Source organism: Hordeum vulgare, chromosome 1H (assembly GCF_904849725.1).
Source record: "Hordeum vulgare subsp. vulgare chromosome 1H, MorexV3_pseudomolecules_assembly, whole genome shotgun sequence".
NCBI classification, from domain to species: Eukaryota; Viridiplantae; Streptophyta; class Magnoliopsida; order Poales; family Poaceae; genus Hordeum; species Hordeum vulgare.
The window spans coordinates 324,720,698-324,791,441 of record NC_058518.1 but is presented as its reverse complement, the minus strand read 5'-3'; the positions used below and the strand labels follow the sequence as shown (position 1 = coordinate 324,791,441).

The following is a 70,744-nucleotide window of genomic DNA, read 5'->3' as shown; positions in this document are numbered from 1 at the left end:
TCTCTATCCCTAGAAAGCTTCATGATGAGTGGGAACCTACCATCAAAATCAAAATCAAAAACTATGAATGCCATGCTTTGTGTGATTTGGGTGCTAGTGTTTCCGCGATTCCAAAGTCTTTATGTGATGTTCTGGGTCAAGAGATGACAGAAGGATCTCTGGCACCATTGCCAGGGAAGTACTTTTGTTGACGTAGCAGTTACCAAGATCAATAATTCAACTATACCGAAAACGTCACCAAACCTTAAGTGTGCAGACCCTGCGGGTTCGAGAACTATGTAGACATGACCGAGACACTCTCCGATCAATATCCAATAGCGGGACCTGGACATCCATATTGGACCCTACATACTCTATGAAGATCTTATTGGTTGAACCTCTATATCATGGATTCACACAATCCCGTATATCATTCCCTTTGTCCTTGGGTATGTTACTTGCCCGAGATTCGATCGTCGGTATCGACATACCTATTTCAATCTCGTTACCGGCAAGTCTCTTTACTTGTTCCGTAATACAAGATCTCATGGCTAACTCTTTAGTCACATTGCTTGCAAGTCTTGTTTGTGATGTTGTATTACCAAGTAGGCCCCGAGATACCTCTCCGTCACACGGAGTGACAAATCCCAGTCTTGATCCATGCTAACTCAACGGACACCTTCGGAGATACCTGTAGAGCACCTTTATAGTCACCCAGTAACGTTGCGACGTTTGATATACACAAGGCATTCCTTTGGTGTCAGTGAGTTACATGATCTCATGGTCATAGGAATGTATACTTGACATGCAAAAAACAATAGCAACAAAATGACATGATCATATGCTACGTTTATAGTTTGGGTCTTGTCCATCACATCATTCTCCTAATGATGTGATCCCGTCATCAAGTGACAACACTTGTCTATGTCTAGGAAACCTAAACCATCCTTGATCGACAAGCTAGTCAACTAGAGGCTCACTAGGGACATTGTTTTGTCTATATATCCACACATGCATTTATGTTTCCATTCAATAAAATTATAGCATGGATAATAAACGATTATCGTGAAACATGAAATATAATAATAAATATTTTATTATTGCCTCTAGGGCATATTTCCAATAGTCTCTCACTTGCACTAGAGTCAATAATCTAGCTTCACATCTCTATGTGATTTACAATGTAATGAATCTAACACCCATACAGTTATGGTGTTGATCATGCTTTGGTCGTGGAAGAGGCTTAGTCAGCGGATCTGCAACATTCAGATCCGTGTGCACTTTGCAAATATTTATCTCCTCCTCCTTGATGTAATCGCGGATGGCATTGAAGCGTCGCTTTATGTGTCTGGTCCTCTTGTGAAACCTTCATTCCTTGGCTAGAGCAATGGCACCAGTGTTGTCACAAAACAGATTGGTTGGGTCCAGTGCACTTGGCACTACTCCAAGATCTGACATGAACTACTTCATCCAGACACCCTCCTTAGCAGCCTCTAAGGCAGCTATGTACTCCGCTTCACATGTAGAATCAACTACGACGCTTTGCTTGGAACTGCACCAGCTTACCGCACCCGTGTTAAGAATAAATATGTATCCGGTTTGAGACTTAGAGTCATCCGGATCAGTGTCAAAGCTTACATCAACATAACCCTTTACGACGAGCTCTTCGTCACCTCCATAAACGAGAAGCATATTCCTTTTCAGGTACTTCACAATATTCTTGACCGCCGCCCAGTGCTCCACTCCTGGATCACTCTGAAACCTGCCTGCCATACTTATGGCTAGGCTGACATCCGGTCTTGTGCACATCATTGCATACATGATAGACCCTATGGTTGAAGCATAGGGGACGACACTCATCTTTTCTCTATCTTCTGCAGTTACTGGACATTGAGTCTTACTCAACTTTATACCTTGTAACATAGGCAAGAACCCCTTCTTGGGTTGTTCCATTTTGAACTTATTCAAAACTTTATCAAGGTATGTGCTTTGTGAAAGATCTATCAGACGCCTTGACCTATCTCTATAGATCTTTATGCCCAATATGTAAGCAGCTTCTCCTAGGTCCTTCATTGAAAAACTTTTATTCAAGTAATCATTTACACTTTCCAAAAACTCTACATTGTTTCCAATCAACAATATGTCATCCACATATAAAATTAGAAACGCTATAGAGCTCCCACTCACTTTCTTGTAAATACAAGCTTCTCGAAAAACTTGTATAAACCCAAATGCCTTGATAACCTCATCAAAGCGTTGATTCCAACTCCGAGATGCTTGCACCAGTCCATAAATGGATCGCTGGAGCTTGCACACTTTGTCAGCATTCTCTGGATCGACAAAACCTTCGGGTTGCATCATATACAACTCTTCCTTAACAACACGCTAAGGAACGCCGTTTTGACATCCATCTGCCAGATTTCATAATTGAAAAATGCAGCTATTGCTAACATGATTCGGACGGAATTAAGCATCGCTACGGGTGAGAATGTCTCATCGTAGTCAACTCCTTGAACTTATGAAAAGCCCTTTGCCACAAGTCGAGCTTTATAAATGGTCACATTACCGTCTACGTCCGTCTTCTTCTTAAAGATCCATTTTTTTGAATAGCCTTTCGACCTTAACGTAATACTTCCAAAGTCCATACTTTGTTTTCATACATAGATCCTATCTCAGATTTCATGGCTTCTAACCATCTGTTGGAATCTGGGCCCACCATTGCTTCTCCATAATTCGCAGGCTCATTGTTGTCCAACAACATGGTTGACAAGACAGGATTCCCGTACCACTCAGGAGTAGCACGTGCTCTTGTCGACCTGCGAGGTCCGACAGTAACTTGATCTGAAGCTTCATGATCACCATCATTAGCTTCCTCTTCAACTGGTGTTTCCTCGACAGAAATTTATTTCTGCCCTGCGCCACCATCTTGTTGAAGTAGAGGTTCCACAACCTCATCAAGTTCTATCTTCCTCCCACTCAATTCTTTCGAGAGAAATTCTTTCTCAAGAAAATCTCCGTTCTTAGCGACAAACACTTTGCCCTCGGATCAAGAAACGACAACTTTGGCTTCTTGCCATGCCACAGCTCATATGGTCTCATCTCAATGGATTTTTATGGTGCCCTATTTAAAGCGAATGCAGTTGTCTCCAATGCATAGCCCCAAAATGATAATGACAAATCAGTAAGAGACATCACAGAACACACCATATCTAATAAAGTACGATTACGACGTTCGGACACACCATTGCGTTGTGGTGTTCCAGACGGTGTCAACTGTGAAACAATTCCACATTGTCTTAAGTGAGCACCAAACTCGTAACTCAGATATTCACCTCCTCGATCACATCATAGGAACTTGATCTTCTTGCTACAATGGTTTTCAACTTCACTCTGAAGTTGCTTGAACTTTTCAAACATTTCAAACTTGTGCTTCATCAAGTAGATATAACCATACCTACTCAAATCGTCAGTGAAGGTGAGAAAATAATGATATCCGTCGCGCGCCTCTATGCTCATCGGTCCGCACACATCAGTATGTAGGATCTCCAACAAGCCACTTGCACGCTCCATTGTTCCGGAGAACGGAGTCTTAGTCATCTTGCCCATGAGACATGGTTCGCATGTGTCAAGTGATTAAAAATCAAGTGACTCCAAAAGTCCATCAGCATGGAGTTTCTTCATGCGCTTTACACCAATATGACCTAAGCGGAAGTGTGAGAAGAAAGTGGCATTATCAATATTAACTCTACATTTTTTTGGTCTCAATGTTATGGACATGAGTGTCATCACAATAGATATTCAATATGAACAAACCCCTCACATTGGGTGCATGACCATGAAAGATATTACTCATATAAATAGAACAACCATTATTCTCTTACTTAAATGAGTAAATGTCTCGCAATAAACAAGATCCAGATATGATGTTCATGCTTAATGTAGACACTAAATAATAATTATTTAAGTTCATCACTAATCCTGATGGTAACTAAAGTGAGAGCGTGCCGACGGCGATCGCATCAACCTTCGAACCATTTCCCACGCGCATCATCACTTCATCCTTCGTGAGCCTTCATTTATTCTGTAATTCCTGTTTCAATTTGCAAATGTAAGCAACAAAACCGATATCAAATACCCAGGCACTACTACGAGAGTTGGTGAGGTACACATCATTAATATGTATATCAAATATACCTTGTTTGGCGTTGGCCGCCTTCTTATCGGCCAAATACTTGGGGTAGTTGCGCTTCCAGTGACCAGTCCCCTTGCAATAATACCACTCAGTTTCCAGCTTAGGTCCAGCCTTGGGTTTCTTCGTCGGAGGGGCAATAGCTTTGCCACTCTTCTTGGAGTTACCCTTCTTACCTTTGCCGATTTTCTTGAAACTAGTGGTCTTATTGACCATCAACACTTGATGTTCTTTCTGGATTTCTGACTCAGCGACTTTCAGCATCGCAAACAACTCGCCGGGTGACTTATTCATCCCTTGCATGTTATAGTTCAACACGAAGCTCTTATAGCTAGGTGGTAGTGACTGAAGGATTATGTCAGTGATAGCTTCTTGCAGGAGTTCAATCCCCAGCTCAGCTAGACGGTTAGAGTACCCAGACATTCTGAGCACGTGTTCACTGACAGACGAATTCTCCTCCATTTTGCAAGCATAGAACTTATTAGAGGTCTCGTACCTATCGATCCGGGCATTCTTCTCAAAGATAAACTTCAACTCCTGGAACATCTCATATGCTCCATGACATTGAAAACGTCTTTGGAGTCCCGGTTCTAAGCCATACAAAACTACATATTGAACTAGTGACTAGTCATCCTTACGGGACTGCCAAGCGTTCAAAACATCTTGGGTCGCCATAGCGGGTGGTGCATCACCTAGCGCAGCATTAAGGACATATTGCTTTTGGTCAGCTCTGAGTATAAGCCTCAGATTATGAGCCCAGTCAACAAAGTTGCTTCCATCATCTTTCAGCTTAGATTTCTCTAGGAACGTATTAAAATTCAGGGTTGCTACTGCGCGAGCCATTGATCTACAACATAAAATTTTGCAAAGATTACTTAGACTATGTTCAAGACAATTGAGTTTAGCTAATCATATTACTAATAAACTCCCACTCAAATAGACATATCTCTAGTCATTCGAGTGTCGCATGATCCAAATTCACTAACTCAAGTCCGACCACCACGTGAGTTGAGATTAGTTTCAATGGTGAACATCTCCATGTTCATCATATCAACTATATGATTCATGCTCGACCTTTCAGTCTCTTGTGTTCTGAGGCCATGTCTGTACATGCTAGGCTCATCAAGTTTAAGCCGAGTTTTCTGCGCGTGCAACTGTTTTGCACTCGTTGTATGTGAACGTTGAGTCTATCACACCCGATCATCACGTGGTGTCTCGAAACGACGAACTGTCACAACGGTGCACAGTCAGGAAGAACACAATTTTATCTTGAAATTTTAGTGAGGGTTCACCTTATAATGCTACCGTCGTTCTAAGCAAAATAAGGTGCATAAAAGGATTAACATCACATGCAAATCAAAAGTGACATAATATGGCCATGAACTTGTGTGATGTCTACTATGCAACCTTCTCCTTGTAGACGTTGTTGGGCCTCCAAGTGCAGAGGTTTGTAGGACAGTAGCAGTTTTCCCTCAAGTGGGTGACCTAAGGTTTATCAATCCGTGGGAGGCGTAGGATGAAGATGGTCTCTCTCAAGCAACCCTGCAACCAAATAACAAAGAGTCTCTTGTGTCCCCAACACACCCAATACAATGGTAAGTTGTATAGGTGCACTAGTTCGGCGAAGAGATGGTGATACAAGTGCAATATGGATGGTAGATATAGGTTTTTGTAATCTGAAATTACAAAAACAGCAAGGTAACTAATAGTAAAAGTGAGCACGAACGGTATTGCAATGCGTGGAAACAAGGCCTAGGGTTCATGCTTTCACTAGGAAGTTCTCTCAACAATGATAACATAATTGGATCATATAACTAGCCCTCAACATGCAACAAAGAGTCACTCCAAAGTCACTAATAGCGGAGAACAAACGAAGAGATTATTGTCAGGTACAAAACCACCACAAAGTTATTCTTTCTGATCGATCTATTCAAGAGTCCTTAGTAAAATAACACGAAGCTATTCTTTCCGTTCGATCCATCATAGAGTTCGTACTAGAATAACACCTTAAGACACATATCAACCAAGACCCTAATGTCACCTAGATACTCCATTGTCACCTCAAGTATCTGTGGGCATGATTATACAATATACATCAAGTAGTCACATGAATATCCCATTGTCACCACAGATAGACACGTGCAAGACATACATCAAGTGTTCTTAAAGACTCAATCCGATAAGATAACTTAAAAGGGGAAACTCAATTCATTACAAGAAGGGAGAGGGGGAAGAACGTCATAAGATCCAACTATAGTAGCAAAGCCCGCGGTACATCGAGATCAATACATTTCAAGAACACGAGAGAGAGAGATCAAACACATAGCTACTCGTACATACCCTCAGCCCCGAGGGAGAACTACTCCCTCCTCGTCATGGAGATCGCCGAGATGATGAAGATGGCCACCGGAGATGGATTCACCCTCCGGTAGAGTGCCGGAACGGGCTCCAGATTGGTTTTTGGTGGCTACAGAGGCTTGCGACGGCGGAACTCCCGATCTAGGTTTCTTTTTTGGGGTTTCTGTATTTATAGGAATTTATGGCGGTGGAATTACGTCGGTTGGGCCCACGAGGAGGTCACAAGCCTGCTAGGCGCGGCCTAAGGGGCGCGCCTCCTGGGCTTGTGACTCCCTCGTGGCTCTTCTGGCCTTCTTCCAAAGCTTCAGGGGTCTCTTTTGGTCCAAAAAAATCATCGCGAAAGTTTTATTCCATTTGGACTCCGTTTGATATTCTTCTCTGAAAAAGGTCAAAAACACGGAAAAAACAGAAACTGGCACTTGGCACTGAGTTAATAGGTTAGTCCCAAAAAAGATATAAAATAGCATATTCATGCATATAAAACATCCAAAGTTGACAAGATAATAGCATGGAACCATCAAAAATTATAGATACGTTGGAGACGTATCATTGTGCTTCTTGATCTCCATCACCAAAGCACCGGCATGATCTCCATCATCACCGGCGCCACACCATGATCTCCATCATTGTGCTGCCATAGAGGATGCCGCGCTATCTATGTTGTTACTACTAAAGCTACTGCCTAGCGATATAGCAAGAGCATATGCAAGCACAAAATAAATTTAAAGACAACCCTATGGCTCCTGCCGGTTGCCATAGCATCGAAGTGCAAGCCGATATTTAACTATTACAACATGATAATATCATGCATCCAATATATCATATCATGTCTTTGGCCATATCACATCACAAGCATACCCTGCAAAAACAAGTTAGACTTCCTCTAATTTGTTGTTGCATGTTTTACGTGGCTGCTATGGGTGTCTAGTATGATTGTATCTTACTTACACATAGCCACAATGGTGATATGCAAATTGCTATTTAACCTTCTCCAAGGACTGCCTCGGTCAAATCCGATTCAACTGAAGTTGAAGAAACAAACACCCGCCAGTCATCTTTATGCAACAAGTTGCATGCAGTCAATGAAATCGATCTCTCGTAAGCGTACGAGTAAAGTTGGTCCGGGCCGCTTCAATCCTACAATGTCGTCGAATCAAGAAAAGACTAAGGAGGGTAGCAAATCAAACATCAACACCCACAAACTCTTTTGTGTTCTACTTGAGATAACATCTATGCGTGGACCTAGGTCATGATGCCACTGAAGGGGAACGTTGCATGGGAAACAAAAAAATTCCTACGCACACGAAGACCTATCATAGTGATGATCATCTACAAGAGGGAGATCGGATCCACATACCATTGTAGATCGCTAAGCGGGAAGCGTCAAGAAACGCGGTTGATGTAGTAGAACGTCTTCGCGATCCAAATCATCGATGTCCCACGATCCGTCCAATCTAGCGTCGAATGGACGGCACCTCCGCGTTCAACACACGTACAGCTCGATGACGATCTCCACCTTCTTGATCCATCAAGAGAGAGGAAGAGGTAGCTGAATTCTCCGGCAGCACAACGGCGTGGCGGTGATGATGGTGGAGCTACTCCAGCAGGGCTTCGCCGTGTCGCACCGAACTAGCTACAGGGTGTCACGAAGTAGTGGAGGGAGAGGGTTGCACAAAGGCTTGAGGTCCAAAAACCCTCTCAAACCTCCTCTATGTATAGGAGGAACAAGGGGGGGGTGGCTTGCCTCCTACTCCAGGGAGGAGGAGTCCTCCTCCATTTCGGTTTGGTGAAAGGACTCCTTCCCATCTTGTCCACCTCCTTCCTTTTTTCCTTTTTTTTGCCTTGGCCGAAATAGGTTTTATTGGGTTGACGTCACCAGCCCACTAAGGGCTGGTGCGTCACCCATGGGTCTATTAGGTCCTCTCCCGCGTGGGTGGCCCCTCCCGGTAAAATCCGGAACCCATTTGTCACTCGCGGTACTTTACCGGTAATGCCCGAAATCTTTCCGGAATCCAAATGCAACAATCCTATATATCAATCTTCATTTCCGTACCATTCCGGATACACTTGTTACGTGTGTGATCTGATCCGGGAATCCAAACAACATTCGGTTACCAACATCAATAATTCAACTATACCGAAAACGTCACCGAACCTTAAGTGTGCAGACCCTGTGGGTTCGAGAACTATGTAGACATGACCGAGACACTCTCCAGTCAATATCCAATAGCGGGACCTGGACATTCATATTGGACCCTACATACTCTATGAAGATCTTATTGGTTGAACCTCTATATCATGGATTCACACAATCCCGTATATCATTCCCTTTGTCCTTGGGTATGTTACTTGCCCGAGATTCGATCGTCGGTATCGACATACCTATTTCAATCTCGTTACCGGCAAGTCTCTTTACTCGTTCCATAATACAAGATCTCATGGCTAACTCTTTAGTCACATTGCTTGCAAGTCTTGTTTGTGATGTTGTATTACCAAGTAGGCCCCGAGATACCTCTCCGTCACACGGAGTGACAAATCCCAGTCTTGATCCATGCTAACTCAACGGACACCTTCGGAGATACCTGTAGAGCACCTTTATAGTCACCCAGTAACGTTGCGACGTTTGATATACACAAGGCATTCCTTCGGTGTCAGTGAGTTACATGATCTCATGGTCATAGGAATGTATACTTGACATGCAAAAAACAATAGCAACAAAATGACATGATCATATGCTACGTCTATAGTTTGGGTCTTGTCGTGGGTATAAGTCTGACAGTAGATGTGTAGGGTACGAAAGGATGGGCAGAGCCTTAGCTACGGCGAGGTTGTATGAGTTCAGGCCCCTCTGCGGTGGAGGTAATAGCCCTACGTCTCAGTGCTCTTGGAGCTTGTTGTCGAGTGGAATATGGAATACAGTGAATTGCTAACCCCTGCACCAGTGGGGGAGGGTGGCTTATATAGAGTGCGCTGCCCTCCACAATGGTTCGGTGCACAGGGGTGGAGTAGTGGCGAATAAATGCCTACGTTACATGTAACGTATGTCTTAAATGCTAGTAAAGGCACATAGAAACGTATGACCGTTTCCCTCCAGGGGGGTTACGATGCATAGAGTGGAATCCAGACGGTTAGTTTGATATACTCCGAATGCTCGTCTCCGACTGGATGGTTGAGGATCTGTTACCGACTGGATGATGGGAACTCCTTAGTTCAGTCGAAACTGACTAAGGGCCTTGTACCTTATGAGGGGTAGTCCTTGGGTAGGACCTACAGAGCAGGCCTATGACCCTACCCTAGGACTATAACCCCATCATTAGTCCCCGAATGGATTGGGGCTGGAACGACGAAGCGATGCTTGAAGTATGGATCCGACTGGTACGGATGTGACTTTGGCGTTGCTTGCCTCGATCCATTTTATCTTTTCTGACCAACGATCCGAGTGGAAGTATTTGTGAAACAAACTGTCGGAAACCGAGTGCTTCCGTGGTATCTTCTGACGTGACCAGTCAACTGACAGCGGCGGATTTTCCGGGATCGTCAAATTTCGGTTACCGCGCGCTCAGCGGGGATGACGACATCGCGCTCGAGTAGTACCTGACGCCTCGATTCCCGCACCTTCATCTTCTCCACTGATATCGCCGCGACCGGTCGGGGGATAAGATTTCGGGGCCACTTGCTAGTGACCCAGTCGGAACCTTACTTAAACCTCAGCGACGAGGGTTTTTTCGTTACAATCGCCGGATATCTTGCACTTGCCTGCTCCGCTCCTCTCGCCACCTCCTGCGCACCCCAAGCTCCTTCCTTCTCCTTCTCCCCCGCGGATCCGCAGCTTCCACCATGACCAAGGGGCAGACTAGCAAGCTGGAGGCGAGGAAGAAGAAGGGGAAGGCGGCGGCTCCTGCTCAGCGGCGGCAGCGTACGTTACCGGTGGGGTGGATCCAGGGGGATTTCCTCCCTTCCACGGTGACGGAGGAGAACCTGCTGGAGTTGGTGGAGCACGGGTGATCGCGCACAAGTCGTGGAGGTTGCCGGCGGAAGGCGAGGCCGAGCCGGCTCCCCGGGAGGGGGAGCGCGTCTTGCTCCTCAGCCACGTGTACCGAGGTTTTTCTCTGCCTCCACACCCCTTCTTCAAAGGTATCATGAACCACTTCGGGGTGCAGCTCCACCACTTTCCTCCGAATGCCATTGCTCATCTCTCTGCCTTCGTTGTGTTGTGCGAGTGTTTCATTGGCTGTCCTCCCCATTGGGGGCTTTTCAAACATATCTTCTCTGCTAGATCCCAGACCATCAAACGGCTTAGCCAGTCGGATGACAAAACCCATCTTCTCCAGCTCTGCGAAGGCTTAGGCTTCCAAAAGAAGAGTAAAAGTAGCTATCCTGCTCTGCAATTGAGTGAATCTGTTAGGAACTGGCAGTCGACATGGTTCTACTACCAGGACATTGCTTGCCCGAATGCTACCACTGGACTCCCTCCTTTTATCTTAGACCGACCGGCTCCTCCTAGGCAACTCGTGCTCACGAAGGCGGAGAAAATCGAGATCCAGCCTCTGGTCGACGCGCTTGTAGAGGTCGTCCGAAAGGGAGTCACCGGCATAGATTTGCTGGAGGTTTTCCTGGGTCGGCGTATCCAGCCTCTACAAGCTTGACACCACGCCATGTGGCACTACACAGGGCCTGAGGACTCCACTCAGACCAACGTCGAGTGCGTGACCGGGGAAATGGTGGCGTTGTGGGTCCTCAACATCACCGGCGCCTGCGAAACCCCTAGAGGATCTCGGCGAGTGAAGGCCTTCCGGGCGGACAATCCTCCTCCAAACGCAGTCAGTACAACTTGTCGAGTGCACACAACTATCTTAGATTTATTGCGTTCTTGAATCACTGTCTGACGTCTGATGTCGTCGACTGTATCTTGTGCAGGAGTGGACTAACTGGTTTTCTCCCGTCTCGAACGGGAATCCGGTCGAGGAGGAGGAAGGCAGCCAGGAGGGCAGCGTGGAGAGCGGCGAGTACGTCTCCGACAGTGGGGAGACGGAAGAGGAGTCCGCGGCAGAAGAAGAGGCAGACGAGGAGCAGAACTCGCCACCTCCACCGCCAGAGCCTCGGACTAAGCGCCGGCATGAACTTGTGACTCCTTCAGCTCCTCCAGCATCCTCGAGTGCGCCGCCAGCTCCGCCAGCTCCGCCAGCTGCTCGTGTGGTATCGAGTGCTTCGCCAGCCATTCCCGTGGCTCCGAGTGTTCTGAGCACAAAGAGGACCGGGGACTCTGCTGCTGAGCCCGCGGGCCAACCCTCCAAAGTGGCCAAACCGAGTGGATCTAAGCCTCGGAAGGCCTTGCCGCGGATGAGGGTCACGATTCCCGTCACCTCAACGTAAGTGCATTGTCTTTCTTTCTCCCTTCAGTATTTGATTGAAACACCCGCTTATTGGTCGAATGTATTTTACTCGACAGAGTTGCCACCTCTGCCACCTCTCCGACACGCCAGGGGGATGATCCCATGGACATGGACAACGTTGCCACATCCCAGCCAGGTGCGTCGTAGTGACTCCGAGAGCCTACGTTATTGCGTCATCAATTCTGTCTTTGGTCTTGCCTTTTTCCTGTGGTCTCACGCCGTTCGGTTGGATTTCTCTCAGGGGTGATTTTTGTGGAGGACGACGACCAGGGGAGGTCTGAGCAAGCTGCGGTGCCTGTCCTTGAGGTTGTTCCGCCGGTTACTACTCTCGCCATGGACGCGCCGCCGACTGAGGTGATGCCGTTGACTGAAACGGCACTGATCGCTGTTGAACCGACTGGAGCGGGCCTTGGGATACCCAAGGAGCCTCCTGTGATGCCAGGCCCGTCGACTGTCGAGTACAACGTCCAGCACCTCCCAGAAGATCGGGTGGGAGCTGCCAAGGGGGCCATGGTGCAGGCGGAGCTGATGGCGGGAGAGGCCAAGAAGGCGTACGACTCCATCGCGTCCTTGTACAAGCGAAGCTTGGAACTGCGGGACGATATCCGAGTAAGTGGGCTAGTAAGTATTTACTTTCCTCTTGTAACCCACTGGGTGTGCTCAGATATCGTATGATTTTTTGCAATGGGTTCACTCTTAGTGAACCCAGTGGGTGTAGTCCTCGAGACTTCTGTCGAGTGCTTGCACTGGCAGTTGTCTTTATACACATTTTCTTTGACTTGATTAGATAAAAAATTAATCTGTTGGAATGCTAACAGTTGGGGCACTCGGAGTGCACCTACTGGATGAGTCCCCGATAGTAATTTTACTCAGGTCGGGTAGTAGTAGCCTCATAGGCTTAGGTGTTGTCAAGTAGCTCAATAGGGCGGACCTGTTTGAGTTTCATGCCAGTGGGGTCACTCTCAGTGAACCCACTGGGTGTAGTCCCCGAGACCGCTGTCGGCTGCTTGCGTCGCTAGGGGTCTGAAGAACTTAGACTTTTTATTGTTGAATTTGTCTGAACCGTCTCTTGGCGCTGAGTTGCAGAAAACTTGCGAGATGGGGACAGCGTACGAGACTCTGAGGGCTGAAAAGGTTCAGTTTGCTGGAGACCTGGATGCAGCAATGATTGCAATGGCTGGTATGAAGGATGTTCTGGCGGAACGAGAAAAGTCCTTGGAGCATGCCCGTGAGGCAAACAAGGCTTTGACTGTTGAGGTGGAAAAAATGGGAAAACAAAGGACCGAGCTGATGGGACAAATGAAAGTGCTGAACAGGCGGTGCATAGCACAGGAAAATTACGTCAGTGATTGGGCCCGGAAGATGATAGCGCTTCTCGGTGGTAAGTCTTGTTTTTCCGAGTGCTTGTGGGCTGTGCATGTCATTCTGCGCTGACTGTTTGCTCGTCTTGTCTTTGCAGATTTTTGCATGGACGCTGAGGTTGAAGCAGCTGACGTTGAGCGGTCGATGCTTGAGAACATTCCACTCGGCGAGGACGCCAATCGGGATCTGCTCCGAGCGCACATTCGCTTGGGCAAAGTTGGACCTTTCATCGGTCGACTGAGAGAAGTCGTCGGCCGAATCGACAAGGAGCTTTGGCCTGAAGACGAGTCACGGCACGAGATGTAAGGCTTGATGACTCGGATGGAGGAGGTCCCAAACCGAGTGCGGTCATGGAAGAAGTCTGCGGCTCGCAGTGGTGCGGACGTTGCTCTGTCTCTGGTCCGAGTGCATTGCAAGGAGGTGCATGAAGAGAAGCTGAAGGCGTTGTAGGTCGCCAACACGAAGAAGCTTCGATTCGAAGACTTCATGGAGACCTTACCTGAGAGCGCCACCCGCATCGCCGACGGGATCGACCTGGACACATTTGTAGAGCCCGCCAGTCCTAGCGCCAGTCCTGACGACGCTTGAGAAAACTTTTACCTCGGTATGCCAAGTGTTGGTTGTAATAAACTTTGGCCACTGTTGTTGGCCGTCACATTCTTTGTTCGGTGTGGATAAGTTTGATCTGCACCGAGCCAACTATCCTTAGGTGAACTCTGAATTTGAATCGAACCTTTTACTCTTCTTTTGCCAAAGAGTTGTTGATACGATTTTGGCTCGTGTTTTGTTTGGCGTTTCTTGGTGAAGCCAATGGCAAACATGCAGAGCATGTAATTGCCAGTTGTCTTGACATCTTAATGAGCCTCACTGAGGGTCTGCTGAGTCTCCGAGTGGATCTGTAGGATACACTCAAAGGCAATAGATGACGTAGGCGATTCATGATCGCGACTAAGTCTTCGAGTGCGACTGTCAGGTCGTACTCGGAGCGAGTTGTTACTCATGTAATTGTCAGTGGTCTTGACATCTACATGAGCCTCACTGAGGGTCTGTTCAGTCCCCGAGTGTATCTGTAGGATATAGTCAAAGGCATTGGAGTACTTAGGCGATTCGTGATCGCGGCTATGTCTTCGAGTGCGACTGTAAAGCTGCTACCCATGTAATTGTCAGTGGTCTTGACATCTACATGAGCCTCAATGAGGTTCTGCTACTCATGTAATTGTCAGTGGTCTTGACATCCACATGAGCCTCAATGAGGGTCTGCTACTCATGCAATTGTCAGTGGTCTTGACATCCACATGAGCCTCAATGAGGGTCTGCTGAGTCCCCGAGTGTATCTGTAGGATACAGTCGAAGGAAGCTCTCTATTTAAGAGATTCTTGATCGCAGTTAAGTCCTCGAGTGCAACGGTTAGTGCACGCTCGGAGAAAATTTGTGCTTAGGCGATTCTTGATTGCAGCTAAGTCCCGAGTGCGACGTTTAGTGCACACTCGGAGAAAGGTAGAACTTAGGCGATTCTTGATCGCAGCTAAGTCCTCGAGTGCGACGTTTAGTGCACACTCGGAGAAAGTTAGTACTTAGGCGATTCTTGATCGCAGCTAAGTCCCCGAGTGCGACGTTTAGTGCACACTCGGAGAAAGTTAGTACTTAGGCGATTCTTGATCGCAGCTAAGTCCCCGAGTGCGACGTTTAGTGCACACTCAGAGAAAGTTAGTACTTAGGCGATTCTTGATCGCAGCTAAGTCCCCGAGTGCGACGTTTAGTGCACACTCGGAGAAAGTCGGTACTTAGGCGATTCTTGATCGCAGCTAAGTCCCCGACTGCGGCGTTTAGTGCACACTCGGAGAAAGTTAGTACTTAGGCGATTCTTGATCGCAGCTAAGTCCCCGAGTGCGACGTTTAGTGCACACTCGGAGAAAGTTAGTACTTAGGCGATTCTTGATCGCAGCTAAGTCCCCGAGTGCGACGTTTAGTGCACACTCGCAGAAAGTCGGTACTTCGGCGATTCTTGATCGCAGCTAAGTCCCCGAGTGCGACGTTTAGTGCGCACTTGGAGAAAGTTAGTACTTAGGCGATTCTTGATCGCACCTAAGTCTTTTTGTTGAGACCAGAGTCTGCGACCGCGGAAGAATTTTGAATCTGCAAAAACTCAATCTGCTTTGTATTATTTCACCAATACTTGTTCTTTACATAGCTTCAGTCGACGGTCACGTGTAGAAGCGCTTCAGGAGATCTCCGTTCCATGCTCGCGGCTCGTCTGTTTCCCTATCGATGTTGTAGAGTCTGTATGCTCCGTTGTTCAGCACCTTGGAGATGATGAAGGGTCCTTCCCAGGCGGGAGCTAACTTGTGAGGTCTTTGCTGATCCACTCGGAACACTAGGTCGCCTGCTTGGAATGTACGACTCCTGACGTGTCGTGCGTGAAAACGCCGCAGATCTTGCTGATAAATGGTTGAGCGAGTCAGTGCCATCTCGCACTCCTCCTCTAGAAGATCCACTCCGTCTTGCCTTGCTTGTTCTGCTTCAGCTTCGGAGAAGAGTTCGACTCGTGGAGCATTGTCGAGCAAGTCACTCGGAAGGACCGCTTCTGCTCCGTAAACGAGGAAGAACGATGATCTCCCTGTAGATCTATTCGGGGTTGTGCGGAGACCCCAAAGCACTGAAGGTAGTTTGGTGACCCATGCGCCAGCGGCATGTCCCACCTCTCGCAAGAGTCGGGGCATCAAACCTTGCAGAATAAGTCCATTCGCCCGCTCTGCTTGTCCGTTTGTTTGAGGATGCGCCACAGATGCAAAATCCACTCGGATACCTTGGCTAGCACAGAAACCTTTGAATCTGTCCGAGTCAAAGTTTGTCCCGTTGTCCGTGATTATGCTGTGAGGTACCCCGAATCTGGAGATGATGTCCCTAACAAACTTGATGGCTGTTAGGGCGTCGAGCTTCTTGATGGGCTTGGCTTCAATCCATTTTGTGAACTTGTCGACTACCACCAACAGATGTGTGTATCCTCCTTGGCATGTCCTGAATGGACCGACTGTATCCAATCCCCATACTGCAAACGGCCAAACAAGAGGGATTGTCTTCAACGCAGATGTTGGCTTGTGGGACTTGTTGGAGTAGAACTGACAGCCTTCACATCGGTCGACCATATCTTTAGCCATTTCGTTCGCCTGCAGCCAGAAGAAACCAGCTCTGAATGCTTTGGCGACGATTGGTCTTGAAGAGGCGTGATGACCGCAGGTTCCCGAGTGAATTTCTTCCAGGATTAACTATCCCTCCTCTGGGGAGATGCATCGTTGAAGAACGCCTGAAACACTTTCCTTGTACAACTCGCCATCAATGACAGTGAACGACTTTGACCTGCGGACTATCTGCCTGGCTTGGACTTCGTCTTCTGGTAATTCCTGCCTCAGGATATATGCAATGATCGGCACAGTCCAATCGGGGATGACAGCAAGAACCTCCATGATCAGATCAACCACAGCAGGTACGTCGACTTCAGTCGGATCTGTCGAGCTCTTTGGTTGTACTGGTTCCTCTGTGAAAGGATCTTCTTTAACCGAGGGAAGGTGGAGGTGCTCGAGGTAGACGTCACTCGGGACTGGTCTCCGAGTGGATCCGAGTTTTGCCAACTCATCAGCTGCTTGGTTCTTCAGTCGCGGAACATGGTGGAGTTCTTGACCTTCAAACTTCTTCTTGAGCTTCCTCACTGCATTGCAGTATGTAGTCATGGTGGGGTTCCTGACGTCCCACTCTTTCATCACTTGATTAACCACCAAATCCGAATCGCCATAGACCATCAGGCGACGGACGCCGAGTGTGATGGCCATGCGCAGTCCATACAGGAGAGCTTCATACTCTGCCTCATTGTTGGAGGAATCAAAGTTTATCTGTAGCACATACTTGAGTTTGTCGTCCTTTGGCGATACGATCACAATGCCAGCGCCGGAGCCATTCAACATCTTGGACCCATCGAAGAACATTGTCCAATGAGCTGAGTAGAGTGGGTCGGTTGTTGTTGTTCTACCCATTCTGCTATGAAGTCAGCCAGAGCTTGAGACTTTATAGCTTTCTTGGCCTCGAACTTGATATCGCAGTATAACATCTCCATTGCCCACTTCGCCACTCGGCCCGATGCGTCCCGATTGTGGAGGATTTCCGACAACGGAGCATCAGAAACGACAGACACCGAGTGGTCTTGGAAACAATGAACCACCTTCTTCGCAGTCATGTAAATCCCGTAGATAAATTTTTGATAGTGGGGATACCTCTGCTTGGAAGGAGTCAGGACTTCGGAGACGTAATACACTGGCCGCTGAACTTTGTATGCTTTGCCTTCTTCTTCTTGTTCGACTGTAAGAACAGTGCTGACGACTTGATTTGTAGCCGCGATATACAGAAGAAGGGGCTCTTTACTGAGCGGAGCAGTAAGAACCGGCTGGGTGGAAAGTAGGACTTTGAGGTCGTCGAATGCAACTTGGGCTTCATCTGTCCACTCGAAGGCATCTGATTTCTTCATGAGTCGGTACAGAGGAAGTGCTTTCTCGCCGAGTCGACTGATAAACCTGCTCAAAGCCGCTAGGCAACCTGTGAGCCGTTGAACATCGTGTATTCTGACCGGCCGCTCCATTCGGACGATGGTCCCGATCTTTTCGGGGTTGACACCGATCCCTCGTTCGGAAACGAAGAAACCGAGTAACTTTCCGCTGGGAACGCCGAATGAACACTTGGTGGGGTTGAGCTTGATATCGTACCTACGAAGGTTGGCGAATGTTTCTGCCAAGTCAATCAGCAGGTCGGAACCTTTGCGTGACTTGACTACGATATCATCCATATACGCCTCCACATTCCGACCGATCTGGTCGAGGAGGCATTTTTGGATCATGCGCATAAAGGTAGCTCCTGCATTCTTCAAACCGAATGGCATAGTGATGTAGCAGAAGCACCCGAATGGGGTGATGAAGGCTGTTTTTAATTCATCGGGGCCATACAGACGGATCTGATGATAGCCCGAGTAGGCATCAAGAAATGACAAACGCTCGCAACCCGCAGTCGAATCAAAAATTTGATCGATGCGGGGGAGCGGAAAATGGTCCTTCGGGCAGACCTTATTGAGATGCTTGAAGTCGATGCACATTCGGAGCGACTTGTCTTTCTTGGGCACCATGACAACATTGGCGAGCCACTCGGAGTGGTGTACCTCGCGAATGAAGTTGGCTGCCAAAAGCTTGGCCACTTCTTCTCCGATTGCCTTCCTCTTGTGCGCGGCGGACCGACGCAGGCGTTCTTGGACAGGCCGAGCGGTGGGATCCACATGCAGTCGGTGCTCAGCCAACTCCCTGGGTACACCTGGCATGTCAGAGGGCTTCCATGCGAAGATGTCCCAGTTCTCACGGAGGAATTGGGTGAGCTCGGCTTCCTATTTAGGATCGAGGGTGGTGGAGATGTTCGTCGGGGCAGCGGTGTCATCCGTCGGGTGGATGCTGACCTTCTTCGTCTCTCCCGCCGACTGGAATGCAGACTCCGAAGCTGGCTTCTTCGCACGCATCAAGTCAGCGGGGACGACTGTTTTCTTGTACTCGTCAAGCTCGAGGACAGCCATCTGCTGATCGGCGATCCGTGATCCCTGCTGCAAACACTCTTCGGCCCGCTGTCGATTGCCTGTGATAGTGATCACACCTTTCGGGCCTGGCATCTTTAGCTTCAGGTACACGTAACATGGATGGGCCATGAAACGTGCATACGTCGGGCGGCCCAGAATTGCGTGGTACACACTCTGGAAGTCCACCACCTCGAACGTCAGCTTTTCCTTGCAGAAGTTCTTGTGGGAGACGAAAACGACGTCCAACGCGATCTGGCCGAGTGACTTGGCCTTTCGTCCAGGGACGACTCCATGGAACTGCATGCTGCTCTCGCTGAGTTTGGACATCGGAATGCCCATCCCCTTGAGAGTGTCGGCGTACATGATGTTCAAGCCACTGCCGCCGTCCATGAGGACTTTGCGCAGTCGGACTCCTTCCACCACCGGGTCGACGACCAGAGCCTGTCCCCCTGGGGTGGGTATGTGTGCTGGATGATCCGACTGGTCAAAGGTGATCGCAGTCTGAGACCATTTGAGGAACTTGGGGTTGGTAGGGGTGGCCATGTTCACCTCCCTATTCACCAGCTTCAGTCGACTCTTGCTCTCAACGTCAGCAAAAATCATCAGTGTTGCATGGACTTGGGGGAACGGATCCTCCTTATCCTCCTCATCCTGTTCATTGTCCTTTTCACTCGGTTGCCCTTCGCCGAACCCCTGGATCAGGAGGCGACATTGCCGAGTGGTATGCTTCGGATATATGGCGTTGCCCTCTTCATCCATCTTCGTATGAATCGGACATGGCTGGTCTAGGATGGGATTATTGAACTGCTTCTTCTTGGGAGTGAACTGAGCCTTCCCCTTGCCCTTGAATTTGGCGTTGGTAACAGCTGCAGCTTCTGCCTGCGGAGTGGACGGAGCTTTCTGCTTCTACTTCCGAGTGTTACTCCCATCTCCATCGGCGACTATTTTGTGCTTGCCGCTTCAGATGCGGTCCTCTTCTTCGCCATTTGCATAGCGTGCCGCTATCTCCATCATATTGCTCATGGAGATGTCGCCTGTTCGGCCGAACTTCAGGTACAGATCCCTGTACCGCACGCCTGCCTTGAAGGCGCAGACTGCTTGATGCTCTGTGACGTTCTCCACCGTGTGGTAGAGGGTTGTCCAACGCTGAATGAAATCACGCAGGGGCTCATTCTGCTTCTGGACACAATGCTGGAGCTTGACGAGGCCAGCAGGGCGCTTGCACGTCCCTTCGAAGGTCCTGATGAACACTCGGGCTAGATCTGCCCAGCTGTAGATGCTTGAGGGGGCCAATTGGTTCAGCCACGCTCGTGCCGAGCCGTCGAGCATTAGAGGGAGGTGCTTCATGGCGACGTGGTCGTCCCCTCCTTCGATCTGGACTACCACTCGGTAATCATTCAGCCACGTTTCTGGCTTGGACTCTCCTGTAAACTTGCTAATCCCCGTCGCCAATCGGAAGTTGGGAGGGATGTCAGCCGAACGAATGGCTCGACTAAAACACTCGGGACCAGAAACGATGGTCCTGCTTCCACTCGGACGGTCAATATCGTAACCATCGCGGTGGGCTCGGCCCCTGTCGACCCTCCGCTGGGCGATATGCCCTCTCGCGTCGGGCCTTGGGTCGTAAGTTGACTGAAAGCCGACCATCATGATGTCGGGGCCCGTAAGGCCCACCCCGCGGAGGGGTGCGTGAACGGCGACGATCTTCGGGATTTATGGAACGGCTGCCTCTCTCGTGTCGCTGATGAGAACCAGGGCTGTGAACTGACCGATGTGTGTTCGCATGAACAGAACTATTGTGGATCCTGTTGTGCGACTGGGAGACTGCCGAGTTTTGCTGCTGCGCCGTGTGCAGCAGGGCGCGGATTTGTTCGATCCCCCTGCCAGCCTCTGAATCAGTCGGCTGAAGGGAATCGACTATCTTGGCAGCGGCAGCCAAGTTGAGGATGGGCGTGCGGAACAACTCCACGTTGCTCTGTCGAGTGTGCTGACTGGCAGAACGGCGAGGTGGACGGCGAGCGCCAGATGTTTCGCCGATCTCATGCTCGTTCCGGCCAGCTTGGCGGGGACTTTCATGGGAGTTGGCCATGTGTACTTCTGTTGCAGGCCCGCGACCCAAGTACTCGGAAGGGAACTCAGTCGGAACTGAGTCCGAGCGCTGGGACGGCGGGGCAACCACAACCGACTCTAGGACCGCCACTTGCGAAGACGCGTTCTGGAGCGTCTAGGCGTGTTGCCCCAACGCTGGAGCCGCATACGGCGGGACCGCTTGTTGCGGCGTGCGACGGCGGGGTAGGCCGACACCGGAGCCGACTGCTGCAGAAGAAGAATGCCGCGGGCGCCGGCACGGAAGTGCGTAGCTCCGCGACGGGGAAGCGCCTCGACGTCGAGAGGTGCGTCCCGAAGCCATGCCGAATCGTCGACGGCGAAGGAGAGAGCGCCGAAGAGGATCTCGTGACCCATGCTCGAATCTCCACCGGACGACATGACGAAAATATGTAGGAGCAAACTCGCCGGAAGTCGCTTAGACGCCTGCCCCACGGTGGGCGCCAACTGTCGTGGGTATAAGTCTGACAGTAGATGTGTAGGGTACGAAAGGATGGGCAGAGCCTTAGCTACGGCGAGGTTGTATGAGTTCAGGCCCCTCTGTGGTCTGCGGCGTTTTCAGCACACATACCCAGAAGATCTGCGGCGTTTTCACGCGCGACACGTCAGGAGTCGTACATTCCAAGCAGGCGACCTGGTGTTCCGAGTGGATCAGCAAAGACCTCACAAGTTAGCTCCCGCCTGGGAAGGACCCTTCATCATCAAGTCAAAGAAAATGTGTATAAAGACAACTGCCGGTGCAAGCACTCGACAGAAGTCTTGGGGACTACACCCACTGGGTTCACTAAGAGTGAACCCATTGCAAAAAATCATACGATATCCGAGCACACCCAGTGGGTTACAAGAGGAAAGTAAATACTTACTAGCCCACTTACTCGGATATCATCCCGCAGTTCCAAGCTTCGCTTGTACAAGGACGCGATGGAGTCGTACGCCTTCTTGGCCTCTCCCGCCATCAGCTCCGCCTGCACCATGGCCCCCTTGGCAGATCCCACCTGATCTTCTGGGAGGCGCTGGACGTTGTACTTGACAGTCGACGGGCCTGGCATCACAGGAGGCTCCTTGGGCATCCCAAGGCCCGCTCCAGTCGGTTCAACAGCGATCAGCGTCATTTCAGTCAACGGCATCACCTCAGTCGGCGGCGCGTCCATGGCGAGAGTAGTAACCGGTGGAACAGCCTCAAGGACAAGCACCGCAGCTTGCTCAGACCTCCCCTGGTCGTTGTCCTCCACAAAAATCACCCCTGAGAGAAATCCAACCGAACGGCGTGAGACCACAGGAAAAAGGCAAGACCAAAGACAGAATTGATGACGCAATAACGTAGGCTCTCGGAGTCACTACGACGCACCTGGCTGGGATGTGGCAATGTTGTCCATGTCCATGGGATCATCCCCCTGGCGTGTCGGAGAGGTGGCAGAGGTGGCAACTCTGTCGAGTAAAATACATTCGACCAATAAGCGGGAGTTTCAATCAAATACTGAAGGGAGAAAGAAAGACAATGCACTTACGTTGAGGTGACGGGAACCGTGACCCTCATCCGCGGCAAGGCCTTCCGAGGCTTAGATCCACTCGGTTTGGCCACTTTGGAGGGTTGGCCCGCGGGCTCAGCAGCAGAGTCCCTGGTCCTCTTTGTGCTCCGAACACTCGGAGCCACGGGAATGGCTGGCGAAGCACTCGATACCACAGGAGCAGCTGGCGGAGCTGGCGGAGCCGGCGGCGCACTCGAGGATGCTGGAGGAGCTGAAGGAGTCACAGGTTCATGCCGACGCTTAGTCCGAAGCTCTGGCGGTGGAGGTGGCGAGTTCTGCTCTTCGTCTGCCTCTTCTTCTTCCGCGGACTCCTCTTCCGTCTCCCCACTATCGGAGACGTACTCGCCGCTCTCCACACTGCCCTCCTGGCTGCCTTCCTCCTCCTCGGCCGGATTCCCATTCGAGACGGGAGAAAACCAGTTAGTCCACTCCTGCACAAGATACAGTCGATGACATCAGACGCCAGACAGTGATTCAAGAACGCAATAAATCTAAGACAGTTGTGTGCACTCGGCAAGTTGTACTCACTGCGTTTGGAGGAGGATTGTCCGCCCGGAAGGCCTTCACTCGCTGAGATCCTCTAGGGTTTTCGCAGGCGCCGGTGATGTTGAGGACCCACGACGCCACCATCTCCCCGGTCACGCACTCGACGTTGGTTCGAGTGGAGTCATCAGGCCCTGTGTAATGCCATATGGCGTGGTGTCGAGCTTGCAGAGGCTGGATACGCCGACCCAGGAAAACCTCCAGCAAATCTATGCCGGTGACTCCCTTTCGGACGACCTCTACAAGCGCGTCGACCAGAGGCTGGATCTCGATTTTTTCCGCCTTCGTGAGCGCGAGCTGCCTAGGAGGAGCCGGTCGGTCTAAGCTAAAAGGAGGGAGTCTAGTGGTAGCATTCGTGCAAGCAACGTCCTGGCAGTAGAACCATGTCGACTGCCAGTTCCTAACAGATTCACTCAATTGCAGAGCGGGATAGCTACTTTTACTCTTCTTTTGGAAGCCTAAGCCTTCGCAGAGCTGGAGAAGGTGGGTTTTGTCATCCGACTAGCTAAGCCGTTTGATGGTCTGGGATCTAGCAGAGAAGATATGTTTGAAAAGCCCCCAATGGGGAGGACAGCAAATGAAACACTCGCACAACACAACGAAGGCAGAGAGATGAGCAGTGGCATTCGGAGGAAAGTGGTGGAGCTGCGCCCCGAAGTGGTTCATGATACCTTTGAAGAAGGGGTGTGGAGGCAGAGAAAAACCTCGGTACACGTGGCTGAGGAGCAAGACGGGCTCCCCCTCCCGGGGCGCCGGCTCGGTCTCGCCTTCCGCCGGCAACCTCCACGACTTGTGCGCGATCATCCCGTGCTCCACCAACTCCAGCAGGTTCTCCTCCGTCACCGTGGAAGGGAGAAAATCCCCCTGGATCCACCCCGCCGGTAACGTTCGCTGCCGCCGCTGAGCAGGAGCCGCCGCCTTCCCCTTCTTCTTCCTCGCCTCCAGCTTGCTAGTCTGCCCCTTGGTCATGGCAGAAGCTGCGGATCCGTGGGGGAGAAGGAGAAGGAAGGAGCTTGGGGTGCACAGGAGGTGGCGAGGGGAGCGGAGCAGGCAAGTGCAAGATATCCGGCGAGTGTAACGAAAAAACCCTCGCCGCTGAGGTTTAAGTAAGGTTCCGACTGGGTCACTCGCAAGTGGCCCTGAAATCTTATCCCCCGACCGGTCGCGGCGATATCAGTGGAGAAGATGAAGGCGCGGGAATCGAGGCGTCAGGTACTACTCGAGCGCGATGTCGTCATCCCCGCTGAGCGGGCGGTAACCGAAATTTGAGGATCCCAGAAAATCCGCCGCTGTCAGTTGACTGGTCACGTCAGAGGATACCACGGAAGCACTCGGTTTCCGACAGTTTGTTTCACAAATACTTCCACTCGGATCATTGGTCAGAAAAGATAAAATGGATTGAGGCAAGCAACGCCAAAGTCACATCCGTACCAGTCGGATCCATACTTCAAGCATCGCTTCGTCGTTCCAGCCCCAATCCATTCGGGGACTAATGATGGGGTTATAGTCCTAGGGTAGGGTCATAGGCCTGCCCTGTAGGTCCTACCCAAGGACTACCCCTCATAAGGGACAAGGCCCTTAGTTAGTTCCCACATGAACTAAGGAGTTCCCATCATCCAGTCGGTAACAGATCCTCAACCATCCAGTCGGAGACGAGCATTTGGAGAATATCAAACTAACCGACTGGATTCCACTCTGTGCATCGTAACCCCCCTGGAGGGAAACGGTCATACATTTCTATGTGCCTTTATTAGCATTTAAGACATACGTTACCTATAACGTAGGCATTTATTCGCCACTACTCCACCCATGTGCACCGAACCATTGTGGAGGGCAGCGCACTCTATATAAGCCACCCTCCCCCACTGGTGCAGGGGTTAGCAATTCACTGTATTCCATATTCCACTCGACAACAAGCTCCCAGAGCACTGAGACGTAGGGCTATTACCTCCACCGCAGAGGGGCCTGAACTCATACGACCTCGCCGTAGCTAAGTCTCTGCACATCCTTTCGTACCCTACACATCTACTGTCAGACTTATACCCACGACACAAAGGAGGTGTGGAAAAGGCTCGGGATGGAGGATATTATTGATAAAGCTTGCGAGGTGGACTTTGTCGGAGAGGTGGTTTTGGAGTACTTACTACTTCTACGAGACCAAGATTTGTGGGGTATGGGCCATTACAATGTGAGGTAAATGATTGATGTCTCAACATGGTATTTATGCTGGGAAAGACGAAAGTTGGTGCATAAGGAGGCAACTCAGAATGCTCATCAGATCTCAATGGGGATCCTAGCCTTTACAACAAATTTCGCCAATGCATCTTCCCGCAAGGCTGCTATGAAAAAGGGGGATTGGTCTTGTCCCCCTAGGGGTTTTGTAAAACTTAACGTTGACGCTTATTTTGACCATGACATGCTTAGAGGTTCAATGGACGCAGTTCTAAGAGATGATAAAGGCGGGTTTATCGCTGGAGGGAATGGAAAGATTGACTATTTGGCATAACATTGGCACAAAGAGCAAGATGTAATCACCTTATTATTATCTCAGATAACATGGAGGTCATTGAGACCATGCAGGACGGAGGACAATCGGCGGGAGCGGCGGTAGCAATCTTTGATGACTGTTTTTATTAGGCATGTGATCTCATTACTACTAGATTCGAACACTGTAATAGAGAAGCAAATAAAGTAGCGCATGATCTTGCTAAACTTGCTAGACTAGCATCTCTAGCACACCCCTTAAAACGTGAAACTAAAAATGCGATTTTCAGTTCGCGGAAAACACATTTTAAGGATCGGTTTAAACTGCGGTCGAACAAACCCCTTAAATTTAAACTTTAAAATTGAATATTCACTTATTTTTCTCCCCACATCTTGTTCTTCCTCTCGCCCGTATCCATGATCAGCTAAATTCACGCACAAAGTGGACAAATGCGGAGTCGCCGGCGTCCAGGACAGCTCGCACAAAGCGCCCATCATCGTAGCTGGCTACCTCCCATCGCCAAATCCATCCACAAGCTAGTTAGCTATCTCTGAATCCCGAGTCACCGAATCCATCCACGAGCTAGCTAGCTAGCTAGCTCGTGGATGGATTCAACGGGCTAGCTGATACGTCTCCAGCGTATCGATGATTTATTAAGTATTCATGCCGTATTCGTCTATGTTTACAATATTTTTATGTGGTTTTGATGCATTTTATATGATCTATTTAGAACTAACCCAGAGTGACGTTGTTTTCAGCAGAATTACCGTGGTGTTGTTTTCTGTGCAAAAAATGAAAGTTCTCGAAATCACGTGAAACTTTCTGACGATTTTTTATCAAATATATGAGAAATAATGGAGCAAATAACCACTAGAGGGGAGCCACCTGTGGGCCACAAGGCAACAGGGCTCGCCCACTCCCGGGCGCGCCCTGATGCCCTGTGGGGCCTGACTCCTCACCGATTTGTTGGTTTCCCTTCAATCTTGAAGGGTGATGTAGCACAACAACGACAAGTATTTCCCTTAGTTAAGAAACCAAGGTATCAATCCAGTAGGAAGATCCACAAGACTATGTAAGCAACAGCTGCACACAAATAGCAAATCCTCGCAACCCAACACGTGGAGGTTTTGTCAATCCCTCTTGGGTAAAGGAAGGATAAATTGATAGATGCAAATAAGAGTGATAGCAAATAGAATGTAGCAAGGTATTTTTGGGTTTTTGATAATATAGATTTGAAAACAAAAGAGCAAATACAATAGAAAAGCAAATAGCAAAGTAGAGATTGCAAATAGATGATGTGAAGTAGATCCGGGGGCCGTAGGATTCACTATTGGCTTCTCTCGAGAAAATAACAAGTGGTGGGTAAACAAATTACTGTTAGGCAATTGATAGAAGGGAAAATAATTATTATGATATTCAAAACAATGATCATGTATATAGGCATCACGTCCAAAATAAGTAGACCGACTTCTGCCTGCATCTACTTCTATTACTCCACACATCAACCAGTTTCTAGCATGCATCTAGTGTATTGAGTTCATGAAAAAACGGAGTAATGCCTTAAGAACGACAACATGATGTAGACAAGATCTATTCATGTAATAATAGATCCCATCGTTTTATCCTTGATAGCAATGATACATGTGTGTCATGTCTCTTTCTGTCAGTGAGATTGAGCACCGCAAGATCGAACCCATCACAAAGCACCTCTTCCCATTGCAAGATAAAAGATCAAGTTGGTCAGACAAAAACCAAATTTTGGAGAATAAATACGAGGCTATAATAATCAAGCATGAATATGTTTTCATAGATCTGATCATAAACTCACAATTCATGGGATCCCAACAAACATACCGCAAAAGAAAAGGTTACATCATATGGATCTCCAAGAGACCATTGTATTGAGAAATAAAACGAGAGAGAAAGCCATCTAGCTACTGCCTACGGACCCATAGGTTTGATGTGAACTACTCACACATCATCGGAGGAGCACCAATGAGGATGGTGAACCCCTCCGTGATCGTGTTCCTCTTTGGAACGGGTTCTAGATTGGTTTTCGTGGTTGTGGAACTTGCGGCGACTAAGATGATTTTTTGTCGACTCCTCTAGGGCTTTCTGAATATTGGGGTATTTATAGAGCTCAGAGGCGATGGAGAAGCTTCTCGAGGGCCTCACTAGACACGAGGCCGTGCCAAGGGCCTCTAGGTGCTCTGATGTCTAGTGGGCCCCCTGGGCCTTGTCTGCTTCTCATTCTTGGTTCCCAAGTTTCCTTTTGGTCCAAAAAAAATCTCCCTAAAGTTTCATGGCAATTGGACCTCATTTGATATGGATTTTCTGCGAAGGAAAAAACAACAACTGGCACTATGCACTATGTCAATAGGTTAGTCCCAAAAAATGGTATAAATTTTGTATAGTATGATTATAAAATATCCAAGAATGATAATATAACAATATGGAACAATCAAAAATTATAGATACGTTGGAGACGTATCAACATCCCCAAGCTTAATTCCTGCTCGTCCTCGAGTAGGTAAATGACAAAAATAGAATTTTTGATTGTGGAGTGTTGCCTCACATGTTCATCATATTCTTTTTCTTTCAGCATGGACATATGGACTTATAGATGATGTAGTGCAATAGTCTATAATTTGACATGAAGATTTCAATACTCAAGCATATCAACAAGCAACCAAGTCTTTCAAAATAGCTAACGAACGTTATCCCTAGCCCATCATGCTCTGTCATTGATCCATTCATGCAACACACTCAAATATTAACCACACCTAATGATCAAGTGTTATAATGGTGTCCCTTAGTTGAGGCTTTATAAGATAAGGTGGAGACTCAATTTTTTTTACATAAAGTAAATAGATAGGCCCTTCGCAGAGGGAAGCAGGGATTTGTAGAAGTGCCATAGCTCAAAGTGAAAAACTTAGAGATAAATATTTTTGGGGTGGCATGCTTTTCCTATCGACGAGAACAACTAAGAGTTTCCAATATCCTCCTTGCTAAACTAATTATAGGCGGTTCCCAAATTGAAAATAAAGTTTATTCCTTTTCCACCATTCTTTCACATTCCGCGGCTAGCCATATCCATGAGTGTCGTTCATACCAACACTTTCCAAGGAATTTATTTATTTGACAACATAAAATATATTTATTTCTTTTTGGGACCGGGCATCCCTATTACCACCATACTCTCGTGCAATACAAGTGAATAAACACTCATCTTGAGAATAACCTTTTTAACATGGAAGATACCATCCACCCCTCGCTGCTTCATGATCGGTACGGACACACAAAATAGAATTTTATTTTGAATATTAGAGTTGGCACTTGCAAACTTACTTGAAACGACGCTGAAATACCTCATGTAGGTAGGTATGGTGGACTCATTTCGCATAACTTTGGGTTTAGGATTTGGATGCACAAGCAGTATTCCCGATTATTACAAGTGAAGGCTAGCAAATAGATTGAGAAGCGCCCAACCAAGGAACAAAAATTATCATAAGTGAACATTAAACATAACTAACACCGAATAATGCAACACAAGTAGGATGTAATTTTATAGCATAATTATTGAATTCATGTGCATGCATAGGGAATCACAAACCTTAACACCAATACTCTTACTAGACCATAATTGCCCATCAACATAACTCACATATTACCATCTTCATATCATAAAACAATTGCAAAGGATCAAGCTTAATATCCAATGATCTTCATGAAAGTATTTATTATATACTCACTCTGTCCCAAAATAATTGTCTTAACTTTGTACTAGTTCTAATATAAATTTGTAATAAGCTTAAGACACTTATCTTGGGAAGGAGGGAGTATTTCCTGGCCATTCATCACTTTGGAACTAATTTCATTTAAAGCAAATTGCCGATGCAAATAATGATCTCTCAAACAAGTATAATTGAAGCACGAGAGCACAAGTTTCTTTAAAAAATTTAACACTCAAAATTATATAAGTGAAGCATGAGAGGATTTCTTCAAAATTTCAACAACTCTCAAAATAATCTAAGTGAAGCATGAGAGTAAATTTCTTCAAAATAACAGCACCACCGTGCTCAAAAAGATTTAAGTGAAGTACTTGATTAATTCCATGGCTCAAAAAAATTAAGTGAAGCATAAAGAGCGATTCTAACAAATCATAACATAATTTAGCTCTCTCAAATGGGTGTGTACAACAAGGTTTATTATGAAAAACTAACCAGCAAATAAAGAAAAGACACAAATGATACAAGACACTCTAAGCAAAACTCATGATATGTGACGAACAAAAATATAGCTCCAAGTAAAATTACCGATGGTTTCTAGAAGAAAGAGGGGATGCCTTCCGGGGCATCCCCAAGCTTAGTTGCTTGGTATTCCTTATATATTGCTTTGGGGTACCATGGGGAACCCCCAAGCTTAGTATTTTATCAACCCTTATTCCATCATCCATCTTGATCTCAATCAAACTTGAAAACTTCAATCACACGAAACTCAACAAAAATTTCGTGAGATCCGTTAGTATAAGAAACCAAAACTTACTATAGGTACTGTTGAAAACCCATTCCAATTTTTTTACATTATACCTACTGTACTCTAACTTTACCATGGCTTATGCCCCCGATATAAACCATAGAATCATTAAAATAAGCACATAACACAAAGAAAATAGAATTTGTTAAAAACAGAACAATCTGTAAAGATTCGAAATTTACTTATACTTCTGTAACTACAAAAATTCTAAAAAAGTAGGACAACGTAGGGAATTTTTATATTCATCTTGTGTAAATAATTCACACACTTTTGATGTTTCTGTGATTTTTAGGATTTTTCTACTCGACACAAAAGTTTCTACTTTATAGCAGGATTAAAGCAATTAATACCCCTCATGATCTCAAAGGTTTCGCTTGGCACAAACACTAAATAAAACACAAAAAACACAATTATAAGAGTATCATAATTGTGCAAACACTCTAGAACAAAAAGCAAAAGTGAAAATAAATTTTATTCATTGGGTTGCCTCCTAACAAGCGTTATCGTTTTACGCCCCTAGCTAGGCATATAGCATAGATTTTTAAGTATTGTCATCCTTAGTTTCCATGGATGCATTCTTATGAGGAGATTTCTCAAAAATAACTTGAAACACATCATCCATAGAAATTTTAGCATTATCAAGTTGCCCATCTACGTATCCCCTTTGATTACCGACAACAATCCAAGAATATTGTTGATTAACATTGTTGAAAACTTGTTGGATCATATCTAAAATAGGAATGTCCATTTTAAAGTTATCATCAAAGATTTAATTATAATTGAGCAAATTTCTCAAAACATAATCACTATTATAGAGAATTTCATTTACTACCGGCTTTTCACAATTCATACCATAAAAATCAAAGAGTTCCCAAGCTTCCCGTACTATGTGATCAAATTCATCCATAAGAACAAGGGTGGCTATGTTCTTAGCTTTAGGATCCTTTATAACAGGTAGTTCATAAAACAATCTTTGTAAACTTGGATGAGTACAGATAATCTATTCTCAAGTTTTAGAATTAGTGCTGACATAGCTTCCGCATAGGTTTTGGTTGTATAGAAGTATTATCACAAGACAAAGTTCCTACACAATTGAAGAATTATTGGATAACTTCTTTTCCCATAACATTCCCTTGTCCCAAAACAAAGGTTTTAGCATCCAGATTACTAGGTCGTCCAATTTTAGGAGTCGTGTCATCATCTGTTTCTGCCATACCAAAGTCACTCATGATTATAATCGGCAAAAACACAAGCAAACAAGAGATCCGGCAAGAAAACGACAAGGGAAAGATGGCAAAGAAAAATGCATTTTTTTGTGAAGTGGGGGAGAGGAAAACGAGACGCAAATGGCAAATAATGTAATTGCAAGGATATGAGATTTGTATGCAGGAACCTGATACATCTTGACTTGATCTTCCCCGGCAACGGCGCCAGAAATCTTGTGACTCCTCGCACGAGCGTTGGTTCCCCTCCAAGCTTAAAGGGTGATGTAGTAAAGCGACGACAAGTATTTCCCTCAGTTAAGAAATCAAGGTATCAATACGGTAGGAAGATCCAAAAGACTATGTAAGCAGCACCTGCACACAAATAGCAAATCCTCGCAACCCAACGCGTGGAGGGGTTGTCAATCCCTCTTGGGTAAAGTAAGGATAAATTGATAGATGCAAGTAAGAGTTATAGCAAATAGAACGCAACAAGGTATTTTTGGGTTTTTTGATAATATAGATCTGAAAACAAAAGAGCAAATAAAGTAGAAAATCAAATAGCAAAGTAGAGATTGCAAAGAGATGATGTGAAGTAGACCCGGGGGCGTAGGTTTCACTAGTGGATTTTCTTGAGAAAATAGCAAGCGGTGGGTAGACAAATTACTGTTGGGCAATTGATAGAAGGGCAAATAATTATGATGATATTCAAGACAATGATCATGTATATAGGCATCACGTCCAAAATAAGTAGACCGTCTTCTGCCTACATCTACTTCTATTACTCCACACATCGATCACTATCTAACATGCATCTAGTGTATTGAGTTTATGGAGAAACGAAGTAATGCCTTAAGAATGATGACATGATGTAGACACGACCAATTCATGTAGGAATAGATCCCATCGTTTTATCCTTGATAGCAACGATACATGCGTGTCATGTCTCTTTCTTTCACTGAGATTGAGCACCGCAAGATCGAACCGATCACAAAGCACCTCTTCAAGTTGCAAGATAAAAGATCAAGTTGGCCAGACGAAAACCAAATATCGGAGAATAAATACGAGGCTATAATAATTAATCATGAATATGTTTTCATAGATCTGATCATAAACTAACAATTCATCGAATCCCAACAAACACACCGCAAAAGAAAGAGTTACATCATATGGATCTCCAAGAGACCATTGTATTGAAAAATAAAACGAGAGAGAAAGCCATCTACCTACTGCCTATAGACCCGTAGGTCTGATATGAACTACTCACGCATCATCGTAGGAGCACCAATGAGAATGGTGAACCCCTCCGTGATCGTGTTCCTCTCCGAAACGAGATCTAGATTGGTTTTCGTGGCTGTGGAACTTGCGGCCGCTGAAACGATTTTTCGTCGATTCCTCCAGGGTTTTTTGAATATTGGGGTATTTATAGAGCTCAGAGGTGGTGGAGAAGCCTCCGAAGGGCCCCACTAGACACCATGTCGCGCTAGGGGCCTATGGCGCGCCCTCGTGTCTAGTGGATCCCCGGGCCTTGTCTGCTGCTCATTCTTGGTTCCCAAGTTTCCTTTTGGTACAAAAAAAATCTCCATAAAGTTTCGAGGCAATTGGACCTCTTCTGATATGGATTTTCCGCGAAGGAAAAAAACAACAAAAAACACCAACTCGCACTAGGCACTATGTCAATAAGTTAGTCCAAAAAAATGATATAAAATTGTTATAAAATGATTATAAAACATCCAGGAATGATATTAAATAGCATGGAACAATTAAAAAGTATATATATGTTGGAGACGTAGCAGGGCCCATGTGGCTCCGTTCGGCGTAATTCCAATGCTGAAAATTCCTATATATATAGAAACCCTCAGAAATTAGGAGAGAACTTCCGTTCCGCCGCCGCAACTCTCTGTATCGACAAAAAAATCTCGAGCCTTTCCAGTACCCTGCCGGAGAGGGAAATCATCTTTGGTGGCCTTCTTTATCATCCCGGCGGAGGCCATGACGAGAATTACCCTCGAGGTTGAGGGTATGTACCAATAGCTATGTGTTCTCTCTCTCTCTCCCTCTCTCCCTCTCCCTCTCTCCCTCCCTCTCTCTCTCTCTCTCTCTCTCGTGTTCTTGAGATGACACGATCTTGATGTATCACGGGCTTTGATGATATAGTTGGATCATATGGTGTTTGTCCTTGCTATCTTCTTGTGATAAATTGAATCTTTGTCCTTGAGATCTTGTTATGTTGGATTGAATATTTTGGTTTGAGAACACTATGTCTTGCATGAGGTTACCCGTAGTGACATTGGAGTATTCCATTGATTCACTGGATATATGTTATGGCATCAACTTGCGGATTCTAGTGACCTTGGGGATCTATGCATAGGGGTTGATTGCACGCTTTCGTACTACGTTCTCCGATATAAATCTTGGGGTACTCCTTGAAATCTTTGTGTTGGATTGAATATGGGGAATCTGAATTTGTTTGATGCACGTCGAATAATTAACCCATGGATACTTGAGGTGACATTGGAGTATCTAGGCGACACTAGGGTTGATTGATATGTATCATATGTGTTATTCTAGTATGAACTCTAGGGCTGTTTGTGACACCTATAGGAACAACCCATAAGATTGATCAAAAAGGATAGCTGTGAGGTGGTTCCCTGCCTACAACAATTTCATCTTATGTTCTCCGCTACTTATGAACTTTGGGATGATTCTTTGTTGCATGTTGAGGGATGAACATATAATTCTACTATGTTAGCATTGTTGAGAGATTGCATTAGTGAAAGTATTTACACAAACGTTTTGCTCGCTGTTTTACACTTGTTACCTCGCTGTTTTTATTTATTCAGATTACAAAAAACTATTTCTACTATCCATACTACACTTGTATCACCATCTCCTCGCCAAACACCTATACAATTTACCATTGTATTGGGTGTGTTGGGGACACAAGAGATTTCTTGTATTTGATTGCACGGTTGTTTTAGAGAGACCATCTTCATCCTACACCTCCCACGACTTGATAAACCTTAGGTCATTCACTTGAGGAAAATTTGTTGTTGTCCTATAAAACTCTATACTTGAAGGCCTAACAACGTCTATAAAAATAAAGTTGCGTAGTCGACATCACTAGCTAGCTAGCTCGCTCATCCAGGACGAGCGGGGAGGCGACAGCGGCTAGGATGGGCGGGGCAGACGGGCCGGCGACCAGGATGGACGGGGCGACGATCAGGGACGGACGGGCGGCGCACGGTCGGGGACGGACGGGGCGACGACCGGAGCGAGCCATGAAGGTTCCGCTGACAGTTTACGGTGGGATTCTGACGAATTCCGTCACGAAAGGTCACCGGAGTGTGCAGAATTCCCTTGTCGTGTAGCATTGACCGGTTTACCGTTCATCCTCAGTTTTGGAGGCAAAACTGTAAATAAAAGGGTCGCATGTGGATTTCTCAGGGGCTTGTAACAAGTTTATAGGTTTGACCATTTTAAGAAGTCTATTCAGGATGTTTTTTAACATCATGAAACTGAAAACATCATTTTTACGAGTTTAACTACTTATAAGGGGATGTTAGATTTGTTCTAAGGTGTGTATTTGTATATTCATAGGATGAATGTATGTAAGTGTGTATCAACGTCTCCAATTACAATTATATTGAAAGAAAGACAAAACTAGAAACTTGAACGTGACTGCATGCGTCAACGTTAAAGTACTCCCTTCGTTTCTATATATAAGTCTTTATAGATGTTTCATTAAAAGACTACATACAGATGTATATAGACACACTTTAGAATATAGATTCATTTATTTTATTATGTATGTAGTCCCCTAGTTGAATCTTAAAAAAAACTTATATTTAGGAAAGGAGGGAGTATGAGATAGCTCCACAGTAGCTATATAGCAGTACTCCCTCTGTCTGGAAATACTTGTCCTACAAATAAATGTATCTAGACTTATTTTAGTTATAGATTCATGCATTTTATTCATTTCTAGGACAAGTATTTCCAAACAGAGGGAGTATCAATTATCCAATTCGCAAAGGAATATATCGATTATCCAGATGCAATGTGATATACGGAGTATACAACACCGAAGGAAGGATTAGATGGTCAGGAATTGTCAAAGCCATAAATATGTTCACTTGACACGTCTGTTGACAAAACCATCTGCACGCACATGCATGTTCATATCTACCTTTTCCCTCGTCTCTTGAAGTGATGCGTGCATATCTTTTCATTTATTGTGAATGTGATGCCAACTCGAGTGAGAACGACATAGTAACAACAGAAATTATATTACCTTTTGGTGAGCATATTTCTAGAAATAATCTAATAATTTTCCTGAATCCACAAGAGGATCATAGAGTATAACACTACATCGCTCCGTCATGTTTCGTTTAATTGTTGATTGAGATCAGTATCATTTTCTGGCAGGTAGAATAACGATAAGTAGTAATAACTTCATGAGTGTTCACATTTCCCAGTTATGATGTGAACATAGGATTATGGTGGTGTGAACATAATCCTATATATCTAGTATAGTTACCGAAAATGCTTTTGGAGGCGAGCTCCATGGAGGCCTTCAAATATAAAATTCAAAATTTATGAAAATTTATATTGTAATATTTTAAAAAATTCTGCAAAATATACACAGATAGATGAAGGTATAATACATAAGTGTGTAATTTTATAGGAATAAATACATTGAAACACGGGCTGCGCAAAAGAAACAAATAGAAGGCTTTTTAACACATGATACTATTCATCCTTCCGGATCATGATTTTTTTATATATGTCGCGTTTTACATTATTTTGACCTGTAATTTTACAGGCACACGGATCACATCCTTGTTTAGTGGTACTCTCTTTATACCTAAATAATTATACTTGCGGAGAAATAGACTAGTTCTACACAACTATAATTATCTATGTATAGATGGAGTACAATTTTTTTCAGATTTTTTTGAAACCAAAATTTTCAATGTTTTTTTTTCAAAAATCCGGCCTTCATTGAGGCCGAGAGCCAAAATACCATTCTTGTATAGTTATCCTTATAAACTTATTTATCTCAACATACAAATATGACACCACGAATGGAAAGAGATTCACCTCAACACAATGCACGCATGGAAAAAGACTCACCATAATATTCAACGAGAAAATGTTTTTCATTTAATTATTCTACTTATATTCAATAAATATTATTTCAACTATACATAATCTAATATAATAAGTAATATGTACTTTTAATTTTGGTTCTCATGTCACCAACATAAAATTTCATCAACCAATTTCCACAGCAACGTCCGGGGTATCCTCTAGTTTCATAAATTCACATCACCGTGCCACTAGAATTGATGGACAACAATCTTATCGTATGTTAGAGCATCTACAACTGGACGCCTCAAATGACCTCTCATACGCCCGCAGACGCGTCCAGTTTGTGACCGAACAGGAGAAAAAAGAAAGAGTGATCCAATCGGACCTCTCATATCATCCATATACACCCCGGCTGTCCGTGAATCCTCATATTGAGGACAAATATAGGGAGGATATGAGGGTTCCCGGGCGCGTCTGGTCAGTCCGCCATGTAGGATGCGACCCCATCCCGGATCAATTTTTTCTTTCTCTCTCTTCCTCTCCGCCAATCACGTGCAAGTGACTGGACATATGAGGAAGAAATTGAAAAATACGACTACGCGAACAGACAAATAGGGATACGTCCGGTCACTGACCGAACGCATTCGCGGGCGTTTAGGGGATCATATTTGGTAAGTCCGGCTGTTAGATGCTCTTAAGGGTTCCATAATAACCGAAAAAGAGTGTTGAAACTCCACACGAGTTTGTCTTACAAAAACTTCATAGGAATTGTAACATTTCAAAGTAACATAATTATGGAAAAATCTTGCAGTCCAATATGCTGGTATGAGTACCTAATACTGTATATATTTCCAAATATTTAGTTGCATTAAAGAAATGGTAGATTGGTATCTATATAATATGGTAAGGGTCCTTTCAGTACAGATTTTTGTAGCATGATTTTATAGACATTTTGCTGATGTGGTATAGTAGTTAATGAAGAAAGAGAGAGAGGGGAGAGGTTGTTCTAACTTAGTTAACATACAACCCTTTCTTTTTGTAATAAGGAATATAAAAGGCAACATACCCATGGGAGTATAGTTTCTTAGGTTCCTACAAAACTCTAAACCAAAATAAACAACCTATCGTATGATACTCTCCATGATAATATACTTAGTTAACATACAACCCTTGCAACCTCTTCATTACACACCAACCTAAGAAACAATGCATTTGGCCAGTTGCCTTTTAAGTTTTTATATCCTTTTGTAATAACGTGCTAAGAGGGTGCATTGTGATAGGCCTTAGGTTTTCAGAGATACTAGAACTAAGTATTTTGGTTAGAGTTTTGGAGGAACCCAGTTTAATGATTATTACTAATTATTTCTATTTTTTTGCGGGTACTAATTATTTCTATTGACATGGATCAAAAAGCGCAAGACTTTCTGATTCTTGTAGATACCGATTAAGATCGATAATGCTAAGTTTGTGACAAAGATGAGAAAATATAGATCATTTAATGATGAAATTGAAAAGGTTGTGTGGGCATCTTTGAGATTACGCTTTTTAAACCGTATCCACATCCCTTTAATATGTTTTTTCTTTCTTAAGAAATCGCATCCCCTTAATATGTACAATAATTATGAAGATTGTAGCCATTATCATAGAATCAACAACGATGAAATTTTGAGTATAGTTACCAAAAAGTAGTAGCCGTCCATTATAGAGAACCTTCAGGCCTCGTTTGGTTAAGGGGGGTTGGGGAGGTTTTGAGAGGGAGGGATTTCATCGGATTGGGTGAATCCCTTTGTTTCATCCAATCCTCTCAAATCCTCCGAGGCTTTGCTTCCACTAGTCCCCCGAGGAGGGTTTTGAAACACATGGATAGGAAGGGATTGAAGGGGAACGGAGGGGATTGGGCTAAGCAAACCCCTCCTACCAAATGGGCGCCCGAGGATCTGTGGGGTTTCTGGCCCTTCCGGGGATTTTCCTCTCAAAACCTCCCAAACCCCCTTAACCAAACGAGGCCTCACGGAGAAAAAAAAATGATAAAGGTAACTACTGTTTGTCAAAAGTAGGCGGTGCATATTTCGTGATCCATGATAGAGCCATCCATATACTAAGTCAACTAAAGAAAAAGGACAGTCAGCTTACAAATTCCATAATCTAACTTCTTATTTGAAAGTCCAGCATATTATTCCCGGTCTTTGTAAATTACACTGGGTCGCATGGCAATACATCACCCCGCACACACAAAAAAAGAGTTTGCCAATACTATATCAGCAATGCATATTGCACAATTATTACAAGTAAAAGACCCAAAACCTTGATATTACCTGCTAATAAGTACCCCCTATGATTCAAATTCTATATTTTTAAAACTTTTTCTTAAATCAGATGTATATAAACACATTTTAGTGTGTTCGTTCACTCATTTAAATCCTTATGTAGTTTATATTAACATATTTATTAAAACGTTTTATAATTCAGAACGGTTCTGTTCGGAATTACTTATTGTAAAAATATTTAAAATATATTTAAAATTAAAATACATCTAGATACATTCATTTTTATGACAAATAATCTGGATCAAGCGAGTATGAAATCACAGGAAGGCATTCTCACCACGCACAGAGTTTTCAAACAAATTAGCCAAAATAAAACTCCACGGGAATTTGCATCCAAACCCAAAGAGGCAAAGAAGTAACGGCCCCAGCGGTCCAGCACCCTGCGCTCCCCTTTCCCACCACTCCCCCTTCCTCCGCGGGCACAGCAGCCATGGCCGCCTCCAGCGACCTCCTCGACGTCGACCCGCCCGAGCTCCAGTTCCCCTGTAAGCTCACCGCTCCTCTCGCCCCCGTGCCACCTTCCTCCCGCTTTAGATTGCTTTTCTCTTGAATTTTCCCGCTGACCCCTCCGCAATTTCTTGGCATGCCCAGTCGAGCTCGACAAGCAGATCTCCTGCCCCCTCAAGATGACCAACAAGACCGACAGGACCGTCGCCTTTAAGGTGATTCTCCTGTTAGCCGCCGTGTTTAATCCTAGAAAAATCCTGTCGCTTTAGCCTCTCGAGGGATTCTCTTATGAGTTATGCTTTTCTTGGTGCCCCTGTGATGCGTGACGGGTAGTAGGTTAAGACGACGAGCCCCAAGAAGTACTGCGTGCGCCCCAACAATGGCGTCGTGCGGCCGCGGTCCACCTGCCAAGTTGTAGGTACTGTGCTGTTGTTGTTGTGTTCACTGGACCAGCTAGAGCTCAAGAAACTGCTCAAGTTCAGGCTCCAGAGTCCTCCTTTTATTTCATTTTAATGGGAGATGTTTCAACGCGTTTTTGTGGACCAGTGACGATGCAGGCCCAGACTGTTGCACCACCGGACCTGCAGTGCAAGGACAAATTCCTGGTGCAAAGCGTGGTCGTCGCCGATGGCTTATCGGCCAAGGACATCACCCCTCAAATGGTAATGGTAGTACTAGACTAGAGTGTAGTTTTTATGTGGTTCATGGCTTTAGGTTGACAATGGACTTGTGGGTTTCTTAGTTCATGAAACAAGAGGGTAACATTGTTGAGGAGGTGAGGATGAGGGTCACTTATGTGATGCCACCCGAATCGCCGTCGGAGATTGCGGAGGAAAGCGATGGGCCACAGCGAATCTTGGCGCCTATGCAGAGAATTGCGGATCATGGGAGGAGCGCATCGGAGCTGTCGAGTGGCTCGGTGTCCTTGAGATCAGCTGACCTGGGGACAGTAAGTCTACTGAATGTTTCATACGTGATATTCATATTTCTCTGGTAGTGTGAGTCCTTAAGGACATAAATGATGTGTTTTCAGGAGGTGGGGTCACCTACTGGACCAGCTGTAAGGACTGAAGAATTACTGAGGGCTGCAGGACATGCTGTTGTATGTGCTACTTAAGTTTTTTCTCTATAGTTCTATATTTTTTTGTATAATTTTTAACATGTTGGTTGTTTGCTGCAGGAAACAAGAACACATACAGGCCCTGAAGCACAGCCCCTTGAGGTGTGTTCTTTTGCCTTCCAAAGCAGTTTGGCAGTTCTTGTCTTCCTTAGTTGTTGTTCTGTGTGCAATACTAACAGCCAGGTCACACGGCAAAGTAAAATACCAAAGATACTTATTTGACACATTTTGATCCTTGCTGATTCTACTCATTCATAGCTCTATGCCTTGTTAATCGTTTTTGCCTACTAATAGGTTTCCTGTACTAAGAATAAGGCATATGATCGATTTTTAGTTGCTTCATATTGGAATTATATGATTAAGTGTATTTATATTATTTTTTAACTGTGCATACATGGGTATTGCTCTCCATCCAGTTAATTTGCTTTAGATCTTTGGGACTGTTTGTTCTTATCGTCTTGGCCATCCTTTTAGTTCCCTATAGACATCATACAACTGGCATTAGTTACATGGATATCTTATAATTTAGCTTGTTTTAGTGTTTAACTAGTGATTGTGCCAGCCTTCCTGGTATCATGTTACTTGTTCAATGGGAATGTAATCTTCTTTGGATTTCACTTATAATTATTGTTTCTGGCTGAATAACCACATCCCTTCCTCTAATCCAGCTGTTGGCTTTAATTACAAAATTGACGAAGGAAAAGGATTCTGCCCTTGAGCAAAATAAAAAGCTTCGCAGTGAGTTGGTGAGTATTATTGTTTTAAGTTCAAAACTTTGAATCATATGCTCTTTCCATGAGCTACCATTGGCACCCTAAAAGCAGATGTACTTAACAATGGAGGAGTTTTGTCCTCATGATTAATATACTAGGAAAAGGTCCTTTTTACTCCCAATTATAATGTGAGTAAATAACTTAAATGTTCCTGTAAAACGTACACAGAAACCACTATTGAAAGGGTCCAAGTTGCATATGTGTGGCAGTATACACCATTAATTAATGCAGTTTGTTCAACATCGCATGTAATTTTGTATTCTTTTAGGGATATCCATATTATATCAACAGAGTTTTGTTGCCTGAAGTATTACGCGCCTACACCATAATATGGATGGGAAACAATAATAGATGCTTACTTATACACTCAATATAATGTGAAGTAGACACTTGTACAGTTTTTTTTGGAAAAAGAGGGTCACCCCCGGCCTCTACATTATCAAAATGCACACAGCCATATACTCCCTCCGTCCCAAAATAAGTGTCTCAACTCTAGTACAACTATGTAATAACTTTAATATAAAGTGAGACACTTATTTTGGGACAGAGGGGGTATTTATTAAGGTTCGAGTACGAAGTTCAACTACTGAAGTACAAAAGATCAAATAAAAGCCACAACCAGCGAAAATAGGCACTTATAGAGTTACGCACCGGTATATGGTTGAAGAATGTGATATAAAGAACTGGAGTAGCTCTACCCAGAAGATTTATTTTCTTCTTTGAAGGGAATACGGCAGGGCACTGCCTGCTGTTAGTAGATAAAAAAATACTCCCATCCGATCCATATTAATTGTCGCTGTTTTAGTACGATTTTATACTAAAGAACTGGAGAGAAGAGGTGGAACCTATCCTCTTGATGTTCCAAGATAAAGAGAGCAGATGATTCTGTGTCATTGAAGTTCTACCTCTTCCTTTTCAATTCAGAAATTCCCTCAAGTGAACTCCCTGAATATGATCAAACCGGTCAATTACGAATTATCACGCAGGAAGATCAGATTACTGCATCAGAAGGACATATTTTAGTTGATTTCTGCAAGCCTAAACTAAATAATGTGCTGAGGCATAGAATACATATGATGAGCTACAACAATGGTTGTAGAGCCTAGCATAGCTAGGCTAAGAGATAATTGAGCATGCCATGACGTTGTTAAGATTTCATAAAGACCCTTATGGCCTTGTCCTGTAAATGGACCCTTGTGAGCCTCCAAAATATCTTTAAGTCCATGGCCTGAGGAACCAAAAATTTCCAAGTTCTCCACCAGAATAATTTTATTTGAACAATTAAGATGCAAAGTCTAGATTGTAAAATGTAGTCAAAGTCCTTGCTGGAAGAGTTGATCTGCCAAATTCTGATATCCACAACAACCTTGGATCCTTTTACGAACCGAATGTTGAAATATTTATCACTTCCACATGCAGGAGCTAGTAAGGCGTGATGCCAGTAAACAAGGAGGATTCTCGCTGATATTTGTACTGGTGTGTGGGCTGCTTAGCATCATTCTGGGCTATCTTGTAAAGAAATGAAGATTTCAGCTTCATGTCCAGTCTATTGATTTAATTCCTACAGTAAATAAAAGGTAACATCTCATGGTGTCTGTCGTCGGCCAGCTACCAAGATTACAGGGAACAGTTTTTGTTTGTTGTCTTATTTCCCCTTTTTGAAACTTCAGATCAGACCAAGCTTGGTGAAGTTTGCAAATGTCCAAAGGATGGGACATGTCCTGTGGAGTGGCATCTAATTTGATTACATAATGTATTTTAACTAATGATATTAAACTAACTGTCCTTGATTGTCGTTTGTGATTGTATGCCTTGTTTATTGTCACTTTCAGTGTGAATGTACCGAATAGTACATGTCCAAATCTAATTATATGTTTGCTTTTTTGTGAGGCAAAATTATATGTTTGCTTGAATTGGTTGGTAGCAGACGTCTAAAGCAACATCTCTAGCAGCATAGTGCAGCAGGACTTGGAGCGTTTATTTTACAATATTGCAGTTCGTAACCCAAACAATTGTGTACACCAGGTAAGAGTTGATAAAATTTACAAGAACGGAGGGCGTGATTGCACGCTGCACTAATGCACTTGTTTATCTTACAGAAGGAGCATAATAATAATAATACACAAACTAATCTCTAACGAATCTTCATATTGACTGAGATGTTCTTGAACTGCTTGAAAGTTCACCAGAGCAACATGGCTCTTTGCCTCCACATCAATCTTTCAAAGTATTTTCATGCAAGTTTTGACGCCCATCTTCGGTTTTCTGAGGAACAGAGACAGGATCAGCAAACAGAAAAGTTGGTTGTCTTCAAAAGAACTACAGTAGGTCTGCACGCATGTTAAATGGTTCGATTGTCCCTCTAGTGGAGTTCAGGATCATAAAACTAACTACTGTATCAAGCAAAACTATCTTACAAAGTTACATCTAATTTGCACGAGGATAGTTAGGCTAGATATGAAACCCAACAGAAAAATATGAAAAACCAAAAAGCAAAAGAGAGGGAAAAAAAAGTAAACAAAGCATAATGGGTAGGTTAAGGTTTTGACAAATGGATTACAAATCTCCATGCAGTCCTATGAAGAGCCAACTCTCTAGGTACCATCCAATCCTTCAAAAGCCCCTTTTTACCGCCTCCTCCCATGTCAACTTTGGTCGTCCCTGACTCTTGGGGCTCCTTTGAATCGAAGGAATTTCATAGGAATTTTGCAGGATTTGGTTCCTTCAGAAATTTTCCTACATAGCTTGTTTGATTCGTAAGATTGCAATCCTTAGGAATTTTTCCTAAGTATTGGTTTGCACTCTATTTTGGAGGAAAAATTGCATCCACTCATTGTACAATTCTTTTGTTTTTTCTGTGTCATCAAATACTTTATGATCCAAATTCCTATAATTTCCATATCATATAGGATTCAAGAGGACATACTATTCCAATATGTATTTTTCCTATTCGTGTGTTTTAAAAATCATGTGAATCAAAGAGGCTCTTAGCATTTTTGCTACCCCCTTAGAATCCCACTATTTAACAGGGGAGGCCTCCGTTGGATATGGCCAAACCACCTTGGAGCATCTCTAGCAGGCACACAAAAGTTTCGCACCGCAGCACTTTCATCTGCTGGAGCTGTCTGGCGCAAAAAAAAAAGGTTTTTAGCGCACGGAGCAGTTTTTGGGCGCCCGTTGGAGATGCTCTTAGGCGGTGTTGGACAAGCTAGCTAAATGTTATGTATGGAACATATTCATCACCAATTTGCAATGAAGGATTTTTTTTCTTTCATTTCCTTTCTTTTTTGGTGTGAGCGTATTTACACTCTCAAACAAACATTCAGAAAAGCAAATTTTCTCTCAACTGAAATATATGTTAATATGTGAAAGGTAAAAAGTGAAGATTCAATAAAACAAGAGGAGATATACCACACTTGCAGATAAGATAACTTGGTAAGGGGTAAATAGAATATGGAGCTCTAAAAACATCTTGACAACATCCCCGACAAGATATTATCTCATGTCACAGTAGCAACCAAACATAAAATCATCACAATTGTGTTCTGCTTGCACAAGTCCACGTGATCAGAACAGAACGTAATTGCATGAATTAATCAAATATTGCCCAGTTCAATACATAAAAACAGAGCCACAATATACCATGAACAATTAATGATTCTATTTAAGTTTGGACTGCATCATCTGCAATTTTTTCGTGCTAGGTGTCAAACCAAAATTTAAAACTGAACAGGCATTGCACTATGACGATCGTACCTCCAATAAACATCCATTGCAGATCCTGCAGATAATTTCACACAGACCCTTGCATCATCGACGCACATACCTGCATCCAAGGAATACACAGACAATAATCACGATGGAATCACAACGAAAATCAATGAAATCACAGCATCTGCCTTCCACAATGGCACTACCTCGACGAGTACCCACGATCCGGCTGCCTCTCCTTCCTTGCTGTAGGGGCAAGCAAGGCTCGCTCACGCTCCTTCTCCTTGGCCTCCCTCTTCCTCCTCTCCTCTCTAAGCTCCTCGATACTCTTCTTCCCTCCACTCCTCTTCTCTCCCGTGCCTTCGGCGTAATCTCTCCTCTCCTTGGAGGAGGAAGCCAAAGGCTTCGACATGTACCAGGGCGCCGCCACGCCCTTCCCGGCAAGGCCATAACCCAGCTTGTACTTCTCGTCGTCAGGCCCCGCCGTCCTAACCTCCTCCTCCTTCTTACGCTTCTTAGGGTTTGGCTTGGTGTCCGCCGCAGGCTCCCTCTCCCGAGCCGCGCCCCTCCCGCCGCTAGCGGAGGCAAGCGCGGCGAAGTCAGCGGCCCCACCGCCGCCGGAGAAGAGGTTGATGTGGTCTCCGTCAGAGGCGACGGGGGATGGTTCCGCGGGCCGGGCGGCAGGGGGTGGGGACCGCCGTGGGGCGACCTGATGCGCGGGCCGGGCGGAGGAGGGGGGCGGAGATGGGGCACGGGGAGGGGAGGGCGAGTCGGCCTGGAGGCCCCGGTTGCGGCGGAGCGCGACGAGGCGGGCGTGGGACTCGCGGCGGCGGGTGGCCTCGCGCTGGAGCTGGTCCTGGCGGGCGGCCTCGGCTTCGTCGACGCGGACCTTCTCCTGGTTGTCGAACCTGTAGACGTTCCACCGCTTCTGCGGCAGGATGTTGAGACCACCGTGCCCGCCCATCTCCGCCTACCGGAGCAGGTTCCTCGCCGACGACCGAGGCTGTTGGATCGGTCGGGTGCTCCGGCGACTGGGAGATTGGGGATTGCAGCTTCGTTCCCCACGGGTTCCTTTATTATTATTTTTTTTGGGCTCACGGGTTGCGGTTTTGCTTTGCGGTGCGCTCGCGCCGGATATTCCTCAGTACATTGGGCCGCATTTGCTGCCAGATTCGAGATTCTTAGCCCAACAGCCCAACTGACCGTCCAGGGGTTCAAGGCTGTGACGTCAGCCGCTCACTTCCGCCCCCCGCTTTTTTGTTTCCATGGAGCGGCTGAAATCGGCGGTGCCGGCCGATATCCGGCGAGCCGTCGGCGAGGGCACGACCGGCGACCTCCCTACCACAACCTCTCTCCTTCTCGGATTCCTCGACGGCCTTCCTCTATTCCACCAGGTAACCACCCAGCCCGCCGCTAGCCGCTTCACTGCTATTCTGTGCTCCTGGCCGGGGCACTAGCCACCAGCGTAGCTAGGTCGCTGATATCGGTGATTGTTTCGTGCCGTATCTCAGGTCATCGGCGAGCTGACCGACCCGGGGCTTGCGCTGTGCCGCAAGGACAAGGGGAGGGCGGCGGAGCTCAAGGGCCGGGGCAATGCCTGCTTCTCCAGGAGGGAGTTCGACCAAGCGCTTGGGTTCTATTCGCAGGTAATTCTAGACCGTAAACTTTTCGGCTCATGATTTAATCCTTGCATCTGCTCTGGAAAAAAAAGAGAGTTTTGTTCCAAACCATGTGCAGAAGTAATTCGGTCGTTCAGCAGTGAAGTCTCTGGGCTTGTTCACTTGTTTGGTTGTTAAAATGGTCTCAACTTGATTTAGAATAATCGAAGCCGTTTCCTTTTAGTGACGTTTTTTAATTGCTGATAATAGGCTTTCTTTTTTTCCTTCGTACTTCTGCAGGCGCTGCGTTACGTCCCGATCAGTTCTGATGGCACTGATGATATCTTGGTACCTGCATTATATGTCAACCGTGCCTCCACCATGCATGTGAGTTTTTGAGATATCTGTTTGAAGAATCTGGACAGTTTTGGTGCCGTTTTCTAATACTATAACTTTTTTTTCCCTTCAAAAATAGCGAGCATCTTCGGAGACAGCTACTAAACTTGTTCCTTGCTATATTTAAGTTACAAAAATTGCAAAAAAAATTGATTTATTTTGTCCTGTTTCCTGAGGTGTCCTTGCGTATTCTAATGGATTTTCTGAATTTTTCAGAAATTGGGCCTCCTGGAAGAGTGTCTGCGGGATTGCGACAGGGCCATCTCTATTTCACCTACTTATGCCAAGGTAGTAGGAGTTTGACAGTTTTAACCATGCATCTTATGTACTCCCTCTGTACCACAATACTTGTTGTTGGGGGAACTTGTACTGGTTTTCCCCAACGACAAGTATTTAGGTACAGATGGAGTACTTTGTTTTTAATTATTTGTTGAGGATTCAAGCTGCAGCATGGAAGCAAAATCACTGTTTTAGTTTCACCTGTTTCTGTGTTTCAGGCATGGTACAGGAGGGGAATGGTAAATGCATCGTTGAAGAATTATTCATCTGCCAGGCATGATCTAGAGGTTGCATTGAGCATGGAAGTGACTTCTTCTGGGAAGAGCAACATAGAACAAGAGTTGAAGTTGATATTGTTAAAGCCTCAATGTGTGAACGAAGTTGGGAGATCAAGCAGTGATTGCAAGGATGCAGGATTGCCGCATACAGGTTGGAACTTTTGGTACGCATACAACTTTTTTCGGATTTGTACTTAATACGAATTGACAGATAATATTTGGCTAACTGGCAGCAGAACCACATAAGGTTGTCCTAGAGTGTATCGCAACACCTAACAAAGGTAGAGGAATGACATCTCCAAATGACATTTCACCGGCCTCCTTGATTCATGTCGAGGATCCTCTTGCTGCGGTATGATATAGGCTTATCTCTTCAACTGTATACACCAAATGTTGTGTCTCAACCTTCCTGTTGTCCTATTTATTCCTGGAGGCCATATCAAGTTGCCAAATTCTTTTGCATAGTTCACATATGAATTGATTAAGTTATGTGTTTATTTGAGGTACATACAAAACAAGATTGTTTTATGGAGCCAGGCATTTAACTAAACTCTATGTGCTTTGTGTGCAATAAATGATTATTGGTTGTATATGTTTTTCGCAAAATTTTCAATAATGTTAAACTGAAGTTCTTTATGCCTCTTACTTGCAACAGTTGTATGCAGATTATCCTGAAATCTTGCCGGGAGACTTACTGCCATTATTGCTTTAGTGAAGCACCTGCAGATGTTGTGTTCTGCCCCTTGTGTACAATACCAGTTTATTGTTCAAGAAAGTGCCAAGAGGAAGCTGTAGGCGGAGTCTCTTGGAATCAAGACACTTATCTTGAATCTAACAGTAATGCAGTTGATCTTGGAACACTGAGCCTAACTTCTACAGGGTGCAAGGCTGCAAACTCTAAACAGATTGCTGAACATAGGCACGAATGTGGAGGTGCCCATTGGGCAGCTGTTTTGCCAGCTGATATAGTTTTAGCTGGGCGACTAATGGCACAATACATAGACAACAGAATGCTGACTGGAAAGAGCTCCGCCATCTCTGGTCCAAATTTGGTAAAAAAATTATATTTTCATACGAGCTTACCATTTTCTGGTGCTGTTAGCCTTAGATAGTATACCATAAGTATCTCTCGAAAACAAGATGTATAGCACAAGTATTCTAAGTACTATCAGGTTGGGACTAATGAGCTAAAATGGCTATTGCAGGATCTCATTCAGCACTATGATGTGGATTCTCCTACTAGTAAGTTGGAATCACATATATATGCGATTGTCTTGTTGTTATGCCTCCAAAAGTATTATAGATCAGATCTTTCGTGGAAAGAGGAAACTTTATCTCAGGTATATATGACTTACTTTTTGAGTTTCCCCTTATGTACATGGGTATTGCTTTGATATGTCAGCAGGGGTTAATAAGCATTCTTTGATCTTATACAGCTAGTTCTTTTGATATGTCAAGTTAAAGTCAATTCAATTGCTATTGTTTGTATGAAATCCATGGATGGAGGCCAGGGACTGACAGAGAATAAAGGGTATTCTGCAGCTGATGATGGAGTTATGTGTAGTGTGGAGCAGGTTTGTCTTCTACTCCCTTTTCTTTTCTGGGATCAATACACCATCCAATAAAAATTGAGGAATATCTATTGCCTACTATTCAGTATGATGTGTCTTATTATTGAGTTATCCTCCGACCTTTAGATATTAGTACACTTCTTAAGCACGTGGTTATCCTGAAAGTAAAAAAAGCTTGATAAAATTCAGGAAAAAAATTGATAAGATGTTTAAATTCATAACCTTGAGAAAATGTGTGGAGTGTTGAAGTTATAGCTTGTTATGTCAAGTAGGTACCTCTAAATCACACTACATGACATTGTTGGGTTGGTATAGAAAGCATGGCGTTGTCTACCTTGCTTTATGTGGCTTCTGCACCTGATGCTCATTTTAGTCTCTTTACCATCTGTAACCTGTGTTTGTTTTGCTTACTGCTAGGTCAAGGTTGCTCAAGCTATTTACATGTCTGGTAGCCTCTTTAATCACTCGTGCCGGCCAAACGTACATACGTATTTTCATTCGCGCACTCTCTTTCTAAGATCTACCGCATTTATAAAATCAGGGAGCCCAATCGAGCTATCATATGGTCCACAGGTCTCTCTCATCCTTCCTCTCTTGTATGTGTATGTGTGACATACTTAAAAGTAACTATGAATTTATGCTTTGCACTGTTTGTGCTTCTCATTTCTAGGCTGGTGAGATGAATCTTGTGAAGAGACAACAGTCACTTCAGGAGAATTACAAGTTTACTTGCCAGTGTTCAAGTTGTTCAGAGCTACATCTATCGGACCTTGTCGTTGATTCATTCTGTTGTCCACAAAGTAACTGTCTTGGTGCCGTATCAGAATCAACTTGCTACAAATCCGAAGAGAATTGTGTGCATGTTTCCGTAGATGAATCTGATGTCTGCAAACTATCATTGCCTGTAAGATGATTTTTCCCTCGAGAAATATTCTAATAGCTAGTTTGGTGGCATCAACCTGAAATTCTTTTTGTTCAGCATGTTTCGAAGGTTGATGAAGATATAGAGAAGATTGGCAAATTGTTTTTCAGAAATAATGTTGATTTGAAGATAAATCCTGGATATTGCATGAGCTGTAGATCACAAATTAACCTGTCTTCTGCTGTTGCTACATCAGAGAAGGCAGCGTCAAAGATCAATAGGTATGTTACACACTATTGCATGTGGCATATCTGAATTTGGCTGCATCTTTCATCAGTGAAATTTTGTTCATAGCAAAGTTTGATAACAATTCAATTCACAGGTTTAAGGAACTTGCAGTTATAAACAAAATCTCTGAAATTCCCATCACATCTGCATTACAATCCCTACAACAGATAAAGAAGTTGAGGCACCCATATAGCAAGGCTCTTGCCCAGGTTAGTGCGCTCATGTTACTCGCCTTGATAGAAGTTTGGCTCCAAATTCTCCTGGCACTCATTGTTGAAAAATATGCTTCGAAATTGATACATGCAGGCAGAAGATGCGATTGCAGAAGGCTTTGCAAAGATAGGAGATCAAGAACAAGCAAGAAAGCACTGCGAAGCATCAATTAAGGTAGTCACCTCAATTATCGCTCAAATCTCTAACTCGTTTACTGAGAAATACAAGGGGAGAAATGTACTTTGATTTTGAGCCCTCGTATTCTCGGGATGCATAGTGCTCCCTTCTTCGACAAGCAGCAGTCAAATTATCAGCTAGGCTTTACAAAGATAGGAGATGATGATATTATTACAATTTTGGACTTCATCACTTAACTTGTCATGAGAGGAAGCCTCTGGAAAATTGTTTGATCCCTAGATCAACGGCTAAATTCATGCTAAGAAGTGTTTGTCGATTACAGCTTCATAAAATCTACTTTTGAAATTTCCATTTTGTCTCAAGTGCTCTTGTGATAATGCAGATCCTTGAGAAGCTGTACCACCCCAAACACATAACCATTGCGCATGAGTTGATCAAGCTTGTTTCCATCGAGCTGTCTCTGGGGGACAGGGCAAGCGCAGCAGCTACATTCGCCCAGGCAGAGGTGATATTCTCACTTTATTATGGACCTGATGTTGAGAGGATTTTACCTTATGTTGATGCCCTTAAAAGAACTGTTATTGGAGGGTTCATCGGTGTACTGTGACAATCACGGGAGCAGACGATCCTCACAGATATGTGCACCTCTTCGTTGAGAATGGATGAGCTGATGCTTATCAGTCAGTATACAATATTACTTGGTGCAGTCTGGTTATTTGGATGAAGATACAAAGCTAGGACAGGCAGATTAGTCGACCCGTTGTGTCACAATCCTGTCACTGCAATGTACAATTACAAGCTTTCTGAATCTCTGATATGATTTCCCGTGATTTACAGTTCATGGATTTTACCGTGTACTTGTATGAAGAGCAATTTTAACATAGTCTGGTAGAGGCTAGGGTTCTACCAGGTCTCGGACGTAGGTTGTAGGGGTGGAAGTGCGGGCTGCGAGGTTGGGGACGCCGGCGCCGGCGGTTGGGCGCCGTCGCGGCGTGAGAGAGAGAGAGAGAGGCGGCTAGGGTTTGGGGCTCTCGTCTCCTGAGGGAGACGACAACAGAATATACTGTTTATTGTCTGCTTAATATCGAAGGGGTACATGTGTTTATATAAGAGGACAGCCTCCACTAAACCTGCCGCGGCGACGGTGACGCTGAACTTCTCCGAGCCCGCCGGTTGGAGTGCGAGGCGGCGCATGGCGTCCTCAGACAGGAAGTTGTGCGTCGAACCCGTGTCCACGAGCGCGGTGAGACGCTCCCCGTTGATCGTCACCGGAAGCAGCATCGTCTTTGCCGTCTTGATGCCAGCCATGGCATGAAGGGAGACGACGAAGGCGGTCGCGTCGACCGGCTCGTAGGTCGTGACGCCGGCCTCGGAGAGTGTGGTGGCGTCGAGCTCCGCGGTGAGGGCCTCCACCTCCGCATCGTCGACGGTCTCCAAGTAGAACAGGCGGGCGCACGTATGACCCGACGCATACGATTCGTCGCAGTTGAAGCACAGGCCCTTGCGGCGCCGCTCGATCTGCTCGACCGACGTCAAGCGTCGGAAGGTGCGTGTCGGCGCGGGGGCAGCCGCAGTAGTGGCCGGCAGGGCGGGGCGTGTCGGGGTGGCGGCCGCCGGGGCGGGGCGGGTCGGGGGACGCGTGCCGCGGCCCGGGAACACCTGATGTAGGGCGTTGGCGTGCTGCTCGTACGCGCGTGCGTAATACATGGCCGTCTGCAGGTCCTGGGGGTCGCGCATCTCGACGTCGATGCGGATGTGGTCGGGAAGGCCGCCGACGAAGAGCTCGGCGCGTTGGCGAGCCATGACGTCAGGCTCATGGCAGGCCAACGTCTTGAAGCGGTCGGCGAAGTCCTGCACCGAGGTGGTGAAGGCGGTGGTGGTGGGAAGGTCCGACAAACTCATCGAACCCAAGCTATCTGATACCAAATTGGTAGAGGCTAGGGTTCTACCAGGTCTCGGACGTAGGTTGTAGGGGTGGAAGTGCGGGCTGCGAGGTTGGGGACGCTGGCGCCGGCGGTTGGGCGCCGTCGCGGCGTGAGAGAGAGAGAGAGGCGGCTAGGGTTTGGGGCTCTCGTCTCCTGAGGGAGACGACAACAGAATATACTGTTTATTGTCTGCTTAATATCGAAGGGGTACATGTGTTTATATAAGAGGACAACCTCCACTAAACCCTAGATAACTTGGACTCTAAGATAGGTAAGATAACTTGGGCTAAGCCCGTAATTAACCCTGCCCATTGAGCCTTCTCTGTTGGTATGTTGTACCGGTCATAACATAGTCCCTCTTACCTCCTCTTTTCACATGGGAGGTAAGAAACCAATCCTAGAAATAAGCACTTCATGTGCCTATTGTGTAAAGAGAAAACAGTTATATTTTGCAAAGCACATCTTGTCTCACCTCATCAAAGAGTCCACAACACTCTACATGCATCCACAGCAGAGAAAAAGGCCACGAGTGTGACATGGGAACGACGAACTCAAACTGAAATATGGAAATGCACAAAACTGAGCTGCTTGAAAGTGCACTGACGTTACATGCTAAGATGTCCAAAATTACTTGGATGAGGCTTTTTACAAATAGTGAGCATGCCTTCAGTACCGTATGAACTGAGGGGTGGGTGTGTCAGGTCAAGGTGGCGAGGATCATCATCAGTCTATATGCGTGTAAATCAGATTTGCAGGTCCTCAAACGATCGAGTCACATATCGTTTGTCACTTTTGCGTCTAGCTTACTCTCGGCTTCGCTGATGATCTCGAGCTCCGCCAATAGAGTGGCAAGTTTTTTCGTATCATCATCCTGCTTGCTCTGCGGGGCCTTCTCGCGGTAGCCTGAAGCACTCATTTTCTGTGACAAGGTGTCATATTTCCTGCATTGTGATGGAAAACTTGTTACTACTAAACTAAAAAAAAACAGGCTGTAAAAAAAGATTGAAAAATAGAAATTCAAAAGAAAAACATCAGTACGGACAGAATTAGTGGACGGTGTTAGCGTAACTGCGCTTACTTTTGAACTTCCTCTCTCTTCTTCCTAAGCTTCTCATGTTCAGCATCCGTGTCGAGAGCTCCCCGGAGCTGGAGATACACGGCTAGATCTTTGTTTACAATATCTGTGGCACAATCGGATGGAGCTGGATCATCCTCTGTCAGGATCTGGAGAATTGCCGCTTGGGTCAGAACCTTGCTTGTTTCAGTTAGGCGCTTTTAACTTCAGTGAATTAGAATTTTATGTACTGACAAAGTAAGGTGAGTTGAAACAGGAAATGTGCATACAGCAAGGACAAGATCATCGGAGTATATTGGTTACTTGTGGTACATAGATTTTCACCTTCCTTCCAAAGGGATTTTTTAAGCCTTAAAGAGGCGAAGAAAGTACAAGAAAAGAGAGAAATAAGCATAGATGATCTGTCAAACCTTAATAGATGATACAGAAGCAAGCGTTGCAATTTGAGCCTGGTAGTGTTGAACAGTGGCTGCAATCTCTAGGTTTCGGCAGAGCACAAAAGATGGGCGCCTGTTGAGGTGAAAATATAAAGAAGGTATCAGCTAGGAAAGAGCAAAGTTCCAATGAACCTAGACTAAAATAAAATGGCAATCTTAGTATGTTTGAGCATAGCATCTGTCATACTGTGTGAAAATCAAAATAATCTATTTGGTGAACAGAAACACACCTTAATTGTATATCTGTTGGTGGCCGGAGAGATCTCAGCTTACTCACAGCATCTAACACAATCTCCATTTCATTCTCAACTTTATCATTTGCCCATCCCTGTCATCGCAGGAAACTTCTCAGGTACAAAGTAGTGACAACAAAATTGTATTGTGGGGTATATAATTGCTTAAACATAGGATTTCTCAAACTGAGATACACACTAACTTTTTCTTTGTATTTTTTTTTGCATATATTCATTATAGAGTACTCCCTCCGTAAAGAAATATAGGAGTGTTTAGATCACTAAATATAAGAGCGTTTAGATCACTAAATATAAGAGCGTTTAGATCACTAAAGTAGTGATCTAAACGCCCTTATATTTCTTTACGGAGGGATTAGCTTCTTGTTAATCCTGCGCAGTAGGCTCTATAGTACTGAGGGGTATTCCTCTGGTTCATTGACTTCATTCCTAAGTTGTCCTGAAAAGAAATATTTACCTGTACAGCTGAGGGGTATTCTGATATCATAATGGAATCTTTCCTACAAGCCTCCTTAGGCTGAGGAAGGCGCTGCCAAAGCTCTTCTGTTATGTAAGGCATGAATGGATGGAGCAGACGCAAACCGGTGTCCAGGCATGCCCATAGTGTATCTCTAGAAGCACCTCTTGCAGATTCGAACTCTTGAGATCCATTGAAGTAAGGTTTAATTGCTTCTATAAAGACATCACAAAGCTGGTATTGCCACCAAAAGTATATAGAGGATGTCGCGTCGGAGAACTTATATGCTTCTAATGATGACACTGTCTTGCCAACAGCCTTGCTAAGTACTGAGAGTATCCATTTGCAAATGGACGGCATAGTATGCACCGCGAGAGTTGCTGGTGGAGTGTACTGATCTCCAAGCTTAATCATCGCAAAACGAATGGCGTTCCACAGTTTATTGCACCATTGTCGGTACCCATGCACTCGCTTGATATCCAGGTTTATCTTGTCGAACTGGTAAAAAATGAGATTTTTTAATACTAGAGATTTGCAATAAAGTAATAATAATCAGAGGAATGGGAAGAACTGGCGGTAAGCATAACCTGAGAAGTGTAGGAGATCAGAGCAAAACGAAGGGCATCAGTACCACACTCAGGAATACCATCAGGGAAATCCTTCTTTTGACCTTCTTTTGCCTTTTCCAACTCGCCTTGGTCCAGATTGCCCTGTTCCAACTTTTTCTGAAGACCTTCCAGTGTTATACCATTTATTACATCAATGGGATCAATGACATTTCCTAGTGACTTGGACATTTTGCGTCCATGTGCATCACGAATAATTGGATGCAAGTAAATCTGAGAAACAGATAAGATAGTCATGACGCAAGGTTTATCAACTAATTGTGAATTTTCAATTACCTACAGAATTGATTCTAAAAAAAAAGCTCCCTAGGAATTGGTGTGCTTCACTTTCAGTGGAAGTTCCATCAACCTGGGCCATCATAGTTTATTCAATGCTATGTGACATACTTGTAAGTAGATAATGTTGTTAAGCTTCATGCACTAGCCAACGCAACCAAAAATCCGAACTAATGGAAAGAACTAGTGCAATCCATATATACTGTAACAAATATGACATATAGGTGCAGCAAAATATATAAAAAAGCTTTTTGACAGAACAAATATAGAAGAACATGTCAATCTAGAGATTATTAAGGTGGAAATTAGTGAAAGACAAGATAAATAAATGGCACAAGATCGGGTCATGGATAGAACCCCAACAGCAATAATAATTCGTTTTTGTTGTAGCAGTCACAGATCATCAAGTTAAATGTAAGCAGGCTTTTGTCAAGAGAGTGGTTCTACAGTACAGGAGTAAATCACATAATAGCTACTGATAAGACAACCATTTGGCAAAACTGTGATCGCATAAATTGGATCCAGAACTATCTAATAAAACTGCAACCTACATATTACCTTTTGAAATGGTACATCACCGTGGAGTAGCATTCCCATCATGACCATCCTTGCTACCCAAAAGAAGAGGATGTCCAATCCAGTTTCGAGAACAGAAGTAGGGTAGAAAGTACTAAGATCAGTTGTATTGTCTGGCCAACCAAGTATAGTTAAGGGGAAAAGGCCAGCTGAAAACCATGTGTCCAACACATCAGGATCTTGATCTAACTGATATTTCTTCTCTGGGTATCTCTGTTTCGCCTCCAGTACTGCATCACTTTTATTTCTTGCGATTATCCAGTGGTCAATGTATGAACCCATGTCCTTCTCTTTGTCATCTTCTAATGTCACATACCAAGCAGGTACACGGTGTCCCCACCAAAGTTGTCTTGAAATACACCAATCACGTATGTTCTCAAGCCATCTGCAGCACACAGAACAAGGTAGTGGATGGATTATTTGTTTCGTGTTAGCGTAAACTGATCCATAAAGAAGAGATACATTGCCTAGTAAAGTAAATAGGATGTACCTGTGTTCAAAATAAAAATAAAAATAGGATGTACCTGTACCAGTCTTGCTCGTATTGTGGTGGAATGATCTCGATCTCTTTGGATTTCACAGCATTAAGAGCTGACTTTGCCATGGTATTACAATTAACAAACCACTGGGGCTTGATCATTGGCTCCACAATATCATTAGTTCTTGAGCAACGACCTAATTCCATCTCATTATTTTCCATGCCTCTGTATAGACCCTTCATTTATTGACAGGTGCAAATTGATTATAATTTGGAAATTACTAAAACAATACATTACGCAAAAAGATAGGCGGCAAAGAAGGATAAATAACCAGGTAACAAGATCAAACTTTGAATAAAACAAACTTAATCAGCCATCTTCAGACAGGTATCCAGTCTAGCGTGAAGGAAATAGAGTTCTCATATACTACAACAACGCCAGATCGAAAAGGGGGTCAAAAGCTTGAACAGAGCCAGCTATGCATATACGTATATACCACACACAGTACGCAAATCAAAATACGGAATACCGTATTTCTAACTAAAAATGTCAATGTAATGCTTCCATACCTGGTTATTGTTTTAGGAAAACCAAGAACATAAAAAACACTGTTGTTGCACATATAAATACAACTAAATTTAATTACACTCCACAAATTAGCAAAATTCGAAGAAATCGGATCACATCCAAGACGAGTCTACATGCTTTTATATCAACAGTATAGAACTATGATAGCCTTTTTCGAATTAGAAGTTTTTATTCCATTATAACAATATACATTGATGAACCTTTTCCAAAAACATTGAGGATAAACAATAAATTAGATACAACTAACTACATGAACGAAGCAGAATCAGTTCTAAAGGAAAAATGGTAAACACTGAAACTATAATAATACCTTTTCCTTTAGTGCATCAATAATAGCAGCTCGAGCGGTGAAACGTGGCATTCCTTCAAATTGCGGACCTCCATTTTCATTTATGCTCCCGTCATCAGTGAAAATATTGATAAAGTCCAGGTTATGCTGTTTCCCAACCTTGAAGTCCTTGCTATCATGAGCTGGTGTGATCTTTGCATAAAGAAATATAGAGATAAGAATGGGTACTGATTTCTGATTGTAAAGGTATCCAAAGTTCCAAACCAGCTCTTCAGATGGGCACACCTACCTTGACAGCACCAGTACCAAAAGTGGCTTTCACTAAGTCATCGGCGCAAATTATTTCAAGTTTTCGGCCATTAAACGGATGGACAGCATATTTTCCATGCAAATGCTTATATCTTTCATCCCGAGAATGAACAGCTATAGCGGTATCACCGAGCATAGTTTCTATTCTAGTTGTTGCAACGATAATTTCACCCAATCCTTCTTCTAGAGGATAGGCAAAAGATGTTAAAACACCAAACTGAACTGGGTTGCTATAACCAGGGACCTCTAATAAAGTCTCTGCCTTGAGATCAACACGGTCAACCTGAAAACCAGCGATCGAAATATAAGATACAACCCCGCATTCCTGCTCACACATGCAAAGAACCAAACTGTCTAGCACACTGCAAAAGTGCATGCCTCACATACCTCGATGTCGGAAATTGCTGTACGGAGCGTGCAATCCCAGTTCACGAGACGAATATCCCTGCAAATGGATGAATCATCCAATAGGTAATAAAGTAATTAGAGGATTCCAAACAACATAAGATGAGCAAACACATAAGCTCAGCAGAACAAGGCACAAAAAGGAGTAGCACATTCTGTATGGAAAACTAACCTATATATCAAACCTTCCTTGTATAGCCTAACAAACGCTTCTGTTACAGCTTCTGATCTCTGCTCATCCATTGTAAAACACTGAAAAACCATGCATTGTTTAGACATAAATGTTGCTTTCCCTAGCTAGAGCAATGGAGGAATCGGACAAGGACTTTACTTCGCGCGACCAGTCAAGCGAGGCCCCAAGCGTACGCAATTGTCTCGATATGGTGCCACCATACTGATCTTTCCAGTTATGGACCTGCAAAAATGATGATTGATACATTGAATGAGTAAATGTGAAAATCAACCAGCATATCAAAGTATGGGCTGGCACTGAACCAAAAAATGGTCTCAATTAACTAAATTAACAGGGCAATTCATTTCATGGCACTGTAAATTTTTTAGTTCATCCATTGGCATATCAGCTACCTTGTGCAGAATTTTGTACTGGTATATAGGGACCTTTCCCTTGAATTGAACAAAATACATAACATATGACTAAATGCAAGAAAAATCATTTATCAATATGATTATTTACCCATTTAAAAATACATGGGTTCATTACAGGTGAGATGATATACAGCGGGTCAGAAACCAGAGTGCTTGCCTCAGATAGAAATTTATCACGCCCTAGATCATGCCTTGACAGCTTCCTCTCACGCATGATCTTCTTTTCCACAACGACCTGATATGGAGGTTAACAATTTTGTTAGATGAAACACTTGCTACAGTAAGAAATAGTAGCAATGGATCAGTCAGATAAGACTCAATGATCAACATAACTTTTGAGTAGACGTCAATTTGAACTCAGGCTAATAATGCTAGGCCATGAACAACCACGAAAATATAACTTGTGCAGAAGATAGATACTGGGGCCTTGGACCCAGTATATATGTTCTATGCACTGGAATGTATCACTTATCAGACAACATGAAGCATAGCAGACCTGTGTAGCTATGCCAGCATGATCCATTCCAGGAATCCACAAAGCATTGTAGCCTGACATCCTCCGCCAGCGGATCATAGCATCCTGTATTGTTGTCAATGCAAAGAAACAAAAGAACATCAACACCACCAATACTGATAGGGGCGAACAGAAGGGCACCAGTACAAATAAAATCACTACCTCAATTGCCACTGTAATTGCATGGCCTATGTGAAGGGCTCCTGTCACATTTGGGGGTGGCAGGACCTGCAAATAAGTATTTAGTTCTTGTCATTCACAGTAATATATCTTCATTTGTACATGTTATGTTCTACGCAAGATTTACAGTGTGAAATCATCCAGTGAGCAATTCACAATTTCACATAGCCATCGCAGGCAGATGCTTATTCTGAATATAATCATGTACCATTTGGGTTATGGAGGGACTTACTATTACAAATGGTGGCTTTGAGCTTGCGGCATCTGCTACAAAATACTGTGATGACTCCCACCAAGGATACCATCTGCATGACAGTAAAAAAAAGGGAAAATACATACTAGTTCAGTGGGGAATTTCTGACCATGGACTCCAAAAGCTTTGTTGGCATGATTCCAGCATAGTAAGGCGAGAAAGGAAGCATACGATTTCTCAACAGCAGACGGGCTGTACTGTTTGGCCATTTGAGAAGCAAGCCGTTTCTTCTGTCCAGTGGGAGTATCTGGATCGACGAAATCGTCTGGATTCTCATCCGTGGCACCTTTCTTCTTTTGCTTCTTCTCACTCTTCTTAGCTCCATCAGCTGCTGCTTGGACCTACAGACAATCACATCAGCCAAACATAACCTCTTATCCAAATCAAGAATTGAGTTAGCACCGCCGGTCGCCACCTGTAGCCTGGCAGCCTCCTTCTGCTTCGCCTTGAGCTTCTTATCCTCCTTCTCTTTAGCCTGTCACAGAATATAGAGGACCTGTGGGTAAAACTGCCCACACACAAAACAATGCGACTATAGTATAATTCTCCCACTCCATCGTGAACAGCAGAGAACCAGATTAGAACAGCACCTTCTGTTCTTTCTTCAGCTTCCTTTCCAAATCCTTCTCATAGAGCGGCTGCACGCGCAGTACGAATCAGTTCAGAGTTCAGGCAACCAAGCCAAACAGAAGGTATTTCAGCGATTGCCCAAAGGCCAGGTCAAAATACAAGCCACATTCCTAGAAATAACCGCCACCTAACCCCACTATCATACTACTGTAGATGATTACGCCTCAGAACCCTCACCAATCCGTGCTAGAACGCCATCGCACATGGATAGGACGTGCGAATTCATCCCCGAACCAGAATTATGCCAACGTGATCCGAAAAGGCCGAGGGGAGGCGGCGGGGGAGAAGCTGCTCACCTCCTCCATGGCGCGGATCGGGCCGTCGGGCGCGAGCTCCCCGCCGCCGCAGCAACCACCACGGCAGCCGGCGCAGGTTGCTTCGATTTGGGAGGATTCGAAGTAGAGGCGGGATCAGACGGGGCGGAGCGCTTTGGAGCTTTGATTCGGGCGCTTCCTCGCCTGGAGTTCGTGGAATCCAAGTTTTAGCGCGCGGAGGTTTTGCCGCTCAGTGTTGGCGAAAGATGCGGAGAAATTTCGATTATGCCACAGAAAACAGAACCGACCGTTGTTTTGAACAAAGCACTGGCTTGGAAGCCAAGTTCTTGGGTAGAGACTTGATAGTCAAGTTTCATGTGCTTTTGACCCGTCTTGCAAAGCAGCAGTAAGTGGTATGCAAGACGAAGAAAACAAGGTGGAAACTGAAACGACTTGCTGGCGAATGAAATCTCTGTTTGGAACAAGATCGGCCAATGAAAAGACCGTGTCACCCTCAAACCAAAGGAATTTTTTTTTTTGAAAGGAACCAAAGGAGAAATGGAAGCTGCAATCTGTCACGATCATTGTGCTAAAATCACAGGAAGAAACCGACCGCAAATGAAAGAAGGGAACCAATATAATGAGACTTCTCATCTGTTAGGCAATATGACAGGAACGCAACAAATGCACCTTCTAGAAAAAGGTCCCAAGCATCAGAGATATCATCACAAGGATCACAATTATCATGAAGCAATGGAGGTTAGCGAAAGCTAGATGCATAGAGAGCCCCTTCGAGGAACCTCCGTGAGAGATATCAAATTAAGAGCCCTTTCAGTTTTTTTTTCTTTTTTCTTTCCTTTTTCGAAAGTTCGACCGGCTTGTGGTCAAACGTCCACCGATCCTCGGATCTTTCACCCCACTTTGTTCTTCCATTGCTTTCTATTATCAGTGTAATAGCCATCATAGCTGGATCTTAAAAAAAACCTTTGTTTGGTGGATTATGATGATGTTTTCGTCTAGCTAGCTTTTGACTATTTATAATTGTTAGTTTAACCAGACAAATTTTACAATAGACTGCAAAATGTGCTAATATATAAATCCTTATGGTGGAAGGGACCGGAATATATCGTTGTAAGAGGTACATATCTTCTTCTCTCTTTTCATAAAAAGAGAGCATCCAATCCTAGTAATGCAAACAGGAACCGATTAGGAGAGAGGAAAAAGAAATCAACCTTGACATTGGTGTCATTGGGTCCTCACCTCCGTCTAATCTATTGACAATGGGAGGGAGGGGAACCCCGGGGCCTTATTCCGCGTGTGTCGTAGTATATATGGAGTTTCTTAGTTAGGGTTTTGGTTGTTCATGGCTTTGACTCCAGCAATTGCAATGGTGACGGCGAATGCGTTTTCTTCGTATCCCCCTTCGATACAGTTGTTCTCCCCACTATCATTGTTGGATTTAGGAGGCAGAGTCTGCTCTATCTCAGGTCCCGTGGATCTAGGCGGGTGCTTTTATGTCTCATAACGTTGACGTCAAGATGGTCCGCTTCTTCTTGCTCCTTGAGGTGGCGGTGTTGTGGACAATATGAGGCGTCAACAAAAAAGAGTTGACCCTTGTGCGTCACGGAGATGTTTACCTGGCCGTTTTTGTGGTAGCCACGAGACTGTGACCTCTCTTCCTTCCTTTGGGTGTCTCTTTGACACGATAGATTGTGCTCTCCGCCCATGCAATGGTGCTCCCTTTGTCGCCATCGTTGTGAAGTCGATAAAAGTTTTGTTTAGGAGATGGTTTGAATATCTATGAAGGCTTCTACGATGGCAGCTTCTTTTCTGAGGCATTGGTCAAACTGGATTTTAGCATGATGAATTGCCAATCGAAGGATACAATATTAGGCCTACTCTAGTAGCAAAGGGGCGATGGCGGCACGTCTTTGGCTTATGATGGAAATTTGTGTTTTTTGTGATGTCTTGTAGTATTGGATGTCCTTCAATATAAAATAAGATGAGTCCCTATGCGTTGTTGTGGGGAAGCTCGGGTCATGTATCCATGAAACATCGTTACCGCATCGTAAGCATAAATTACTTTAAGATGATTTGCAATACATATGGTGCGTCGTGCCTTTTTCACTTCTTCTTTTTCAATTTCCAATACAAATACTAAAAAGCAATGTGTAGTATCAAATATAATCAATTCTCCAAACCACATGCATGAGATGGTCTGTGATGACGTGGCAGGCATGCGTATAGGCTGGTCACAGTGTAGAGTAACTTAGACTACCTTTATAGTGGATAGTGTTGTTGGAACTCACAATACACTACGCTAGCGCCAAATTAAAAATTCTACCGTGCACCCAAGAACATGTGCTACAAATAGATCAGGGGGCTGGGTTTACCACTAGACGTGCACTCATCGCAATGGAAGTAGAGTTGGTGACGCGTGTAGTCGATCAGCCAATTCGTCTCCTTCTCCTTTAGTCGATCTCCCACGAGTAGTGATCTCCCACGAACAGCTCCTTGCGGATCCCACGAACAGCTCCTCACGGATCCATCAAATGGTTCCTCACGTATCCCTCGAATGGTTCATCCAACCACCGCAGATGTGATGCATCCAAGGTATCCACACGTACGGGTGTAGCGTCGGGCGGCGGACTGCTAGGTACGATCGCACGACATGGCGGCATGGGGATCGGCGGTGGTTGTCAAGGGAATGAAAAGGATCAACCCTAAAAAGTGTGCCCACTCCCCTTTATATAGACCTTTGAGGTGGGCTCAACACTTGAGACCCACGACGAGTCTAGACCCATTTTTCATTCGGATCCAATCCGAATGGGCTGCAATCCCTTAAGTGTGCGAACCTATAGGTTCACGTACACATCGACACAATCCGAGTCGATAGTCGGTAGCGGCTCCTAGCAGAACGTGCCAACTCTCGTGTGTGTGCAAAGTCGTTAGACGAACCTCGACAATGTGTATATACAACATTCCTTTTTCCTCATGATACTGGTTGTCAAGCTCAAGGCGAGTACTTGTCACCCTTGTGGTAGCTCGACATCTCTTCTCGAAACCATGATGCAGATTCCTGAATTAGGTTAACACTTAACCCATGTCGCATGGCCATGCTTTCCGAATATGATCACTCGAGAGGCCCCAAAGAATATCTCTCCTTATGGAGGGGGAAATCCCAACTTGGTCAACCATGTCTCGCGGCATGTCTCACGACTCACCCGAAAGCTACCTTTATAACTACCTAGTTACGGAGTAGCTTCTGATAGACCCTAAGTGAGTTGATCCTCATCCCGAGAACATGAGAGGACCTCAGGTCTAGAACATGCCATATACATTGTACTTGAGACTAACAAATGACAATAGCTCGTTGTATCTCAAAGTGGGTATGTCAGACTCGGTGATCTCAATCCCCGAGTCCATACTATCAGTTTAGCATCTCTATGCACATGACTTGTGAACACATAGTCATCAACTTAATTGTACAATGGTAAAGGATGTGTGTCTGCATAACCTTAACAACTAGGGACTATTAGAACAATCATCATACAATATATAGTCTCATGAATAAGTCACATACTTATTGATACATATCACTGATGATGTTCAAGGACAATACAAAGTACTCATGAATACATAGGAAATGAAATCATCACATGATTGCTTCTAGGGTATATCTCCAATAGTCTCCCACTTGCACTAGAGTCAATCATCTAGGCATCGTATATCCATGGACCTCATGTGCATTTCATGCTTCGACTGCGGGAGAGGCTTCGTTAATGGATCAACATCATTTGAGTCCGTGTGTATCTTGCATATGTTTACATTGCCTTTCTCAACAATGTTGCAAATAAGGTTAAAACACTTGAGTACGTGTTTGGTTTTATGATGGTTCCGTGGTTCCTTGACTTGTGCGATAGCACCGCTATTATCACAATAGAGGTCCAACTGATTAGACGAGTCCTGAACCACTCCAAGTTCAGAAATAAAATTCTTCACCCAAACACTTTCTTTTGCAACTTCAGAAGCCACAATGTACTGGGCCTCCATTGTAGAATCAGCTACCATATCTTGTTTGGCACTCCTCCAGTCCACTCCTAGATTGTGATCGACTATCATCCCTATCGGTTCGGAAACTAGCATCAGTGTAACTCTTTACAACGAGCTCATCCTCACCTCCATAAACCAGGAACGTATCCTTTGTCCTTCTCTAGTATTTGAGGATATTCTTTCCCGCTGTTCACCGACTCTCACGTGGATTAGCCTGATATTTGCCTACTATGTTTACAGCAAAGCTAACAATGAGACGAGTACATACCATAGCATACATGATGGACCCGACAAGTGAAGCATACGAAATCCCATCCATGCATCTTCGCTCATCAGGAGTCGAGGGACTCTAAGTCTTGCTAAGATTAATGCCATGTGACATGGGCAAGAACCCTTTCTTGGCATCTTGCATGTTGAACCGCTTCAACACCTTAACTATATACGTACTTTGGCTTAATCCAATAAGCCTTCTCGATATATCTCTATAGATCTTGATTCCCGGAATATAAGATGCTTCTCCCAAGTCTTCCATCGAAAAACTATTTTTCAATGAGTCCTTGACAGACTCAAGCATTTGAAGATCATTTCCAATCAACAATATGTCATCCACATAGAGGACCAGAAATGCAACTAAGCTCCCACTGACCTTCTTGAATACAAAATGATCATAGTCGTTCTTGATGAAGCCAAATTCTTTGACCGCTTCATTAAAACGAATGTTCCAATTCTGAGATGCTTGCCTCAATCCATAAAGGGAACTCTGAAGCTTGCATTCCTTGCCAGCATTCTTTGGGTCAACAAAACCCTCAGACTGTGTCATATACACGTCTTTAGTTAAATTTCCATTAAGGAAAGCCATTTTGACATCCATCTGCCATATCTCATAGTCGAAATATGCAGCTATAACAATAATGATCCAGATTGATTTAGGCATTGCTACCGGTGAATAGGTCTCACCGTAGTCAACTCCTTGAACTTGTCGATAACCTTTAGCGACAAGTCGAGCCTTATGGACTATAACATTTCCGTCCATATCAGTTTTCTTCTTAAAGATCCATTTGCACTTAGTGGCTCGAATGCCATCTGGCAGATCAACCAAGTTCCAAACTTGATTGTCATCCATGGACTTTAATTCAGATATCATGGCCTCAAGCCATAACTTCGAATCAGCGCTTACCATCGCTTCTGCATACGTGGTTGGTTCGTTGTTCTCCAAGAACAACACATTGCAGTCGTGCATATTGCGGAACCTTTCTGACTTACGTGGAACCGATGTCGATTCCACTATGGGTTCCCTGACCAACTCCGGTGTGATTGAATCACTTGTTGGATGATACGTCTCAAACGTATCTATAATTTTTTATGGTTTCATGTTGTTATCTTGTCTTCTTTGGTTGTTTTATGTACCTTTTATATCTTTTTTGGGACTAACTTATTAATTTAGTGCCAAGTGCTAGTTCCTGTTTTTTTCCGTGTTTTTGACTCTTTTCAGATCTGATTTTGGAACGGAGTCCAAACGGAAGAAAAACCCCGAAATGATTTTTTCCCGAACGGAAGAAGACCAGGGGGCTTTTGGGCCAAGCCAGGTGGGCTCCAGGGAGCCCACAAGCCCCCACTCCGCCACCAGGGGGGAGGCGGCGGTGGGCAGGCTTGTGGCCTCCCTGGCCGCCCCCTGACCTAGGTCTTTGGCCTATAAATTCACAAATATTCCGCAAAAAACCAGGGGAGCCTCGAAAATACTTTTCCGTCGCTGCAATCTTCCGTTTCCGCGAGATCTCATCTGGAGACCCTTCCCGGCACCCTGCCGGAGGGGACTTTGGAGTTGGAGGGCTTCTTCATCATCATCATCGCTCCTCCAATGACTCGTGAGTAGTTCACTTCAGACCTACGGGTCCGTAGTTAGTAGCTAGATGGCTTCTTCTCTCTCTTGGATCTTCAATACAAAGTTCTCCATGATCTTCATGGAGATCTATCCGATGTAATCTTCTTTGGCGGTGTGTTTGTCGAGATCCGATGAATTGTGGATTTGTGATCAGATTATCTATGATATATATTTGAGTCTTTGCTGATTTCTTATATGCATGATTTGATATCCTTGTAAGTCTCTCCGAGTCTTGGGTTTTGTTCGGCCAACTAGATCTATGATTCTTGCAATGGGAGAAGTGCTTGGTTTTGGGTTCTACCATGTGGTGACCTTTCCCAGTGACAGTAGGGGCAGCAAGGCACACATCAAGTAGTTGCCATCAAGGGTAAAAAGATGGGGTTTTTATCATTGGTTTGAGATTATACCTCTACATCATGTCATCTTGCTTAAGGCGTTACTCTGTTCTTATGGACTTAATACACTAGATGCATGCTGGATAGCGGTCGACGTGTGGAGTAATAGTAGTAGATGCAGAAAGTATCGGTCTACTTGTTTTGGACGTGATGCCTATAGATATAATCATTGCATAGATATCGTCACGACTTTGCGCGATTCTATCAATTGCTCGACAGTAATTTGTTCACCCACCCTCTACTTGCTTTCATGAGAGAAGCCACTAGTAAACACTACGCCCCCCGGGTCTATTCACATCCATCGTTTACACCTCCGCTTTTACTTTGCTTTGTTACTTTGTTGCTTTCAGTTCTCACTTGGCAAACAATCTATAAGGGATTGACAACCCCTTCATAGCGTTGGGAGCAAGCTTTTGTGTTTGTGCAGGATCTTGAGATACTCCTCCGCCGGATTGATACCTTGGTTCTCAAACTGAGGGAAATACTTACCACCGCTGTGCTACATCACCCTTTCCGCTTCGAGGGAACACCAACGCAAGGCTACAAGGCCACGGGGGAAATACTTTGCATACTTGCCTAGGAAGTCCCTTAAGGCGTAGCCGCAGCTGAAGGATTCCTGGTGCCGTCGACACGACTATTTCTGGCGCCGTTGCAAGGGATACACAACAAACATCAGAAGTATTTCTCGCACCGTTGCCGGGGAGGAGAAATCAAGATCTATCCAAGTAGGTCTCACAAACTCTTCTCTTGCATTTACTTTTGTTGCCAGTTGCCTCTCGTTTTCCTCTCCCCCACTTCACATTTGCCGTTTTCATTCGCCTTTTGCCTTCGCCGTTTTCTTTAGCCTTTGCCGGTTTATTGCTTGCTTGTGTGCTTGTTTGTTTGTTGAAGACATCATGTCTGAAAACACCAAACTTTGCGACTTCTCGAGCACTAATAATAATGATTTTATTAGTACTCCGATTGCTCCCGCCACTAGTGCGGAATCGTATGAAATCAACGCACTTTGCTGATTCTTGTTATGAAAGAGCAATTCTCTAGCCTTCCTAGTGAAGATGCCGCATCCCATCTCAATACCGTCATTGGGCTTTGTGATATGCAAAAGAAAAGAAATGTGGATAATGACGTGATTAAGTTGAAACTTTTTTCCTTTCTCGTTGCGAGATCGCGCAAAAACTTGGTTTTCTTCTTTGCCTAAAAATAGTATCGATTCTTGGGATAAGTGCAAAGATGCTTACATATCAAAGTATTTTCCGCCGGCTAAGATCATCTCCTTATGTAACGATATCATGAATTTGAAGCAACTTGATCATGAACACGTTGCACAATCTTGGGAGAGGATGAAGCATGTGATTAGAAATTGTCCCGCTCATGGCTTGAGTTTGTGGATGATTATACAAATCTTTTACGCTGGCTTGAATTTCGCTTCTTGCAATATCTTGGACTCCGCCTCAGGTGGAACGTTCATGGAAATCACGTTAGGAGACGCTACAAATCTCCTAGACAATATCATGACCAACTACTCTCAGTGGCACACTGAAAGGTCGCCTGCTAGCAAAAAGGTGCACGCTATAGAAGAGATTAACTCACTTAGTGCTAAGATGGACGAGTTGATGAATTTGGTTGCTAGTAGAAACGCTACCATAGATCCTAATGACATGCCGCTATCTTCTTTGATTGAGAGTAGCAACGCTAGTTTGGACGTGAATTTTGTTGGTAGGAACAATTTTGGCAACAACAACGCTTTTAGAGGAAACTATGTTCCTAGGACTTTTCCTAGTAACTCCTCTAACAATTATGGCAATTCCTACGGCAACACTTATGGAAATCACAACAAATTACCCTCTGATTTAGAGAGTAAAATCAAAGAGTTCATCAACTCTCAAAATATTTTCAATGCGTCCATAGAGGAAAAACTACTCAAAATAGACGATTTGGCTAAGAGCGTTGATAGGGTGTCTTGTGATATTGATGCTTTGAAAGTTAGATGCGCTCCTCCCAAGATCAACTTGGATGAAACGCTGAAAGCTATGCGTGTCTCCATGAATGAGAGCAAAGAAAGAACTGCCCAAATTCGCGCTAGACATGAATGGTTTAAAAGGGTGCGTTCTAGTGATGCAAATCACGAAGATCTTAAAGTGCTTGGTGTGTCTCCTCTTGAATCTTTGTTTTCGCGTGTCAAACCTACTTATGGAGGGGCTGGATATGAATCCACTTTGGTTGAAAACGCCCCAATGATTCGGAGTCCACCTATCTTGATGATAAAGGTGTGGAGAGTGGAGTAGAAGAAGTCAAAATTTTGGGTAGTAATGAAACTCCCACTTTGGATTTCAAGGAATTCAATTATGATAATTGCTCCTTGTTTGAATGCATTTCTTTGATGCAATCCATTGCAAACTCTCCACATGCTTATAGCCAAAGCAAAGCCTTTACCGTGGATATCATAGATGCTATGATGAAATCTCTTGAAGAGAAGCTCGAACTAGAAGTCTCTATACCTAGAAAACTTCATGATGAGTGGGAACCTACTATCAAAATCAAGATAAAAAACTATGAGTGCAATGCTTTGTGTGATTTGGGTGCTAGTGTTTCCGCGATTCCAAAGTCTTTATGTGATATTCTTGGTTTTCATGAGATTGAAGAGTGTTCTCTTAATTTGCATCTTGTAGATTCTACTGTCAAGAAACCCATGGGAAGGATCGATGATGTTCTTATTGTTGCAAATAAGAACTATGTACCCGTGGATTTCATTGTACTTGACATAGATTGCAATCCTTCATGTCCCATTATTCTTGGTAGACCTTTCCTAAGGACTATTGGTGCTATCATCGATATGAAGGAAGGGAATATTAGATTTCAATTTCCTTTAAATAAGGGCATGGAGCACTTTCCTAGAAAGAAAATAAGATTGCCTTATAAATCTATGATGAGGGCTACCTATGGTTTGAGCACCAAAGATGACTATACGTGATTCCATCACTTTCGCCTAGCTAAGGGCGTTAAACAAAAGCGCTTGTTGGGAGGCAACCCAACGAATCTATCCTTTTTCTTTCTGTTTTGTGTTTTGCACACTTCCATAATTCTGTTATGATTGTGTCTTTTTTGTTTCTTTTTGCGTTTGTGCCAAGCAAAACTGTTATGATTAGTCTTGGGGATGATCGTTTGGTCATGCTGGAAAAGACAGAAACTTTCTGCTCACGAAAAGAATTTTCATTTTTTTGTAAGATCTTTTTAGTTGATTATTTTTGCTGCTGATTTCTACGCAAATTCTTCAGACTGTCTTAATTTTTCAGAATTTTTGAAGTACCAGAGGTATACGAAATATACAGATTGCTACAGACTGGTCTGCTGTTAACATATTCTGTTTTTGTTGTGTTGGTTGCTTATTTTGATGAAACTATGGATAATATCGGGGGGTATTAGCCATGGAAGATTGAAAGTACAGTAACCCAACATCAGCACAAGTAGAATTTAAGTTTTCTACAGTACCTAAGGAAGTGGTGGTTTGCTTTCTTGTACTAATGTTATCACGAGTTTCTGTTTAAGTTTCGTGTTGTGAAGTTTTCTAGTTTTGGGTGAAGTTCTTATGGACAAAGAGATAAAGAGTGGCAAGAGCTCAAGCTTGGGGATGCCCATGGCACCCCAAGAGATTCAAGGATGTGTAAAAGCCTAAGCTTGGGTATGCCCCGGGAAGGCATCCCCTCTCTCGTCTTCAATCCATCGGTAACGTTACTTGGGGCTATATTTTTATTCACCACATGTTATGTGTTTTTGCTTGGAGCGTCTTGTATCATAGGAGTCTTTTATTTTTTTTGTGTGACAATAATCCTTGCTGCACACCTAGAGAGGTAGACATGCACACACCGTGATTTTGTCGAGCTTCACTTATATCTTTTGGTAGACAAATCAGC

At 44.5% G+C, this 70,744-nt stretch overlaps 4 protein-coding genes across 7 annotated transcripts; 2 read left to right on the top strand and 2 right to left on the bottom strand.

Annotated features, from left to right (window-relative positions):
- The first annotated feature begins 39,038 nt into the window (after positions 1 to 39,038).
- Positions 39,039 to 42,935, top strand: LOC123433906 (vesicle-associated protein 1-2-like). 2 transcript variants are annotated; one of them, XR_006625207.1, is made up of 10 exons: positions 39,040 to 39,184; positions 39,291 to 39,361; positions 39,483 to 39,564; positions 39,693 to 39,808; positions 39,889 to 40,095; positions 40,180 to 40,248; positions 40,327 to 40,368; positions 40,935 to 41,012; positions 42,459 to 42,616; positions 42,710 to 42,935. XR_006625207.1 is itself a non-coding variant. In XM_045115482.1 (9 exons), exons 1-9 carry the CDS (start codon positions 39,130 to 39,132, stop codon positions 42,561 to 42,563), a joined length of 825 nt encoding a protein of 274 aa, XP_044971417.1. In that variant the 5' UTR covers positions 39,039 to 39,129; the 3' UTR covers positions 42,564 to 42,935. The 2 variants fall into 2 exon arrangements, 1 of the variants encoding a protein (XP_044971417.1); XM_045115482.1 differs by having other exon boundaries at positions 39,039 to 39,184; positions 42,459 to 42,935.
- Positions 42,936 to 42,996: 61 nt separating this feature from the next.
- LOC123433927 (hepatoma-derived growth factor-related protein 2) lies at positions 42,997 to 45,810 on the bottom strand. The gene is made up of 3 exons (XM_045115483.1): positions 44,957 to 45,810; positions 44,796 to 44,865; positions 42,997 to 43,304 (listed from the first exon to the last, which is right to left on the bottom strand). The coding sequence occupies exons 1-2, from the start codon at positions 45,712 to 45,714 to the stop codon at positions 44,850 to 44,852; spliced, it is 774 nt and encodes a 257-aa protein (XP_044971418.1). The 5' UTR covers positions 45,715 to 45,810; the 3' UTR covers positions 42,997 to 43,304; positions 44,796 to 44,849.
- Positions 45,811 to 45,912: 102 nt separating this feature from the next.
- LOC123433870 lies at positions 45,913 to 51,230 on the top strand. Of its 3 annotated transcripts, none has more exons than XM_045115480.1 (15): positions 45,913 to 46,144; positions 46,262 to 46,396; positions 46,649 to 46,735; positions 46,961 to 47,032; positions 47,242 to 47,452; positions 47,538 to 47,653; positions 47,967 to 48,353; positions 48,507 to 48,641; positions 48,738 to 48,875; positions 49,290 to 49,445; positions 49,543 to 49,776; positions 49,852 to 50,015; positions 50,117 to 50,231; positions 50,329 to 50,409; positions 50,756 to 51,230. In XM_045115480.1, exons 1-15 carry the CDS (start codon positions 46,016 to 46,018, stop codon positions 50,978 to 50,980), a joined length of 2,385 nt encoding a protein of 794 aa, XP_044971415.1. In that variant the 5' UTR covers positions 45,913 to 46,015; the 3' UTR covers positions 50,981 to 51,230. The 3 variants fall into 3 exon arrangements, with proteins under 3 accessions (XP_044971415.1, XP_044971414.1, XP_044971416.1); XM_045115479.1 differs by having other exon boundaries at positions 47,535 to 47,653; XM_045115481.1 differs by lacking the exons at positions 45,913 to 46,144; positions 46,262 to 46,396; positions 46,649 to 46,735; positions 46,961 to 47,032; positions 47,242 to 47,452 and having other exon boundaries at positions 47,544 to 47,653; positions 47,957 to 48,353.
- Positions 51,231 to 52,726: 1,496 nt separating this feature from the next.
- LOC123433853 (valine--tRNA ligase, mitochondrial 1-like) lies at positions 52,727 to 61,623 on the bottom strand. The gene is made up of 21 exons (XM_045115478.1): positions 60,546 to 61,623; positions 60,210 to 60,257; positions 60,035 to 60,094; positions 59,791 to 59,960; positions 59,599 to 59,671; positions 59,349 to 59,414; positions 59,169 to 59,252; positions 58,830 to 58,907; positions 58,398 to 58,481; positions 58,239 to 58,318; positions 58,049 to 58,106; positions 57,642 to 57,944; positions 57,374 to 57,544; positions 56,521 to 56,711; positions 55,979 to 56,381; positions 55,106 to 55,357; positions 54,519 to 55,016; positions 54,041 to 54,138; positions 53,784 to 53,883; positions 53,377 to 53,522; positions 52,727 to 53,239 (listed from the first exon to the last, which is right to left on the bottom strand). The coding sequence occupies exons 1-21, from the start codon at positions 60,552 to 60,554 to the stop codon at positions 53,071 to 53,073; spliced, it is 3,141 nt and encodes a 1,046-aa protein (XP_044971413.1). The 5' UTR covers positions 60,555 to 61,623; the 3' UTR covers positions 52,727 to 53,070.
- Positions 61,624 to 70,744: the final 9,121 nt, after the last annotated feature.

Bases quoted from the DNA above. Each gene is read 5' to 3' on its own strand.
- LOC123433906 (XM_045115482.1), top strand. From the start codon at position 39,130: ATGGCCGCCTCCAGCGACCTCCTCGACGTCGACCCGCCCGAGCTCCAG. The intron at 39,185-39,290 runs GTAAGCTCACCG...TGGCATGCCCAG, and splicing joins GCCCGAGCTCCAGTTCCCCT to TCGAGCTCGACAAGCAGATC. The intron at 40,096-40,179 runs GTAAGTCTACTG...ATGTGTTTTCAG, and splicing joins GATCAGCTGACCTGGGGACA to GAGGTGGGGTCACCTACTGG.
- LOC123433927 (XM_045115483.1), bottom strand. From the start codon at position 45,714: ATGGGCGGGCACGGTGGTCTCAACATCCTGCCGCAGAAGCGGTGGAAC.
- LOC123433870 (XM_045115479.1), top strand. From the start codon at position 46,016: ATGGAGCGGCTGAAATCGGCGGTGCCGGCCGATATCCGGCGAGCCGTC. The intron at 46,397-46,648 runs GTAATTCTAGAC...GTACTTCTGCAG, and splicing joins CGCTTGGGTTCTATTCGCAG to GCGCTGCGTTACGTCCCGAT. The intron at 49,777-49,851 runs GTAAGATGATTT...CTTTTTGTTCAG, and splicing joins TCTGCAAACTATCATTGCCT to CATGTTTCGAAGGTTGATGA.
- LOC123433853 (XM_045115478.1), bottom strand. The intron at 57,945-58,048 runs GTATGTGAGGCA...GCTGGTTTTCAG, and splicing joins CAGCAATTTCCGACATCGAG to GTTGACCGTGTTGATCTCAA. The intron at 54,139-54,518 runs GTAAATATTTCT...CTGCGATGACAG, and splicing joins AATACCCCTCAGCTGTACAG to GGATGGGCAAATGATAAAGT.